At 45.7% G+C, this 72089-nt stretch overlaps 6 protein-coding genes across 6 annotated transcripts; 4 read left to right on the top strand and 2 right to left on the bottom strand.

The window, feature by feature from the left end:
- Nucleotides 1-21592: 21592 nt before the first annotated feature.
- LOC134577171 (histone H1-like) lies at nucleotides 21593-22237 on the top strand. Its single transcript, XM_063435841.1, has one exon. It carries the CDS (start codon nucleotides 21593-21595, stop codon nucleotides 22235-22237), a length of 645 nt encoding a protein of 214 aa, XP_063291911.1.
- An 882-nt stretch (nucleotides 22238-23119) lies between these two features.
- Nucleotides 23120-23431, top strand: LOC134577785 (histone H4-like). Its single transcript, XM_063436677.1, has one exon. The coding sequence runs from the start codon at nucleotides 23120-23122 to the stop codon at nucleotides 23429-23431; it is 312 nt and encodes a 103-aa protein (XP_063292747.1).
- Nucleotides 23432-24182: 751 nt separating this feature from the next.
- On the bottom strand, nucleotides 24183-24593 carry LOC134576801 (histone H3). Its single transcript, XM_063435500.1, has one exon. The coding sequence runs from the start codon at nucleotides 24591-24593 to the stop codon at nucleotides 24183-24185; it is 411 nt and encodes a 136-aa protein (XP_063291570.1).
- Nucleotides 24594-52204: 27611 nt separating this feature from the next.
- On the top strand, nucleotides 52205-52849 carry LOC134576800 (histone H1B-like). Its single transcript, XM_063435499.1, has one exon. It carries the CDS (start codon nucleotides 52205-52207, stop codon nucleotides 52847-52849), a length of 645 nt encoding a protein of 214 aa, XP_063291569.1.
- Nucleotides 52850-53735: 886 nt separating this feature from the next.
- Nucleotides 53736-54047, top strand: LOC134576799 (histone H4). Its single transcript, XM_063435498.1, has one exon. It carries the CDS (start codon nucleotides 53736-53738, stop codon nucleotides 54045-54047), a length of 312 nt encoding a protein of 103 aa, XP_063291568.1.
- A 727-nt stretch (nucleotides 54048-54774) lies between these two features.
- Nucleotides 54775-55185, bottom strand: LOC134576798 (histone H3). Its single transcript, XM_063435497.1, has one exon. It carries the CDS (start codon nucleotides 55183-55185, stop codon nucleotides 54775-54777), a length of 411 nt encoding a protein of 136 aa, XP_063291567.1.
- Between the last annotated feature and the right edge of the window lie 16904 nt (nucleotides 55186-72089).

Raw genomic sequence — 72089 nt, 5'->3', positions numbered from 1 at the left:
GATTTGTGGGTTCCCTACACAATAAGTACTCTTCGCATATACAGTACCTACACGGCGATATGTAATCAACACCCGACGTGAACCACTTTCACGATCATAAATTCCCTCCTATCATTACACATATGCCCAGTTGTTGTTTATGTACAACACTTTTCCTTGCTGCATACGGAATCGTATTTGTTGTAACGTTTTACTGTTATATCCCAAATCGTTGCTTTTACTTATTATTTTGAGATCTATGCTATGCTTAAGGGTAACGCACCATGTAGGCCACATGGCTATTACATCCGTTGACTGTTTTCCTTACAGTCCAGTATATGGTCACAATACACCACCGATCCAAGCGTTTCATATCCGCATCCCGGAGGCACGCTTCACGGGCCTTAATCATCTGACGACAGGTTCTTACCCCGGGCCACCCACTACCCGCATGGCTATCCTATTTTGTAGGTCCTCCCTAATTCACATATAGCGTCCCGATCTCGACTATATACGACTATGCACACCTCCAGCCAGCAATTCAAGTGCAAAGGATAAGCATACGTATAGCAAACATTTATTGGTCTGTTTCTATTATTGCCTTTTTTTCATGTTTATAATTTATGTTTTATTTTTTTTATTTGATACATTTTTATTGGGTTATAAGTATACAAATACAAAAAATGTTTTGGTAAAGCGAGTAAACATCGAGGTTGCATTTTCTAAACAACTTAGTTAATAAAACAGTAATAAGTTAATACATTACAACTTATAAGATGACATATAGCTTCAACAGTGTACCATTTTACAAGTAATTTTAGAGTGAGGATGGTTAGGCAAGGAGAATATAATATTATAACATGAGCAAGAATCATATGCAATGGGTTGTGTTATGTGAAGGTGTCGTCTCATGCAAAAGTAGAGGTTGAAATAAGAAGTAGTGTTTGAGAGCACTCTAATAGCAAGGTGGTTAGATGATAGCTGTTTGCCCATGAAAAGCAAGTCAAGTGTATTGACAGTGAAGACTTTGTTTAGGGTTTCTACTTTATAGCCCTTGCCATAGTAGAGTCCTGCTACACCATGAGTAAATACAGTTTTTTAACATCAGTGATAGAAGGTATATGTAGGTGTGGGTGTTTGAATGAACATTTTGAATACGTTGGAGAACCAAGAATCTGGGTGACATGTTGAGTCAAAAAGTAAGGGTTGGGAGCGTTATGAGGAGAGGGGAGTGAGGAATTTACAGTAAGTTGGTCGAAGGTGAGAACGGGTGTATTTGGACCAAGGATCCCAGATGGAAAGGTATTTAGCATGTCTCCCTGTTTTGGAAGAGGTTATTCCCTCCATCAATTTAATATCTTCCACTTTCGTTATCCATTCCCTGATTGAGGGGGAGTCGGCTTGTTTCCAGAGTTTGGGGATCAATTGGGAAGCTGCCATGACCAGTTTGCGGAACAAAATCAACTCTAGTGATTTAAGATCGGGCGGGGGTAATAGAAAGATATAGTGATTTGGGTCGATGATGAAAGTTTTATGGAAAATTAACTGGATAATTCTGTGGATTCTCGACCAGAATTTATTAATTATCGGGCATTGCCACCAGATATGAGCATGGTGTGCATTAGGAGCTTGACATCTCCAGCAAAGATGGGATGTTGCGGGATAGAACTTGCTGAGTTTGGCCGGAGTATTGTGCCAGCGGATTATTCTTTTGTAGTTACATTCCTGAGCGTGAGTTGAGATAGTGGATTTATGTACGGTATTAAAGATGTTTTTCCATTGCATTTCAGTAATGTTGGTAGAGAGTTCCTCTGTCCATCTTAGTGTAAAAGTCGGGGGAGTTTGAGTGTATGCCTCTCTAATTATGATGTAGAACGTTGAAAGAGTCTTTATCTTTGGAGGGTGAGTGGTGCAGATCGTTTCGAGTCTAGTGAGTGGTCTATTGCCCTCTGGTAGGAGACAATGGGATTTGATGAAGTGTTTTAGTTGATCATAGAAGAAGGATTGAATCCCTGTGTGTGAGTCAGATTTGGTGAGATCTCGCAATGGTTTAAGCTCCTTCCCGTTTAAGGCCTCATTTAATTTCAAGTAGGGTCCCGTGAATTTAAAGCCAAATTGTTTTCCTGATATTCCTTTATGCATAAGAGGATTTAGCGTTAGAGGATAAATTGGGGAGGGGAAGGGAGAGATATTTGTGTGTTTCCTCAGTTTGAGCCATATGCGGAATGTAGGAGATATTGTTGGGTGTTTAAATAAATTCCCTGTGAGTTGGGGAATATCTTGAAGCCAGGTATAAACCTGGAGTGGAAGGTCCAAAAAGCTATTTTCCAAAGTGACCCATTGGAGTGTAGTGTGGTTTCTATTCCATTCATAGATTCTTTGTAAGTGAGTAGATTTGTAATATGTTTCTATGTCTGGAAGGTTTAGGCCCCCTTGTTCCCTTCTTTTTATCAAGGTTTGGTATGCTAGTCTGGGAGGTTTGTGAGACCAAATAAACTTGAGGAAGAGTGATTTGACAGTGACGAAGAATTTCGTAGGAATTTTGAGTGGGATAGTTTGGAGGAGATAAAGTATTCGTGGAAGGATATTCATTTTAAGAATATTAACACGACAAAGTAGGCTAAAACAAGGTTTATGCCACCTAGTAAGGTCTTTTGTGATGTCGTCTATCAGCGGTGGGAAGTTAATCGCGTAGGTATTATCTAGAATGCTGGGAATGTGAATTCCTAAATATTTAATTGATTTGGTTGTCCAGTTGAAGGGGAATTGGGATCTAATAGCTTTATTTGTCTGATCTGATGAACAAATAGGCATTAGGTCACATTTAGTAAGGTTGGCTTGAAAGAATGAAAGTTTGCCGTATGTTTCCATTTCTGTAATGATGGCAGGAATAGTCGTTATTGGGTTTGAAATGGTGAAGAGAAGGTCGTCTGCGAAAGCGGTGACTTTGTAGTTCTGTTTTTTGACTTGAATTCCCTGTATTAAGTTATTATCCCTTATACCTTGGAGGAATGGTTCCAGGACTAGAATAAACAATAGTGGTGATAGAGGGCACCCCTGTCTCGTGCCGTTTGTTATGCTCACTGATTTTGAGAGTTGACCGTTAATTCTCAGTTTTGCTGTAGGCTTAGAGTAGATCATATTGATCCATTCCAGCCATCTGTCTCCGAAATTTAAGAATCTAAGGGTATATTTCAGCAGCGACCAATTAACCCTGTCAAAGGCTTTCTCGGCATCAATAGCCAATAAAGCACTTTGAGTCTTGTGTGTGTGGGCCCAGTGAATAATGTTAATAATTTTTGTGGTATTGTTTTTAGCTTCCCTACCCATAACAAATCCGGCTTGATCAGGGTGAATTAGTGTTGGTATAATGGGTTTGAGTCTATTTGCCATGATTTTGGTTAGAATCTTTAGATCGATATTGATTAGGGAAATTGGTCTATAATTACCACAGATTGTTGTATCTTTTCCTGGTTTAGGAATTAAAGTAATGGTTGCTTCGAGAGATGAGTTTGGAATATGTGACGCTATGTGTGGCATGTTGTAGGCATTGATGAAAGGTTGTGCCAGTATATGTGAAAGTTCTTTATAGTATTTCCCTGTAAAGCCGTCGGGGCCTGGGCTTTTACCTAGTGGGAGTGATTTGACTGTATCATAAAATTCCTCTGTGGTTATAGGGCTATCTAGGAAGGCAATTTCGTTACTTGGAATAGTATGTTTTATCCTAGATTTTAGAAAGGTTAGTATACTTTCTGACGTGGGTTTTGTATTAGAGAGGTTATATAGTTGGGAGTAAAAGTTGTGAAAAGAGTCTAAAATATCTGACATATGGCACGAGAGGGAGCCATCTTCTTTCCTGATTTCAGGAATGAAGGAGGATTGTCTTTCTGTCTGTATAGATCTAGCTAGAAGTTTACCGGCCTTGCCACCTTGGGAGTAATATAGGTTTTTCGTTAGAGATAGTTTACGTTTGGCATGTAGATGTAGAATAGCCGAGAGTTCAGAACGTTTATCTGAGAGTGTTTTAAAGTCATCTAATGTAAGAGATTTTTTGTGGTTACATTCCAGGTGTTTAATTTCCCTGGTGAGAAGTTCTACTTTTTTGTCTCTGTTCTTTTTTAGAATTGATGCTGCTTTAATCAGTTCCCCTCTAGTGACTGCCTTGTGGGCTTCCCACGTCATAATTGGGGTTGTGTCTGGATGGGTATTTTCAATGAAATAAATAGATGTTAGTTTACGCAATTCTGTTAATACCTCCTTATCGTTCAAGATAAGGTCATTTAGTTTCCACTGGGATAAGGGCATATTTACTGCTGGGATGGAAATGGTGAGGGTCATAGAGGCGTGGTCTGACCATGTAATCTGACCGTACGTGGCGGATTTAATGAGAGAGAGGTATCTATGTTGGAGGAATATGGTGTCAATCCTAGAGTAAGTACCTGCTGGGTGGGAGAAGAAGGAGTAATCTTTTTGCGTTGGGTGTATAGCTCTCCAACTATCATAAAATTGGGCCTCGGCAAGAGATTTTTTAAGTAGAGTTCGTGTTTGGGTCTGGTAGTTTCTAGACTTAGAAGTGGTATCTAAGTTCTCATCTAGAGGGATATTGAAGTCACCTCCCATAATGAGAATACCATCTTGAAACATGTTGAGTTTATGTAGTATTTTTGTGAGAGTGTGATTCTGTTTTTTATTGGGAAGGTAAAGGTTTGCCAGAGTGAGCTGGGTGTTGCCAATTTTGCCCTTGACAAACACAAATCTCCCAGAGTCATCTGCCAAGTGGTCTTGGTAAGTGAATGATAAATGCTGGTTTATGAGAATTGCAACTCCCCGAGATTTGGATTCAGAGAAATGGCTAAAGTAGCCCACTGGATAGTCTTTATTACGCAGATTGGGTGGGGATTTTTTCTTAAAATGCGTCTCTTGGATAAACACAATCTGTGCTTTGTTCCTTTTAAAGTCTGTAAGTGCTATGTTACGTTTTTCAGGGGTGTTTAAACCTCTTGCATTTTGTGTAAGAATATTTAGGGTGGTCATGTTCGTCTTTGGTTTCTTTGGATTTGTTGGTGTCTGGGAGAGTGGTGGGAGTGGGTGGGAGTGCTGTTTGGTAGGAGACTAGATGGAATTAGTGTATCGTAATCAAACGTAAGTTTGTTGTTACGTCAGAGAGATGTTACTTGGATTGTTTAACTTCAAGTCTTAGCTTATCTTACTGTAGCTGTCTATGGAAAATGGGATATGTGTCCGTATCCTGGTTCTCCACTGTGTAAGTTATCGCCTATCCGATTTGTTGGTGGGACAAAGTGTAAAAAATATTATAATGTGTCCAAAAGAGAAAAAAAAAAAAAAAGAAAATTGGTACAGAATATTTACAATGTATCAAGCAATAGCGTAATGTCACTTATATTATACAAGAATTAATAACAATTTTTTAACAAAAAAGATAAAAAAAGGAAAAAAGATAACCTCGTAGAAAAGAGTAAAGTTTTTGGTGGTGATGTGTAGAATCTCCACTTATTAGATAAACAAGAATTTATTTGACTCGCTAGTAATGGTCTAAGTTAGAACTAATGGGGGGATAAAGGAGGGGAAGAAGTAGAATGAGTATAAGGATGGAGGAGGGGGGGAGGTAGTGGAGAAAGAGTAAACAGGAAGGAGTAAGGGTAAGGAGAGAAAGATAATGAGTTTTCCTAGTGGAAATGAAGTTCAGTCTCGACACAGGAGATTGAACCAAAAAATAAATGGGGTCGTAACGTAGCGTTGGCGCTAGAGACCCAAGCCTAAATCCTATATATTTTTTTTTTTTTGCTAGTTGTAGTGGAGAGGAGCCGCAGAAACTTCAATTAATTAATTTCTCCTCTAGTTAGTATTAAGTAGGGCGTTCTTTGGAAACCTATTCTATGTTAAAAAAAAAAGAAAAATTAAGATTACCATAAAGGTCATAATGATTAATTGTAGGTGGTAAGGCCTCGACAGTTAACTGCAGAGAGTACACATAGTATTTACTTTAAGGGGTATAAGAATTGTGTAGTTAATAATCCTTTTGTGCCTAAGTTCTGACTGTTGGGTCACCAGTATTCGTCCATATCAGGTCTGGTGAGGAATGGTGGAAGGTATCTACACCATTATACATGTTACTTTAGAGATATTCTAGGGTTAGACCGCCTAAATTAGCGGTTGGTTAGAGATATGCAAATTTCCTATAGCGTTATGTTACTCAGATAGTAAAACCTGGTAGTTTCATTACCAAATATTATAGATGTTTAAACATGTTTACAACGAGCTACTCTTAAGATTTATGTGTCGGTTATATCCCTGTGCTAGTGCAAACTCAGGTGTTACACTTTATAAGTAATAACAGGTGCCTTGTAGTGTGGTTCAGTTAGATAAGCAGCAATCATTGGAGAGTCTAAACAATAGCAATATTGACATACTGAGGGTGAGATAACAACAGTCTACTGCTTTGGTCTAGCCGATTAGAGTAATAAAACAGATACTATTTAGGATTTCTATACTCGTCATCTTACTTTGGCATCATAAAATCATAATTAACATGTCAGTTAAATAGAAAAAAAAAAGGAAAAAAAAAAAGGGATTATTATACGACCTGTGAGGCCTGGTTTCCTGGAGCCTCTATTAGGAATGATCTAAGTAGGATATCAGTGAGAGTCACATATGAGGAAAGTTCTCTAGGTAAAAAGTTGTGACTAGAGATAAAATATGAAGGTCCAGTTGATAAGTCTCAGTTCCGATGAATAGGTTGCTTTTCAAGTAATGTTTCCCTTCAGTTTAGAGGAGGAGAATTATTCGGTGTTTGTTTCGCGGTTTTCAGTTTGTTCCAATGTCTTGCGGGCGTTGTCTCTGAGGTGTATTTTCAGTCGGGATTCTATTCTGTCTCTGGTTCGGGGAAAGGAACCTTTGATCCGGTCGTCTTTTTCTTGCTGGAGTGGACCACTTATTTCGCTGGGATTGATGGAGTGAGTCTTGATTTGGGGGTGGTGTATTCCAATCAATGACCGTAGTGGTAGGGAGGTCTAGGGCTCTGAGGAATGGAGCGACATCCAGGAATGACGTGATAGAGTGAACTATTCCCTTGGCGGTTACAATCAGCGCAAAGGGGAATCCCCAACGGTATCTAATATTTCTCTGTCGGAGTAATTCTGTGACAGGTTTTAGGGCCCTTCTTGCCTGAAGGGTGTACCATGACAGATCTGGGAAGATTTGAATGGGGTTGCCCTGGAACAGTAGGGGTTGTGATGTGTCCCTGATGGCTTTCACTATATTATCTTTTATGTTGTAGTAGTGAAGTCTACAAATTATGTCTCTTGGTGAGTCTTGTGTTATGCCTCTCGGGCGGAGAGATCTATGGGCTCTATCTAGCAATATAGGATTATCTGCGGGGGAACCGAGGATTAGGTTAAATAGCTCAGCGAGTATTAGCGTTATGTCCTCACCTTGGGCCTCCGGTATCCCCCTGATTCTCAGATTATTTCTTCTTCCTCTATTATCGAGGTCGTCGATGTGTCTCTGGGTTGCAGCCCAATTCATAATTTGTGAGTCCAATGTTGTTGCTATATTGGTAATTTGGGCTTGTAATACGTCTTTTTCTTCTTCCAGATCCGATACCCGTAAGTTGAGCTGTTGGACGTCTGTGCCCATTACTTCCAGTTTGGATTGGAATGAGGTTTCTATTTTTCCCAGCGTTTGCTGTATTTGTTGGATATCAGCCTTCGATGGTAAGTTTTTGATCAGAGTTCTAATATCTAATTCGTCTTGTTTATCTGTTAATTGTGAGTTTTCAGAGTAACAGGGACTATGTGATAATGAATTCGAAGGGGAGTCCATATCCGCCATGTTTTGGGCCGCGGCCGCGGCCTCCGACGCACGGTCAGGATTTTCTCTAAAATAGCGGGTTAACGAACCCGATTTGGATACAGGCGTCTTCCCTGTGTTGCCTTGAGGGTTATTCTGTTTTCTGTGATTGCCCATGTTTTATGGTTCTCTCCGATTGCTGTGGATTAGGCTCGGGTCAGAAGCAGAGGGCTTAATGTGCGTCCATCAAGCTCGGCGGTTGGCCACGCCCCCATAATTTATGTTTTAATACTTCGAGAACTAGGCTTGCTCATAACTAAGGTGTACGGGTCCTACAATGATGATAAGTACGATATTTACCATCCCCAAACCTAAGTAAATGTTCACAACGCTCTAAACAATTTTTTTGCAAGCCCTCTCCAATCACACATGAGGCCCTAACTCTGACCATTTATACCTCCAGTCCCTGCTTCAAGCTCAATTGCTGAGGGCACATATTGCAGAAAATTTTTTTTCCAGTTATCTCTAATATTGTCTATTTTTATTGATTATGTTTTAATATGCAAAAAACTTTGTAATTGTTCATGGGAAATATGTTACGTATATGTTTAGACAATTATACATGATATTTGCTACCCTCAACTCACGATAATTGGCTTCATCGCACCACCCTACACTTAGAGTTAATATCAATCACTCAGTTGATTTGCACTCACTGCAACTATTTGCTAACGTGCAAATACTCCCCAATCTATACCTACATTCCACTTGTTTCGACTCGGAAATCCTTGCACGAAACTCCTGTCATTCAAAGCCCTAGCCACACCACTGTTGGCAATTTTCTACTCTATATAGAATATAAGATAAATGCTTTCCCGCAGTTATTTATTTTATGATCAATATAACCTGGTTGCAGGACCTCTCACACCTCCCTCCCTCCCCCGGCCATCACTTGAGGCACTCCTAGTGTCTAAAAATGGCCACTCTACGTTTTCCACTTCAAGGAAATGTCTGTGTATATAGTTATCCCGTTACTGCCACTACCCCTCCCCTACTTCCCCCTTGCACTCCTCCAAGGTACCAGAATTTACCCCCTAGGGATCACGACGCACCCTTCGTTACCTATCTTCAAGCCCCATTACTGAGGCCCTTTACTGCGTGCAATATCCAACGGAAGCTTAGGACATTCCTATTCATTCTAGAGTATCCATTCTTTCCACTCGTGCACCATACTTACCTAAAATGACGACTAATACATTAAAAATCCTTTCCCTCAATGCAAAAGGCCTAAACAGCCCCTACAAAAGAAGTCAAGTGTTAAGAGATATGCATAACTCTGAGGCTGCCATAGTCTGCCTCCAAGAAACTCACTTCTGCAAAAACAATCCACCCCACATAAGATCATCCAAATACCCTACAGAATACCATGCATACGCACCAAATAAATCTAAAGGAGTGGCAATTATATTTCACAAGGACTGGGTATTCACTCCCATTAGACAATACGCTGACCCCACGGGCAGACTGCTTATTTTGGTTGGTGAACTTAATGGTATTCAAGTTACAATCTCTTCCCTCTATGCGCCCAATGACGCTCAATTCTCCTTTCTCAACAAGGCTATTAAAAATATATCTACCCTAAAACAAGGTCATGTCATAATATGTGGTGACTGTAACTGCACACTTGATCCCTTACTAGACGTCCAACGGGTCAACAACCTAAAACCTAACAAACTCACTGTGCATAACAGTAAACTGTTTTCGAACCTTATTTTCACACACGATCTCTTTGACACCTGGAGAAATCTATTCCCCACAGCCAAAGATTATACCTTTTTCTCTCCAGTTCATTTGACTTATACAAGGATAGACTTATGTTTACTCGATAAATCGACCCTGCCCCACCTCTTAGATCAAACCATAGGACAACGGACGTGGTCCGATCATGCACCTATTATAGTCACCATAGCAGTACCCTATCCCACAAAAGGCCGCGGCACTTGGCGCTTAAACGAATCCATCCTAGACTCGCCTGACAATTTACAAACAGTTGCCTTGGAAATACAGGACTACTTTAATAACAATGTCACTACAGACACATCTACAGAAACCCAATGGCTAGCGCACAAAAGTGTAATAAGAGGAACGTTCATCAAACTAGGATCAATCAAAAAAAGAACAGCTAGTAACCTAAATACTTCACTTCAAAGAAAGCTTGAAACATTGGAAAACTCCAACAAAATCTCACCCTCTCATTCTACCACGAAACAAATCGCAATAATTCGTGAACAAATACTAAATCTGAGAATTGAGGATTTTACCAATAAGGCGACTAAACTCCAGCAGAGATATTACACCTTAGGCAATAAAGCCGGCAAACTTCTAGCTAATCAGCTTAAATCTAGATACCTCCAGACAAAAATCCCTTATATTCTTTCCAAATCGCACACAAAATTATTTAACCCCATAGACATAGTCAATGAATTATCATCATTCTACAACGATCTTTATAACTTAGACAAGAATACCTACATCCCGAGCGCCCAGAACATATCGACGTTTCTACAACGTATTTCACTTCCACAGGTTACACCACAACAAAATGATCAATTGACCACTCCATTTACGGAGCACGAGGTAGCCACAGCCATAAGGTCCCTACCAAAGCATAAAGCCCCTGGTCCAGATGGACTCCCCAACTATTATTATATTAAAATGGAACCTCAACTCACCCCACACATCACGAAACTCTTCAACACAATACAAAAAATAGGTAGCTTCCCGAAGGAAATGTTGGAAGCATATATCATTACCCTGCCCAAACCCAACAAACCGCCCACATCATGTAGTAACTTACGCCCGATTTCTCTGCTAAACGCAGACGTGAAACTATATGCTAAACTGATAGCTAATAGATTAAAACAGATATTACCGAACTTAGTCTCTGAAGAACAAGCGGGTTTCGTGCCAGGCAAACAGGTGGGAGATAACACCAGATTCTGTACAGACTTGATAGATTGGGCCACTCGTCATCGCCAATCCGGGGTCCTTATGGCCCTCGATGCAGAAAAGGCCTTCGACCGCCTGAACTGGTCTTATATGTCGGCCACCCTTAAAGCCTATGGTTTCTCTGACTCCTTTCTCACTAGCATCATGGCCCTTTACTCCATGCCCTCAGCAAGAGTTTTCAATACGGGCTTCTCATCCATCAATTTTAATATCTCTAATGGTACCAGACAGGGATGCCCTTTGTCCCCTCTAATATTCATTCTCTGCTTAGAGCCTCTTCTTCGCACAATTAAAAACGATCCCTTACTCCCAGGCCTTCAAACCCCTGCAGGAGAAAAAAAGCTAGCTGCATTTGCGGATGATATTATTATTTTTTTGCAACACCCGACTTCTTCTATTCCCTACCTCCTACAAACTCTGAATATGTATGGTACGGTTTCATACTACAAAAACAACATCGCTAAAACCCAGATACTTCCATTGAACTTAAATCCTCAAACAATCGATACTCTAAAATCACAATTCCCCTTTGATTGGCGCAAGACTTCCATCACCTACCTGGGCATTAAATTAACCCAATCCAAATCACAAACTATAAAAGAGAACCACGAAGCGGTTCTGCACAAAATCTCAACTCAATTGAAACAATGGGACAAACTAAATACCTCTTGGATAGGCAGGATAAATTCGATCAAAATGATGGCACTTCCTCACATACTCTACCTATTCCGCACACTACCCATCACTGTCCCGAACTCTATCCTTACCAAGTTTCAAACTGTTCTAAATGCACATATTTGGAGGAGAAAACCCCCAAGAATCGCACTCCACTCATTATGGCGCCCCATCCACCGAGGAGGGTTAGGCATCCCCAACGTCAGTAAATATTATAGGGCCTCTTCTTTAGCACAGAGCTTGGACATCATGACCAAGAAAGCTAACCCGGTCTGGCTTAAATTGGAACAAGCATGTGGCAACATCCCATCCCTACCCAATGTACTGTGGTCCAAGTGCAACCATTCTTCCACGTCTTTATTGCCAAGCACAAAATTTCTTCTATGCTCCTGGAACTCATGGAGCACAATGTTATGTCCCAAAGAAGAACTACTTTACTTAGCTCCTCTAAGAGCTCTTACTGCGTTATCACCAGATCTTCCCATACACCACTGGCCAACACACGGTCTGACCAATGTTTACTCCTTATTTGACTCAACAGGCCTTCGATCCTTTCCTGACCTACAGTCCACTCATAACTTACCACATCGAGATATATTCCTTTACTTAAGAATAAAACACATAATACACACGGCTAATATCACACGCCTCGATTTATCATCATTAAGCCTTATAGGCCACACTTGCTACATGTCTGACAAATCTCGTTTCCCTCAGAAATTCCTTAAACTATGCTACCTAGCACAAGCAGAGGCCCGTAACCCTGTTAAACTCCCCTATATGATCAAATGGGAACGAGAGCTGGGCGTAGAATTTCACACACAAGATTGGCTCACAGCTATTTCATCCACTAAAAGATCCACTAAATGCGTAACTCTATGAGAGGCGTACTTCAAAGTGCTAATGAGATGGTACCTAGTTCCTAACAGACTTACCAAGATTTACCCTACCTCCACACCCACGTGCTGGAGATGCAACAAAGGTACAGGCTCATTCCTACACATTTTTTGGGACTGCCCAAAACTTCAAACCTTTTGGTATTTTGTAAAAAAAATTATACACTCTTTGTATGGCATGCAATTAACTTTAAACCCAGCAGGTTGCTTACTCCACTTGCTACCTGAGTTGCTATGTACCCCTATGAAAGTAGTGATTATCAATATCTTAATAGCTGCTAAATCATGTATTGCTACTCATTGGAAAAGCAACATCTCCCCCTCTCTGCAAGAATTACTTAACAAAGTTAATACTATTTACTGTCATGAGAGAGAATGGGCCAAGAGAGTTGACTTGACCAATTTCAACGAACACTGGGAGAACTGGGAATCCATCTATAACCAATTTACCAAATTGATCTGATGCTCTTCACTACACCAACTACACTCCATAATTATGCATCACACTAGTGTGGCTCTCTAGCCTACTCCTCTTTTCACCCAATAACGCCTTGTTATTTTACACAACTGACACCCCCTACCTCCTATCCCTCTCACAAGTGAAGACGTACGCAACCTTGCAGCTGTGTGCAAACTTGCATTTAATTGAAGTTCTTTGTAAACGAGATACACTAAATGGCCCTATGTAATAGGTTATTGCACCCTCTACCTCTACCTGCTATTTATCCCTACTATTTGTCTCGGCAAAGACGTAAATGTACACACCAATATTATATCTTGCTGTGCTTCTACACATTACATCTTGACTGTGTTTATGATTACATATGTTTCTGTTTATATGTATAAGTTTATATGCATTTGCACAACCATAATTTTGGGTACATGGCCCTTGCAACCAACACACTGTGGTACAGTTTGCCATTACCTCCTATATGGCATAGTTGAAATCTTATCTGACGGTAAATGATGCTTAATCCTATATCTGCAAATATAATTAAGCGACGGTTTATATGCTATGCACACTGTTGTAACAGAATCTCTATGTTTTTATACCCACCTGTAACTAACCTGTAAAAGCGTAATATGACTGTGTCCGATCTCATCAATTATATCATAACGTACCTTTACCCCTTCCCCTTTTTCCTTTCTGTACCCCATTGTATGTTATTTCGAAGAAAATGTTAATAAAAATCAAACATTGAAAAAAAAAAGAAGTAGTGATACACTCCCTCCCACATGAAAGAGCCCGGGCCAAGATGTCTTCACGGCCAAATACTACAAGAGCTTTTCCATCCAGCTCATACCCCCACTCCTAGACGCACTCAACTCCCTACTTAAAGACAATTCCATACCCCCACAGGCATCGGAAGCCACTATTGCACTCTACCCAAACCAGGTAAAGATTTGACCCAATGTGGGAGTTATTGGCCTATCTCACTTAAAAATATTGATTTAAAAAATGTTCACTAAAACACTAGCTAACCGCCTACGCCTCAAGCTCCCAGAGCTAATTCACCCAGACCAGGCTGGATTTATACAAGGCCGAGAAGCTAAAAAATAATATCACCAAACTCATTAATCTCATGCATCACTCTGAACACACAAACACTCAGACACTGTTACTCTCCAGAGATGCCGAAAAGGCTTTCAACAGGGTGGACTGGTCCCTGATGCTTGCCACCCTGGAACAGATGGGCTTTGGCCCAAACTGGCTAAGGTGGATGGGAGCTATATACTCCAGACAAACGGCTAGGCTACTCGTGAACGGCCAACTCTCACTCCCAGTACCCATCTCCAATAGCACCCCTCTTTGTTTCGTCCTGGTCCTGGAGCCATTCCTCCAGGGAGTTAGAGAAAATCCTAACATCAAGGGTTTCAAATTTGGAGGGGCAGAACACAAAATATCAGCATTTGCAGATGACATGCTATTCACGGTCTCCGAACCCAGCTCCTCACTCCCTCATATACTGGAGGAGATGTCTCTCTATAGCAAAGTGTTCACCTTTCATGCCACTCTAGGTAAATGTGAACTCCTCCCACTGAAAGTACTAAACTCGACCAAAACACATCTACAATCAAACTTCCCATTCTCCTGGGGAACAGAGCATATAACATATCTGGGGGTAGCACTACCATCCGTTATCTCACGACTATATGAAACCACCCCCCACCCCCCTGCTAATCCAAGCTAGAACCAAAGATCTTACTAAATGGCACACTTCGCAGTTCAGCTGGTTTTGCAGGATAAATATCCTGAAAATTAGTATTCTCCCAAGAATATTATACTTGCTGCAAGTTCTCCCGATCACTCTACCCACAACCTTCTTTGCTGCCATACAAAAACTATTTACGACATTTATTTGGTCCCACAAACGCCCCAGGCTAGCCTATCAGCTGCTCACAAGATCAAAGACGGAGGGGGGTCTGGGGCTGCCAGATGTGGAACGATACCACAGTGCAGTACTATTGGCCAGGATTTATGACTGGACAGGCAAGAACACGACCAAATAATGGGTAGATGTAGAGAATAACATCTTCCGTGTCCCCATACACACAATACCATGGCACAACTCTGGCCAATCCTTCCTTATGCACAAACAACACCCGACCATTACTCCGACACTGAGAATGTGGTCACACATGAGTCATTGGCGGCGGACATATCACCATACCCATCACCGCTATATCCACTGACTCACAATCCGCTCTTCAAGCCTGGTGAATCGGGAGCGGCATACAGAGAATATCATACCACAGCATACCTACCTTCACGAGACCTCCTTGACAATGAGGGAGTTAGGCCCCTGTCGTCCCTACACCCGCAGGGAACTCCCACGACCCTTCAAAAATTTCTCTACGATCAACTCATTCACTTTTTGCGGACCAACAAATACCCCCAACAAGGTCACCGAGCACTGACCAAATTCGAACTTACGTGCACCCAATGCACACTCAAAAAGAAACAGGTCAAAACCACATATGCCTACTACAGGACACTAGCCAACCAATCAACCTACTCTACAAAAAACACTGGGAACAAGAACTGCACTTATCTTTCGCAGATAATGACTGGAAGCAAATATTCCTCCTGACACAAAAATCATCCACCAGCTTAGCGACACAAGAAAGTAACTATAAGAAGATAGCTAGATGGCACTACACCCCATCCAAACTCAAACGGGCATTCCCAGGCACGTCCAATAACTGCTGTAGATGACTAGAGGCCATTGGGGACACGGCTCACATCTGGTGGTCATGCACGGTGAACCAAAAGTTCTGGTCACGGATCTCCAGTCTCATACACCTCATAACGGGAACCACCATACCCTACCCACCTTAAACACTCCTATATCTTATATTGCCTCCCTCCATACCAAGGGACACTAGGACCCTAGACATACATCTGCTCAAAGCAGCAAATCTGCTTATCACCCTCCACTGGAAAAAAAAAAAAAAAAACAGCCCCACCTACCATTAGGGACTGGGTACGGAGAGTAGAAAGCATTAGAACAATGGAGGAAATTAGCTTCTCACTAACCGGCAAATACCACATATACATGACCTCCTGGGAACCCTAGTGTAACTTCATGAACACCAGTCAAACAGACCGATAGTGACACCCAGCTGGAGATAATATGAGACCTTGAACTACCAGCGAATCTATTTGAATATCAACGCCCTTATTATTTTTGGTCTTCACTTCCCCTCTATGTCGACTACAAGTATTTCTGTTACTGAATGTGAACTTTGTACTAGACATTATGACTAAAGCAGCAATGTTATACACATTTTTGAAGTATCAATTGTTACATTTGCAAGAATTTTAAAATAAACAATTTCTAAAAAAAAAAGGAAAAAGGAAAAAAAGCCGAACAGACACTGCTTGATCCGTTTTAGGTCAGCTTTGGGATTTCTAGGTAGTCTCAGTAAAATCCATTCTGAGTTCTCCTTATAACCGGCAGAAAAAAAAAAAAAAAATATATATATATATATATATATATATATATCTGCGAGCGGTTCAACAGAACACTGCTTGCCGAGACTGGGAGCGACTCCTACCGCACTTCTTATGTGCATATTGGGAGGTACCGCAGGAACTGCTTTGGACTATTATATGGGAGAAGATTACGAGGACCTCATCACAGTGCATTGGGATGGGGGAATGTGCTAAAACTCTGTGACCACATGGAACAGTTGGCTAAGTTGGTAAAAGAGAACCTCCAAGCTGACAAGGGGTGACAGAAAGTATGGTATGACCGGGGTACCCGACTGTGTAGTTTCCGTGTTGGACAAAAGATTAAACCGGTCTGACATGATTAATTACAGGCGGCATGGCAGGGTCCCTACAAGGTGGTGGAGCATATCTGCAATACCACCTATGTGGTAGCCAGCTGTGCAGATGAGAGAGTAAACTGCTCCTTCCACGTTAATATGCTTAAAGAGTACAAAAAAAGGAAGGACGATGTAACTGCAGTGTGCGCCCCAGCTTCTGAGGATCTAGACAGCCTCGCATTACCTGACTTGCTAGAGGGAGACTCCCAAGTTGACCTTATCGCTCAAGTCAAACTAGGAGACAAACTGACTGATAAAGAAATAGTTCAGGCCCACAAATTATTGAAAGCTAAACGAAAGACCTTCTCCCAAGACCCTGGGTACATCACCCTGGCTGTACACAACGTGGAAATCCCAGGACAAGCACCTATGAGGCAACCACCCCTACCACATTCTCGAGGCAGTCCGGTAAGAGATACGGAAGGATATACAGTAAATGCTGTGACTAGGAGTGATTGAGGCTTCAGACTTGGCTTGTAGTCCTAGTACCGAAGCGGGACGGAACAACACTCTTCTGCGTGGACTACAGGCGACTGAACGATCGGACTCTTACCAACTCTTATCCCATGCCCTGGAGGAACTATTTCATCATATAGCATGGGGACAGTATCTCGCCACAACAGACCTATGCAAGGGCTACTAGCAGATTCACCTGGCCGAGGAGGCTATCCCCAAGTCGGCATTCGTCACCCCGCTTGGCCTATTCCAATATCAGGTCATGCCGTTCTAGATGAAGAATGTCCCAGCCACCTTTCAACGTATGGTGGATAGGTTCCTCAATGGCTTCCAGGAATTTGCACGTGCGTACCTGGACAGCATAGCTATCAATTGTGACTCATAGGAGGAAGATTTCCCATGTAGGGAAGGTTATCGGCCGAATTAGAGCAGCTGGCTTAACTCTGAAGCCAGACAAGTGTCACATTGGTATGGCTGAAGTGCGGTATCTGGGACACAGAGTAGCTGGGAGACTTCTGCCCCTACCCGAGTGGCCACCACACACTGGATAACACAGTTCTACTTCACCCTTTACTAAGTCTTGGCTCGTGTTTTTTTTTAAATTCTTTATTTTATTTGTGCATGAAAAATAACATAAAGCACACAATGCCACAACAGCTAGAGCATGCAGAGCGTCATACATAGATTTACATTGGTTAGGCATTAAAACATAGCACAGTTTTATGGATTATTATCGCATGACAAAGAGTTATATCTAATAATATTATCAATAACAGCGTTAAACTAGGTTATCCAGGTTAGATTGTTATCAGCTATATATCAGAGAATTTACAACATTGAAAACAGGTTAGACTACAATGTTAAACCGGTGAGCTATAAAACCACCTGGTAAGCACGTTAATAGAGGTGAGATATCCCCAGCAGTACCTTTCTACATTAGTAAGCATGTTGGTAGCCTGGCTGTAATCAGGCTAAGTTAAGTAATGACATGCAATTAGCCGGCATAGATGTATCTGTGCCATGGAGTAATAAAACGAAAAAAAAACAAACAAATAGATAATGCTGCTTCTATCTATAACAAGCTCGTGTTGGGATAAAGTCACCCTCACAGGCCAGCAGTATGCATAAGGGCTAGTACTCGTGTTCGCCAAGAGGGACAGTTAATGTCCAGGGTGTAGTAGCAGTTTGTGAGTACGTCTCTCAACAGTCATGCTGTCCCAGGGCCAGTCCGACCCTCAGCCTGTTCCCCGTCTGGGAGAGTGCAGCAGGTCTGTGCCAAGGTGCTGGTCATATCGGGTGTTGGGCAGTGCATGATGGGTGACTACCTTCGGGTGGGCCCGCTGCGTCTCCGATTTCTCCGATGTAGGAGCCGCTTTAGAGGCTGTTGGCGGTCCCCGCTGTTTGGTAGGCATGTAAGGGGTACGGAGATGAGTGCACCCGCTTGTCAGCTCTGTGTCGGGACGCTTTGTGCGGCTTCCTCCTCCGCTTCCCCGCTTGTGTAGCACCAGCTTTCCGCCCTGGCTGTGGTGGTTTGTCCCCGTTCTGTGGAGGGCTTGTTGCAGCCGTGGGTCTTGTTTGGCTCTGTTTAGCTTGTTCCCAGTATTGCTCCCAAAAGCGTTCAAATGCCAGGGCAATGGGATCCCTGGAGTCTGGGACACACTTGGTCACGTGTTGGCGGCCATCTTTGCCCACTCCAAGCCGCACTCTTGCTGGGCTCATGTTTGGGTGAGACAGCTATACTCTGTGCAAGAGAGCTTAATCACTAGGACCCTGTTACAGGTTAGGAAAGTTTGGATAGACCCCAGCCAAGCTGCAGCGGGTAGGGGCTATAGCACTACTGGTGTCCCAGTGATAGCTAGGAAGCAAGCTTGGCAGAGGTGCCCAGTCAGGGTACCATGCAGTCCATCAAAGTGTGTCCAGGATTGTGTGTCCACGAATGGAGACCCCATGCTGGGGGTCTGTGTATAAATTCTGTGTGCCTTGCCTGAATAAACCAGATCTACTCCCAGCACTGGCGTACATACCGCGGTCGCAGGGGTTGCAGCTGCGACCGGGCCCGGCCCACCAGGGGGCCCGGCCACCTAGCGACTCGGTATGTACGCCAGTGTGGGCAGACTCTTCTACTGGGGGGACAAGGAGCTGGCCACATCAGGGCCCCCGAGGCCGGCCCTGGTGTTACCGGGCGCGCGCGCGAGGGAGCACTCTCCCCTGAGCGCTCTCTGATCAGCTCCCTTGCGTGCCCCGCACTTATGCTGCAGCCGGAATATGAAGTTATATTCTGGCTCCGGCATCAGTAAAAATGTGCGAGGGAGCTGGGCAGAGAGCGCTCAGGGGACAGTGCTCCCTCACGAGCCAGCAGGACCGGCCGCCGGGCAGCCCCTGGACTGGACTGGAAAGGGAGGCTGCGGGATTAAATCTGAAAAAAAAAACACACAAAAAACGTGTGTATGTGTGTTAGTGCTACAGTGTGTGTGTGTGTGTGTGTTAGTGCACATTTTTGTGCCAGTGTGTGTGTTACTGTGTCTGCTAGTGAGTGTCAGTGAGTGTGTTAGTTTTTGTTTGCGTGTGTTACTGTGTGTTAGTTGTGTGTGTCTGTTATTGAGTGTGTGTCTGTTAGTGAGTGTCAGTGTGTGTGTCTGTGTGTGAGTGAGTGTGTGTGTCTGTTACTGAGTGTGCTAGTTTGTGTGTGTCTGTTAGTGAGTCTGTTAGTGAGTCTAGTGAGTCTTAGGTTAGTGAGTCTAGTGAGTCTTAGGTGTCTTAGTGAGTGTGTGTTTGTCAGTGAGAGTGTGTGTTTTATAAGTGAGTGTGTATGTGTCTCTGTCTGTCACTGAGTGTGTCTTTGGCAGTAAATTTGTGTGTCTGTTAGCTAGTGTGTATGCGTCTGTTCGTGAGAGTGTGTGTGTGTTTTAAACCCCTTAAGCACTTACCTTTCTCCAGCGCCGGACTCCCTTGGCGCTGGGGATCCCTCCGCCCCGACCTGCCTCTCAGCTCCCAATGCGTATGCGTGGCAAGAGCCGCGCGCGCATTCAAACCGCCCATAGAAAAGCATTACTCAATGCTTTCCTATGGACGTCGAGCGTCTTCTCACTGTGATTTTCACAGGGAGAATCGCGGAAGCGCCTCTAGCCGCTGTCAGTGACACAGCCACTAGAGGCTGGATTAACCATCAGTGAAACATAGCAGTTTCTCTGAAACTGCTATGTATTCAGCTGCAGGGTTAAACTAGAGGGCCCTGGAACCCAGACCACTTCATTGAGCTGAAGTGATCTGGGTGTCTAAAGTGGTCCTTTAAGTGTATGTGTATCTGCATACACTTGCGTACATACCGCGGTCACAGGGGTCGCAGCCCTGCAACCCGGAGCCTGCCGCCATCTGTTGCGACCCCGGCCCGCGCAGAGTAAGTGCGGGGGGAAGGGCACGGATCAATTTTAGCACCGGGGCCCCATGGGTCGTGTGTACGCCACTGACTCCCAGCATTACGTTTAGACAAATGTATTTGTGGAAAGCTGTACTAGCTAATACAACGGGAAAGGGAATCCATGAAGGTGATACCCTGGTGGTCCGCCACACAGATCAACATGTTAGCTCCTAATTTGGTGCTAAAATCAGGACAATTTTTGCTGTCATGTTTTTATCATGATTTGAAATAGCATTGAAATGTTTTTGATGTTTTGGAAAAAAGTCCCTAGAGTGCGGAACTCATTGCTGTTGTTTACTGTGCCAGACCTACACCAGGCTTCATAAAGGATTTCCTGGAGAACACAGTGTGTGTGTTTTAATATAACTGGTCTTAGTTGTTGTTAGAGGGTAAACATAGATATATAACATACAATTATGTAATTATGTAATTTAAAAATTGCCACGACTAAGAGCTCTTCTGCTATGATCTTACTACATCCTACCTGAGCTACCTGTCTGAACAAACGAGGATCAAAATCCCTTTTCTCTGTTTCTTTACGACACGAGCTTCAACCCACCTTGATAACACGGGCCCCTTCCCTTTCTTGCATAAGAGTGAGAAAGAAAACCTTGGAATATATTCTTTTAATAGTTATCACAGTAATGTTTGTGGAGAACATCAGGCTCATCCCAAAGGAGATGTGTCAGCTTTCACCGGCTCTGCTAGATCGTGACAACCCTCGGGACCCATGGAGCTGCTAATGAATTCTTGGTTAGATAGTTTAGTACATTCCACGATAGATGGCATCGACCTCCGTCCTCTTATTTTACCTAAATGTATTCGTTTTATCCATTCGGAAACACAGTGTGAGAGCAGAGTGTGAAAAGATGGAGTAGGGACAGTGGAGGGTGTGTCATAAGACTGTATCCAATCAGAGCGTGGTTAGATCAGCCAATAAGATGCTAGCTGGAGATGTATAATTTGGAGGCTGCTGCGGGCGCGTATTATTGCTTGATCTTCATAGAGAATAGTGACCATGTCTGAAGCCGCCCCAGCTCCCGCCGCCGCACCTGCGGTAGAAAGCGCCTCCAAGAAGAAGCAGCCCAAGAAAGCAGCCGGTGTCAAGAAAGCCGCTAAGCCCTCCGGTCCTAGCGTGTCCGAGCTCATTGTCAAAGCTGTGTCCGCTTCTAAAGAGCGCAGCGGGGTGTCCCTGGCAGCTCTGAAGAAGGCTTTGGCTGCTTCTGGTTATGATGTGGAAAAGAATAACAGCCGCCTCAAGCTGGCTCTCAAGGGCTTGGTGACTAAAAGCACTCTCGTCCAGGTCAAAGGAAGCGGAGCTTCCGGCTCCTTCAAGCTCAACAAAAAGCAATCGGAGAGCAAGGACAAGGCTACCAAGAAAAAGGCACCGGCTAAAGTCAAGAAGCCTGCCCCGAAGAAAGCCACCAAGTCTCCAGCCAAACCTAAGAAGGTAGCTGCAAAGAGCCCGAAAAAGGCCAAAAAGCCGGCCGCCTCCGCTAAAAAGGCCACCAAAAGCCCGAAGAAAGTCAAAGCCGCCAAGCCCAAGAAGGTAGTGAAAAGCCCGGCTAAGAAGACCGTGAAGAGCCCTGCCAAAAAGGCAGCCAAACCCAAAGCCGCAAAGAGTCCTGCAAAGGCTAAAAAGGCAGCTCCCAAAAAGAAATAAGCCTTGCTCGCATTTAATTTTATTTTCCAAACCCCAAAGGCTCTTGTAAGAGCCACCACATTCTCATTTCAGAGCTATATATCAGTGATGGCAACGTGTTTGTTTTGGTGTCATGTCACACATACCGTTCCCCCTCCATCCCTCATTCTAAAGTCAGGAATAACCTAATGAATCCTGTAATCCCAGCATCTAGTGCTCGAAAAGATTACACAGGAATGTATCTTGTCGGTGTGGCTAAGTCCCCGTATACCAGTGCTACACTTGAGCGTTGATTTTTTATTTTTTTTGGCTTAGAAATTCCCTCCGTTCTAAGATACTGAGGGTGTTTCTTCATTAAATTGCGAAAGGCCAGTTTTAGTGAGAAACGCATATAATATATAGAATATCACAGTGTCCTTCCAGACTAGATTTAATGTTATTGCCTTTTTCAGTAAGATAATAAAGCAGAACATATTTTAGGGATTGCGATTTTGTACATGGTGATAATAAAAGGGACTGTCCTCGTCCTCTCTCCACGTGTGAAACGGGCGCTTATTTCGATATTCAAAGAGTGATAAAGCCCAAGAAATGATACCTTGTGCAGTAGCTAAGCCGACTATCAAAGAAACACTAAAGACATGATAAAATGATTATACTTCAAAAGACTTCACGATTGTGAAATCTTTTGAAGCATAAACAGCTTTGGTTTTAAAAGCCAGAACCATTTCGAGCATGGAAGGAGAGGGTTAAGCATATTATTGAGAGGAAAAAAAAAAGTGAAGGGGCGTGTTTAAAACGCCCGCCTCCTTTGCTGCAGGTCCCCATACGGTCTGTCCGAGGAGTATATAAGGAAGAGCTTTGCACAGCATCTCATATCGTTCGTGCAGAAAGAAGAGCAGAACCATGTCTGGCAGAGGCAAAGGAGGAAAGGTTCTCGGAAAAGGTGGCGCTAAGCGTCACAGGAAGGTTCTTCGTGACAACATCCAGGGCATTACTAAGCCTGCAATTCGTCGCCTTGCTCGCAGGGGAGGCGTGAAGCGTATTTCCGGCCTCATCTATGAGGAGACTCGCGGGGTGCTGAAGGTATTCCTGGAGAACGTCATCCGGGACGCCGTCACTTACACCGAGCATGCCAAGAGGAAGACTGTCACCGCCATGGACGTAGTTTATGCTCTTAAGCGCCAGGGCCGCACTCTCTATGGCTTCGGAGGTTAAAACTCGGGCTTGACTTTACCGCACACCCCATTAACCCAAAGGCCCTTTTCAGGGCCACCCACTTTTTCACTAAAAGACTGAACCTAATCACTTTAACCCCTTCCACACCTGATAAATTGCCTGCTATCTACATAGATACACCGAGAAGGAGATAGTAGTAGAGGCTGCTCCCAAACATCTAGACGGGAAAGGTTGCTAAACACTGTATTTGTAGACCGCATGTTTGAACCATCGGAGGGTTTGGAGCCGCCTTCTGTTAATGGTAGGGGATGTAAACAATTATGATATAGTGAGGTGCATTTAGATTATGAGCAAGTACGTACACACACTGTCAAGAAAGGTCTGGTTTTGGTGTATTGTTACTGTTGCCTACATTTAATACATGCTTGCAGCCACTTAAATAGAAACATTGTTACTAGCTTTGCATATGCACTCCTGTGTTAACTATGTATTCTCCTCTAAGCGAAAAAGTAGTCTTTTTCCTGCTGCCTCTCCACACGATGGATTCTAAATAGTGAAGTTATTGTAAAATTGCCAGTGAAATAGACCAGCAGAGATGATGGCTACATCGTTGCCTGACGTGAAAATGGGATATGTGGGGACATTTGAGCATTGTAGTGTGAGGGCTCCTTAGCTAGCCCGCTCAAAGTCACAGGCTAAAAGACACGTTTTTATGAATGTGTTGGAGCTCGTTCGAGTGCAGATTTGGTGGCTCTTAAAAGAGCCTTTGTGTTTGTTAGCAGGTTTCAACTTAAGCACGTTCTCCTCGGATCCTACGAGCCAGCTGGATGTCTTTGGGCATGATTGTGACCCTCTTAGCGTGGATGGCGCACAAGTTGGTATCCTCAAAAAGACCAACCAGGTAAGCCTCGCTAGCCTCTTGCAGAGCCATGACAGCAGAGCTCTGGAAGCGCAGATCAGTCTTGAAATCCTGAGCGATCTCACGGACAAGGCGCTGGAAGGGCAGCTTGCGGATGAGCAGCTCGGTGGACTTCTGATAACGGCGGATCTCCCTGAGAGCCACAGTTCCTGGACGGTAACGGTGAGGCTTTTTCACTCCCCCGGTAGCTGGGGCGCTCTTTCTAGCAGCTTTGGTGGCTAGCTGCTTGCGGGGAGCCTTGCCTCCGGTCGACTTACGGGCTGTCTGCTTAGTTCTGGCCATTGTAGCAAAACGAAAGGGAATGAACACTGCTCGCTGTAGCCTGGGCTTTATAGCCGATACGGCGTTTTCATTGGTTCATCAAGTGGGTGGTATGTTCTGATTGGCTGAAAACAAATAGTAAACCATTTCAAAATACCCGCTCAAATCAACTGCTTCTCATCCCCTCCCCCACATTCAAAATGCCCGCTCAAATCAACTGCTTCATCCCCTCCCCCCTCCTCCATCTATTGAGCACACGCGCCCAAAGAAGGGATCTAAGCCTTTAGTGACCCTTCCTGTCCTGACAGCATTTATTATAGACGCTACTAGTTGAAAGGAATGGCAGTGGGCAGTAATGGACGTATTCCTCCCAACATACTTATTAATAGCTGTATAGGCTTTATCGAGGGGGAGGGGTGCATGGGACATTGACCTCTTACACATGCAGAAAGGCCGCTTCTTTCGATGGGATAGAAGCCACGTCTGATAAAGGACTTTCACTCACAGGACGCTCAGTAGCCATACAAATGAGCTCCAGGAGACAGAGCAGCAGGAAATGTTACAAAGCATCCACTTATTGAAACAATGTTTTCAGCCGAGAGGCCAGGCTATTAAGGCTGCGTTAACTCATCCAGCAGCACAGACAACAGAGCTGTAGCGCCGCTAGGATTTGAACGCTCATAGTAGGTTTCACCCGGCATGTCCTCCAGACAGCGGGAGAGGGGGGAATCCTGAGAGTGAGCGACATGTAGAGATGCCCCGCTTAACAAAAGAGGACCTGTACACTATATACACTTGCCCCAATTGGTATTAATTTGCTGCTGCGTTTATCATAGACATGCATGGCAGCCATTGATTTTAACTAGTTCTATAGCTGGAATGTTGGACAGGATATGGACTGCAAATGGGACTCAGTCAGTGCTGTGACAGAAGCGCCCTAATATTTTAGCTTGCTTATGAGCTGCCAGCGTGGTGTGTGTGTGTGTGTGTAGATACAGGGAACGGTTTGCGCGCAGCAGAACAATTAATCGGCTCTTTGTGGAGAACGTGGGTGGCTCTTAAAAGAGCCTTTGTGTTTGGTAGGTGAGGGAGGCAGGTGCAGCAGCTGTCCGCTTTACTTGCTCTTGGGCTTGTGGCTCTCGGTCTTCTTGGGCAGCAGCACAGCCTGGATGTTAGGCAGGACACCTCCCTGGGCGATAGTCACTCCTCCCAGCAGTTTGTTGAGCTCTTCATCGTTACGGACAGCGAGCTGGAGATGGCGGGGAATGATGCGGGTCTTTTTGTTGTCTCTAGCGGCATTCCCTGCCAGCTCCAGAATCTCAGCGGTCAGGTACTCCAGCACTGCAGCCAGATAGACGGGGGCACCGGCTCCCACACGCTCTGCATAATTGCCCTTCCTCAGCAAACGGTGGACTCTGCCGACTGGGAACTGAAGTCCCGCTCGGGATGAGCGAGTCTTCGCCTTTGCACGGGTCTTTCCACCTTGCTTTCCGCGGCCAGACATGTTTGTTCTTGATTGAATGCAAGAAGATGAAAACTCCTCCCCTACCACAGGCTATTTATAAACACACTCTGCTCTGTGATTGGATGACTTTACAAGCACCAATTAGAGACACGTTATACAGGGAACCAATCTATTGCTGGAGCTAGTGTTAAACAGCCGCTTCCTTACGTCATCTGACTTTAGCAACCAATCGCAGGAAGGGAAGCGGAAGGGCCTCATTTACATTGTCCGCCTATAAATAGAACCGCCGGAGCAAGCAGCTTGCTATTCGCTCGCGAGCTAACAGCGTTAATCATGCCTGATCCAGCAAAGTCCGCACCAGCCCCCAAGAAAGGCTCCAAAAAAGCCGTCACCAAGACTCAGAAGAAAGATGGCAAGAAGCGTAGAAAGAGCAGGAAGGAGAGCTATGCCATCTACGTGTACAAGGTGCTGAAGCAGGTCCATCCCGACACCGGCATCTCCTCCAAGGCAATGGGGATCATGAACTCCTTTGTCAATGATATCTTTGAGCGCATCGCAGGAGAAGCTTCTCGCCTGGCTCACTACAACAAGCGCTCAACCATCACCTCCCGGGAGATCCAGACTGCCGTGCGCCTGCTACTACCCGGAGAGCTGGCAAAGCACGCCGTGTCTGAGGGCACCAAGGCTGTCACAAAGTACACCAGCGCCAAGTAAATGTCCGCCTCCCTGACCACCCGCTAACACAAAGGCTCTTTTAAGAGCCACCCACACTGTCTCTCTCAGAGCTGGCATCACACCCATGCATCAACTCTACAGCTTACTTGCTGCCCACCACAAGCTCACGCAAACGTGTAGCTTTCCTTTCACTTAACCCTTTCCATGCTGTCCTGTAACTCTGAAGATCTCGAGCTGCTCGTGTTTGCACATTTTAGACACTTGTATCACTCACATGCTGATTTAGCCACCTAATGCTCAGTTTGCTCCGCTCTATTACTTTCAAGTCTACCTAGATACCGGACTTGATCTTAGCAGATATTCGTTGGGCGGCTGTATATCTAGTAACTGTAGATTAGGGACAGGCTTCTTATTCAGGGTAGCGCTTGAAGTCACATTAGGGATATTATAAAAGCTGCTACTGTAGGAGATCTTATACCTAATCCTTTACCAAATGGCTACATGGCCAGGGATTTCACTCGATAAGTGTATCCGTTTCTTTCTCTCTTTTGTTATAGCCTATTGAAACAATGTTTCACTTCATCCTGATACTGTCTATTACTATGTTGCAACTCATGGAAGCCTAGTATGTGGTTCTAGCGTCTTTTTGCTCACGCTAGTATTTTACTAGACTTTAAAAGGTCTTTTTGACATATATACCTCAAAACAGCTAGTGTGCAATATCTAGCCTACCTACCCTATTTTCTATCATTTCCACTAGTTATGGGGAATGTGCGCAGGCTTACTTTGGAACATTTAGCAGGCTTTTCCCTTTATTGCACATTGGATATGTACGGATTTATTTTTGTAATTGTCTTTATTTTGTGTAAGTCTTGATATTGGTGACTTCTTTTGGGGTATCCCACCCCTTTAGCTTTATTCTTATTAAAGGTTTAGTTGTATCCATTTGTTCAGCCAACCCCCGACTGAATTAGATACCTGTCCTTAGAAAGTATCTACATTAGTCCACATACGATTGTTCATTACTTTTTGGATACATGGAAATCCTCCTTTTTTTTTTTTTTTTTTTTTTTATTTGGTGTTTGCCAGTAAAGAACAATTTAGACCATTGAGGCTTCATCTAAATATCAGCATGATGATTTCAGTGTCTGCAGACATGTTGAGCTTATTAAAGACAATCTGATAAGCCTGTTTTGATCTTAAAGACATAAGCATTTTTTTTTTTTTTTGTAACTTGCCTTTTTGTCCTGTTTATTGCGCCAACACATTATACACTTTCTCACCAGATGTGCCTGTATACACTCAAACAGCGTTTTCCAATTGGTTTTCTGCAGGAACCTATGGTCCAGCGAGAACAAAACTGGAGTTCTGTAGTGATTTGCCCATTGGGTAGCCCATACACTTAAAGAAACCTGATGGGCATTGCTGCAGAGGGACTCGGTAAGCACTGTTTAATTGCCCAACGGAATCCCTGTAGCATGAGATGCTGGGAAGTGACTGACTATCATTACCTCCCAGCTTCAAATAGAAAATGCTGCACTGGAGGGAGAGAGACCGCAGTCGGCACTGAGCAGCGATTTAGGCGGCTGCCTAAGGCCTAACTCGCCATCGGGCAGGCATACTGTGTCAGGTACAAGGACCCCACACCTTGCCCGGTATGCTGCTGGTTGCGAGGTCCCTCCACTCTGTCCTGAGAAGCAGAAAGCCAGCACAGTCTGCAGCTCCGCTGACTATGCAGTGTCTCGCGATCTCTGGCCAATCAGACCGTCGCCGCGGGATACCACTTCAATGCTCTGACTTCTGGATATTGTGAGGCACTGCACAATCTGCAGCTCACACCTGGTGGAGTTGCAGACTGTGCAGTCTCTCAGGGCAAATTGTATAGAGAGCTTACTGGAGCACCAGGGATCAAAGACACCAGGGGCCACCAGTTGCAATCCCCTCCCTCACTTTCACACCACTGTGCAACCCGCTCCCTTACTGTGTCACCCCGTCTCTCCCTCAGGCACTCTACCACCGTTCACCACCTCCCTCAATCTTCCACCTCCTCCCTACATCTCTCTGCCACCTAACCCCTCCCTTAGTTGATCCTGTTTTGTAGATTTAAGCACCAGAACCTTTTGTTTCTGTTTCTTCTGTCTCTCCTGGGCCATTTTCAAGCTCTCCCGAACTGATTCAGTAAGAGCCTGCAGCTGGTCCCAGAGTTCCAGATCATATGGCACAATGTGGAGGTTCCCTCTTCTCCCATGTCTCCCCCCCCCCCCCCCACACCTCCACAGTGCTCTCTTACTAGGTCTAACAATCCCTTTACTCTTCTACCATACAACAATTCCAAGGGTTAGAAGGTTAGAACCCAGTGGAATCTTATGGGAATTCTCTTTATGCGAGCAGTAAGTTGGGTAAGAACCTTTCCCAGTGGGGGCGTGGCCTGACCGATGGAGTGAACGGACGCATCCCTGTATAGCTCCCGATCAACCTTGCCTTAAAAAGCCGCCAAATTGCCGTTACTCCACAGCATGGGGAACAAAAAAAGACAAACTGTCTCCCAGGAGACCCCAGGGCCACCCTCTGGCAAAAAATCCGGCGATCTGGACCGATACTTTAGAGAGAAAGTGCGGATCCTGACGGAAGAAGAAATGGCGGAGGCGCCAGCTTCCCCACGTGAGTCAGATCCCTCTAGCCCGGCGAGCACTAGTTCGGCGCCTGAGAACGGTAGCCACTTGCTGCAAGAAATCCTGCAGAAGATCCCCTCAAAGGAAGAAATAGCTAGCATGCTGGCGAAACTGGAGGCTTCCGTGCAGGACAAACTCTCTGCTCTGAACACCGAGATCCGTCAGGTAGGCCTGAGAGTGGGAGACTTGGAAGGGGACAGAGATAATATGCAAGTTAAGTTGCTAGAAATTGAACAGAGACAGGACGCTCAGGACATTAAAATCACACAATTACTTCGCAATAATGAGGACCTCGATAACAGGGGTAGGCGAAATAATCTGCGCATAAGAGGTATCCCAGAACCCCAGGGGGACACAGAAAATGTGAAGGTCGTCCTACAAACTCTATTCAATAAGATTCTGGACCGCCCTGCAGACACCCACATAGAACTGGACAGGGCCCACAGAGCATTGAGACCCAAGGGTCTGCCGCAAGACATGCCACGAGATATTATATGCAGGGTGCATTACTATACCCTGAAGGAAGATATTCTGCGATTGTCTCGAAACTCACCAGCTTTAGCAACCCCTCCTTCACATATCCAGATTCTGCCGGATTTATCCTGGCAAACACTACAAGGCAGGAGAGCTCTCCGCCCGATTACCCAGGCCTTACAAGCTAAGGAGATTAGATACCGGTGGGGATATCCTTTCTCCCTAATGGCGACACATCAGGGTATACACGGTAGCATCTCCACTATACAAGATGTCCCTGAATTCCTTAAATTATTCGACCTGCCTCAGGTGGACATTATAGACTGGTACAATCCTGGACCCCAGGAGGCCGCGCAGGCTCTACCACAAAGACTCAGATGGAGAGGAATAGCCGAAAAACGGAGAACGCCAGGAAAACGTCTCCCATTTACACCGACTACAAGACCTCGTTGAACAACTTAGGACGCTTGATTATCTCACCTAAAGTGTAAGATTTTAAAATATCTAGATGTCTCTTTTGGAGAGACCCAGCCTTAAAGATCGAGGCTCCGGCTAGTCCACTAAATATTGCTTCTGTATTGAAAGAATCACCTCAATAGGTGTAAACGGACTGCACCACACACCGAGGACGAATAGACGTAGAAGATGCATGTAATGTATATAGAATGTATATAGAATACCTAATGTGGAGGTTAGGCCACTGTTATAAGCCTTTGATAGGGGAATTTACCCATCAATGTCTACCGGTATAACTTAGTGTTACTTTTACAAGAACAAACTCAAAAAAAAAAAAAAAAAAAAAAAATACTAAAATTAAAAAAAAAAAGAGAGAATTTATGTACAGGAGTAGGGCAAACTAGGTGAAACTCACCCTTGAGGGATATGTATATCCACATCCAAGTTATAAGTCGTATTTAAAATATTATGTTTGGCTAAACTCAGGATGTTCATGCATATATGTTTGTCATGCTATCTGTATGCTATGCTTTTTGAAGGGAGGTGCAACATGGCGCCACTAGACAAAATAGAGTTTGAGAACACCTTTACTTCCTATTTAGATATTATGCGAGACTAATCTATACCCCCATTAGCGCTTGGCGGCGCGACATTGTTAAATTTCTTCACAAGGTTGTAGGGAGCTACAACAACTGTACAAACACTGTAAGAAACTTCCGTGAATAGCTACGATACTAATTATTGGTTTATTAATCGATACCATCACATACCCCCGAAGTAACCGACGGCGGTTACGAGCAGTGCACTCACAAACCATATACACCATTTAATAGTATTCCCGTTTCAGCAAGTGAAGCTGTCGGAGTAAGTCATAGAGCACTGACTCCTGATATACTGGTACGTGTACCAGCTCACACTTGTGGATCCTAGGCCTAGGATTCACAAAGAAGTGTAAATAAGTTCAGGTTCTGAGTTTATTTGATTGTTTCTTTTTATTTAAAAAAAAAAAAAAAAAAAAAAAAAAAAAAAATTCTTTTAATTTTCTATTGGTTCCATAATTCTATATTCTCCCACCATACCTGGACAAGACGTTCTAATAGTAACACACCTACATAGCACCTAAAAGTAGACTTTAGGATAAAGATACGGTCATACTGCTTAAATCTCATTGAATAAGAAATGGAGAAATCCTCCAAGAATACGGTAGAAATAATTGATACACTGAATATACTCTCTTATAATGTCAAAGGCCTAAACTCACCAATTAAGAGACATATGGCACTTAGGGACTTTCACAGACTTCAGGCAGATGTGGTGTTTATACAGGAAACACATTTCAGAGACCCCGGAGCCCCGAAATTACACAACAGACACTTTCCCAAAGCATACTATAATAACTTCAGTAGTAGCAAATCGAGAGGAGTGGCAATTCTAGTGGGAGCCCAAACCCCATTCATATACCAATCACATGATATTGATAGATCGGGCCGATACATCATCCTCCAGGGCACTATTTACAATCAACCTATCACTTTGGTAAATATCTATTTGCCAAACACAAAACAATGTCATACCCTGCGCAGAATTCTGGTTAAGGTCCAAAAACTCACAACAGGGATAACCATTATAGGAGGAGACTTCAACATATCTATAGATGGGCAAAAAGACAGCACTGCTCCTAATTCAAATCATTTAAAATCAGTTAGATCACAGATGAGAAACCTAATGCATGGCCACCAACTAGTGGATTGCTGGAGAGCTTTGAATCCCACTAAGAAGGACTATTCCTTTTACTCTAAATCAGCTGACACATATACGAGAATAGACATGTTTTTAACACCCCAGAGAGACCCCTCTCTGATACTGTCAGCGTTCATTCATAACATTACATGGTCAGACCATGCTCCAGTGCAAATCAAAGTTAAGATTCCCTCTATGGCACAGGGGAAAGGACAATGGAAGCTAAACACATCCATATTACACAACGACAAAGCAAAACAGGCAATAGCCAACACTATTTCCCAATACTTTGAAGACAACGATACCCCGGACACTACTCCTTTCACACAATGGGAGGCTCATAAATATGTAGTAAGGGGAGAATTAATTAAATGGGGTTCTTTTCTTAAAAGAGAACGTAATAAGGCACAAACAGACCTTTTAAAAGAAATTGCACAACTAGAGGAGACTCACAAAAATAACATGACAGAAGCAACTCATCGCAAACTCATAGCACTGCGGTCTGATTTAACAATATTGTTGCAACACCAATCTAAGAAATCTCTGCTATGGAACAAACAGCTCTTTTACGCACAAGGAAACAGATGCGGGAAACTACTAGCTAATGCGATTAAAAAGAAAAGAGAGAAAACTTGTATCCCTCAAATTAAAACAACTACCAATCAGATAGTACAGACGAATGAGGGGATAGCAAAGGCCTTTACGGACTTTTATGACTCCCTGTATAATATCACAAAAGACACCTTAGACAAGGAACAGATAATGACATATCTGGCTGATAAGTTTGACAGGGTTCTCCCGAAAGAAGTAGCGAACTCCTTGGATGAACCCTTCTCATACATGGAACTCACAAATGCAATTAAATCCACGCCATCGGGCAAGAGCCCGGGCCCAGACGGTTACTCAGCATCCTATTATAAAACATACATGACAGAATTGGGTCCTCACTTGCTGAAAGCCATAAACTCCATAAATACAGCCAACCCAATTCCTAAATCGAGCTTAGAGGCCAATATCACTCTTCTCCACAAACCCGGGAAAAATCCAGATAACTGCGGCAGCTACAGGCCAATTTCATTGATAAATGTGGACATTAAGATTTTCACTAAAATGTTAGCATTAAGATTAAAACCTCTTCTTCCCTCCCTGATTCACCCGGACCAAGCCGGATTTGTGCCCTCGCGAGAAGCGAAGGATAATACCACGAAAATAATAAACCTAATCCATTGCGCACAAGAGACAACCCGCCCTACACTATTGTTAGCTATAGACGCGGAGAAGGCGTTCGACAGGGTGGATTGGACTTTTCTCCTGTCGACGCTGGAGACATTAGGATTTGGCAATAGATGGATGCAATGGATCCAAGCGATCTATTCAAATCCTTCAGCCAGGCTTAAAATCAATGGTACACTTTCGGACCCATTTCAAATAACAAACGGGACGAGGCAGGGATGCCCCCTCTCACCACTACTGTTTATCATAGGGCTCGAGCCGCTTTTACAGGCAACCAGAGCTCAATCAAAAATTGAGGGTATTAAGGTAGGGGACTCCCAATACAAAGTTTCAGCATTCGCTGATGACTTACTATTCACATTAACTTCCCCCAAGTCATCTCTCCCAGCTTTGATGGACACCCTGTATGAATATAGCACCCTATCAAACTTTAAAATAAATGCAGATAAATGTGAAATTTTAAACCTTACAGTACCTGAGACGGACAGGTCATTCTTACAGAGGACATACCCCTTTCAATGGGCAGCCAAATCTATTAAATACCTAGGACTAAACATAACCCCGCACACTAAATCCTTATACGGGGCCAACTTCCCACAATTGTTAGACTCCATTAACTCAGACCTAGATAGCTGGAACAAACCCCACTTCAGGTGGTTCGGCAGGGTCAACATATTAAAAATGAACTTACTACCAAGACTACTCTATCTTTTAAACACTCTCCCGATCTACATTCCGCGCATATTTTTCAAGAAAATACAAACAATATTCACCAGATTCATATGGGCCAATAAACGACCGAGACTCAGTTATGCCATTCTCACTAGGCCTAAAGACAAAGGAGGGATAGGCCTGCCAGACATATGGGTATATTATCAGGCCATCCACTTGGGGCGAATAATCGATTGGGTACGCCAATCACCATCTAAACTATGGATACCTATAGAAAGAGACCAATTAGGGATATCACTCCGGATACTGCCCTGGCTCTTTACTGCTCCCAGTCACTGGAAAATTCCAAACCATCCAACAATATCCCCCACCATTAAGATATGGGAAAAAAACCTATCCAGCAGAGACATAGCTCCGACTCCCTCACCACATTACCCAATTACTGGGAATCCGAACTTCCCGGCTGGGATAAACGGTTTACTATTCAAACCCCGGGATAACATAGACTCATCGGGTCATCTGACACTAGCAGAGGTCATAGCAGACGGCCAACTAACTCAACTGTCCCACCTGATGGCCAACACTCCTTCTACTCTAATGCACAACTTCCAATACGAACAACTAAGACATTTCCTAAGAGCACAGGCCCTACTAAACTGGACACATAGGGAGAGGACAAAGTTTGAACAACTTTGTCTACAGGACAAAACTCCACCCAAGCAAACTTCTACATGTTACAAATTACTACAAGATCAAACACATAACCGACTACCATACTTCACAAGAACTTGGGAAACATACTTACAAACTGAACTGGGGGAGGTAGAATGGAACGCTATATTTAAGAACATTTTCCATGCACACTCTAGTGTCCCACTACAGGAGATAAATTACAAATTTATATCAAATTGGTACACTACGCCAGTAGACGTACATAGATATGACTCGACCCAATCCCCAGAATGCTGGAGGTGTAAGCTGGAGAGGGGTACATTTCAACATTTATGGTGGTCATGCAATCTAATTACAGGTTTCTGGAAGGAGGTATGGAACGCAATTCGACTGATAACAGATTTAAACATCTCATTTAGCATTGAAGCACTCCTATTACTACACCTACCTACACCACCAAAAAGGTTCAAGTACTCCCTTGCATACTTCATGTTGACGGCAGCTAAACACACCCTAGTTAAAAACTGGAGGACTTCTACGACTCCAAATAAAAAAGAATGGTACAATAATGTGGAACATTTCCACACATTGGAAGAACTAAGGTGGGGAGCGTTAGACAAATACCATAAATACCAAGATATCTGGCAACCGTGGAAACAATTTCTAAAAGGTGCACTGACGTCTTAGAGAGGTTATCACACACGACTTGGAGGGAGTAATTAAGGCTCCTATTTCTACCTATCACAAATATTAGATTTCATGAATCATATTGTTCTCGGGAGAATATTTTGTTTTGTTTTACTATCTTATGTTATTACGTATTAATATATGCTTACAATCTAACATTACTGTTTATTCTGTTTAACTCTTCTTAACATCACCATGCTAAGTACTTATACTTAATGTATTGCATGTTAACTAATGAATCGCACAGTGTACTCCAGTGCTATACCTTGTATATGTATTATGTATGAAAGAAGAAAAGACAAAAAATAAAAAATATATAAAAAAAAAAAAAAAAAAAAAAAAAAAAAAAAAGAACCTTTCCCAGTCCATGTGGGTGGCGGTAAAATTCTTAAGCATCTGCATAAGGGTACCGTTAAAGCACTCACATAATCCATTGGTTTGGGGGTGATATGGGGATGTGATATTAGGCTCTGCTCTGCAACTTTGCCACATCTGTTGAGTCAGAGTTGCTGTAAACTGGGTTTCTTGGTCAGATTGTATTTCTCTGGGAAACCCAACCGTGGTTAATATACTAACCAAGACGTCTGCAACCAGTTCAGCTTTTATATTGGGAGGGCAATAGCTTCCGCGTATATGCTTGCGTAATCTACCACCGCTATGACAAATTTCTTCCCCGATGGGCTAGACTTACTTAGGGGCCATATGAGATCCACTGCTACTCGGTGAAAGGGTTCATCTACTATGGGTAGGGATTTTTTTTTTTTTTTTGTATTGTCAATCTTTCTTTTATTAAAGGCATATAGTATGGGATACAGAAGAGAAATTGGAGGAAACGTTTAAGTGATTTACAGTATAGGGTTGGTACATCAATATGCAAAAGTAGATTACATTTCCAGATCTTCTATGCCTCATTTTTTGTTTTTTATGTATTGTAGTGAAACTTCAGTTTGAAAATACAAGCTAAGGATCAAAGGATCCGGATTGGTAACTCGCTAAGTCCTGTTAGTCAGGCGTCTGGTGACACATGGGCGAGTAAAACAAATTCAAATAGTAGTAACACGCTACCACAGTACGCGATTAGCTGCGTGCAAAATTGAGTCATAACATGCTATAAACAAAAACAGGCTAGTGCGGTTGCATGAACTAGTGATAGTATACGTGTGATGTAAACAGGTTGCTTATCCAAAATATGCTAGATTCACGTATTAAAGCCACTGGGTATAATCCGAAGACTTTTCGGGAGGCTATGTGGGCTATTGACATCAGGCTGAGAGGTGCTAGACATTTGTGGCTGTTTGTAGGCAGGATAGCTAAACATGAAGTCACATAGGCAGTGGAAACAATATGCCATTGTGTATAGGCCCAGGCACAGCAAATTGCGGGACCTGTAGGGTTAAAAATTATAGGTTACAAACTGAACAGAGCTAAGCTAGTAAGTCCTCAAAAAAAAAAAAAATGGGGAGTCTCTTATCTGGCATGTCCCTTCTCTCGGTGTCTTCAGTGAGGCACCAGGAGCTCCGGGTGAGGTCTCAGGTGCCCGGTCATCCGATCCCCAATAGCGGCAGGGGCGGTACAAGTGTAGGTGAGTCCCATCGATTATCTACCGCAGTGTGCCGTTTAATGGCTCCCTTCCAGCTCCGGATCTGCAGATGAGGAAATGTCGTTGCTCTTTCGTCCCTGGTGTACATGAGGGGTTGTAGGTGACCGCGGTCATGGCGGGCGGCATTCCGCTTGCTTGGCTGTTGCAGAGAGACTGTGCTTCGGGTCGTTATCAGCTTGGGAGAGTGGGCAGTTTGGCGGGTCGTGAGCTGCAGATAGCGGTCATCGGGTACACCGGCAACGGGTGCGGGGGACTGTGCTCCAGCCCCAGGCTGTTGTGGTAGCCGACACCTTCTGTCCACGGACTCGATACCTGAATGCGGCCCGGTCCAGGCCCCTTAAGGGGCAGGTGGAGAATCGCGGTGACATCCGCCGCCTGCGGCGAGCGTTCTTCTCCCTGTGTGGTCGATGTCTCGAGGCCAGGCCTCTGTTGGCTATCAGCCCGGGCGGGCGGTCACTGGTGCGATGAGGCGTTATGCGGAGTGTGAAGCCCGGAGGGGAATCACCCGCTTCCCGCTCTGTACACCGGCTGGGTTGGTCAGCAGTGACTCGGGTCTGCAGTTTGTCCCAAAATGCCTGGAATAGGGTGTCCAGCCTGGCTTCAAGAGTGTCTGGGAACAGCTCACATGCCTGTGCGGGAGTGTGCCGTGACTGCGGTATGGCCTCCGCCATTTTGTGAGGTTGGAGTGCCTCGTGTCGCCTGCTGCGTTCAGATAGCTGGGGTGGTGATTGATGCCACAGTCTGTTCCCCCAGTGGGGACCGGGATAACCCCCACCGGTCCAGAGGGGGGGGGGGTAGGAGACCTGTAGAGACGCTTGGTGTGTCTGGCGTCGGGGTGAGCGGCCGTCTCTCCCCGGCTCCAACTTTAGTAGGCCGCACTCGGCGTTTCGGTTTCCCTGCCTCGACGGGTTTCAGAGGGGTGTCCTTCGGTTCCGCAGTGCATTCCCAGCATGGGTAGCACAACCCGGTGAGTCTGCGGTCAGTGTAGCCGTTGAGTTTGACCCAAATTTGGCCCGTCAGGCGAGAGCTCGTGGTGCCCACGTCTGTACTGCTTGGCGGTCAGGCTCCGCCCCCTGGGTACGGATTTTTATTTAGCTTTCGGGTATTCACCTTTTTTCTCTACTCGCTGACACATATCAAAGGTTTGGCTATATCCCTGTATGATCCGATGATTTGCTTTCCAAATGCCTAATTGCCCTGCAAGGGGAATATCATGGCTGAGCTTCAAAATGCCCATTTGGTATAGTAGTCTTTGTGCCCTTAACGTAATCCTCTAGTTTGTTTGTTTGTCCGGTAGGTTTCCGGGGTTATATTGTATTGAACCATTCATTTCTCCTTGACCTTCTCGTATAGATGCATTTCCGATTCTGATACTGCTCGATATGCCTCTGCCGGACAATTTGCTAGTTAAAATAGGTGCCCGGTTGTTTGTTGAAACACTTGAATCCACAGACAAAAACAACCTAGACCTCACCACATATAAAACACTTTTGGATAAACGCTCAGAGCTAGCCACCCTTAATGGAACACAAATCAAGAAAAGTCTTCTTCTTACCAGACACCGGTACTATACCCAAGGGGGCAAAGGGGGACGACTATCAGCGCAAGCTCTAAAAACACAAAGACAAACCACATTTATCTCATCCATACAGACTCCACAAGGGACCAAGTCAAATCTGATGGCGGACATCATGCTAGCCTTCCAGGAGTTTTACCACAAACTTTACAACTTGAGGGACTCTCCCCCCAGATGTTACTGACATAAGAGCCTTCCTCAAACAAAGGATCGCCAAGACAATCCCACCCAACGTACAACAAAGACTTGACTCTCCCACAACTAAAGAGGAGTTAGAAGTAGTGATACACTCCCTCCCACTAGGAAAGAGCCCGGGCCCAGATGTCTTCACGGCCAAATACTACAAGAGCTTTTCCATCCATCTCATACCCCCACTCCTAGACGCACTCAACTCCCTACTTAAAGACAATTCCATACCCCCACAGGCATCGGAAGCCACTATTGCACTCTACCCAAACCAGGTAAAGATTTGACCCAATGTGGGAGTTATTGGCCTATCTCACTTAAAAATATTGATTTAAAAAATGTTCACTAAAACACTAGCTAACCGCCTACGCCTCAAGCTCCCAGAGCTAATTCACCCAGACCAGGCTGGATTTATACAAGGCCGAGAAGCTAAAAAATAATATCACCAAACTCATTAATCTCATGCATCACTCTGAACACACAAACACCCAGACACTGTTACTCTCCAGAGATGCCGGAAAGGCTTTCAACAGGGTGGACTGGTCCCTGATGCTTGCCACCCTGGAACAGATGGGCTTTGGCCCAAACTGGCTAAGGTGGATGGGAGCTATATACTCCAGACCAACGGCTAGGCTACTCGTGAACGGCCAACTCTCACTCCCAGTACCCATCTCCAATAGCACCCCTCTTTGTTTCGTCCTGGTCCTGGAGCCATTCCTCCAGGGAGTTAGAGAAAATCCTAACATCAAGGGTTTCAAATTTGGAGGGGCAGAACACAAAATATCAGCATTTGCAGATGACATGCTATTCACGGTCTCCGAACCCAGCTCCTCACTCCCTCATATACTGGAGGAGATGTCTCTCTATAGCAAAGTGTTCACCTTTCATGCCACTCTAGGTAAATGTGAACTCCTCCCACTGAAAGTACTAAACTCGACCAAAACACATCTACAATCAAACTTCCCATTCTCCTGGGGAACAGAGCATATAACATATCTGGGGGTAGCACTACCATCCGTTATCTCACGACTATATGAAACCACCCCCCACCCCCCTGCTAATCCAAGCTAGAACCAAAGATCTTACTAAATGGCACACTTCGCAGTTCAGCTGGTTTTGCAGGATAAATATCCTGAAAATTAGTATTCTCCCAAGAATATTATACTTGCTGCAAGTTCTCCCGATCACTCTACCCACAACCTTCTTTGCTGCCATACAAAAACTATTTACGACATTTATTTGGTCCCACAAACGCCCCAGGCTAGCCTATCAGCTGCTCACAAGATCAAAGACGGAGGGGGGTCTGGGGCTGCCAGATGTGGAACGATACCACAGTGCAGTACTATTGGCCAGGATTTATGACTGGACAGGCAAGAACACGACCAAACAATGGGTAGATGTAGAGAATAACATCTTCCGTGTCCCCATACACACAATACCATGGCACAACTCTGGCCAATCCTTCCTTATGCACAAACAACACCCGACCATTACTCCGACACTGAGAATGTGGTCACACATGAGTCATTGGCGGCGGACATATCACCATACCCATCACCGCTATATCCACTGACTCACAATCCGCTCTTCAAGCCTGGTGAATCGGGAGCGGCATACAGAGAATATCATACCACAGCATACCTACCTTCACGAGACCTCCTTGACAATGAGGGAGTTAGGCCCCTGTCGTCCCTACACCCGCAGGGAACTCCCACGACCCTTCAAAAATTTCTCTACGATTAACTCATTCACTTTTTGCGGACCAACAAATACCCCCAACAAGGTCACCGAGCACTGACCAAATTCGAACTTACGTGCACCCAATGCACACTCAAAAAGAAACAGGTCAAAACCACATATGCCTACTACAGGACACTAGCCAACCAATCAACCTACTCTACAAAAAACACTGGGAACAAGAACTGCACTTATCTTTCGCAGATAATGACTGGAAGCAAATATTCCTCCTGACACAAAAATCATCCACCAGCTTAGCGACACAAGAAAGTAACTATAAGAAGATAGCTAGATGGCACTACACCCCATCCAAACTCAAACGGGCATTCCCAGGCACGTCCAATAACTGCTGTAGATGACTAGAGGCCATTGGGGACACGGCTCACATCTGGTGGTCATGCACGGTGAACCAAAAGTTCTGGTCACGGATCTCCAGTCTCATACACCTCATAACGGGAACCACCATACCCTACTGTCAGGATCGGGACAGGGATCCAACACGCAGAGTACAAAGAGTGGAAAGGTACGTATACCGGGCCTTAGAATGGCCGGACTAACGTACCGAGAGTAATAGAGAATAGTCAGAGACAAGCCGAGGTCGAGGGAACGGGAAGACAGATAAGCGAGAGACAAGCCGGGTCAAGGGAGAACAGAGAAGCAGGGAAGTACAACAAGCCGAGTCAAAACCAAATAGAGCAAACTAGAATACCAGAGCACTGAGTGACTAGACAAGCTAGAACCACGACAGGGCAATGAGCTGAAGAGAGAAGTAAGCTTAAATACCCTGGCTCCGGATGGTAAGCACGCCTCTGACAAGTGCCGATTGGATATCGGACACTTGAGTGACAGGTCGCTCGTGATAGCGTCATGACGTCACGTATTGAGCGTCCTGCTAGAAAAGGACGTGGATTCCTCGCGGCCGGTGTTTAAGTGGCTGGATGAACCGCAAGGAACGGAGGAAACAGCTCGCCTGGACGGATAAACCATCAAGTCTCTACCTCCCTTAGAGGTAGAGGCCTCAGGTACCCTGACAGTACCCCCCCTCTCAGATACGCCCACCGGGCGGAAGGAACCGGGGCGAGATGGGAAGCGGAGGTGAAATGCTCTGCGAAGGCGAGAAGCATGAACGTCCTCCTGAGGTACCCAACTCCTCTCCTCAGGACCATATCCCCTCCAGTTGACCAGATATTGCAATTTTCCCCTTGAAATTCTGGAATCAACGATGGAGCTGACCTCGTACTCCTCCCGACCCTCCACCTGAACAGGACGAGGCGAGGAGACCTTAGAGGAGAATTTGTTGCAAATAAGGGGTTTCAACAAGGAAACATGAAAAGAGTTAGGAATGCGTAAGGCAGGTGGCAGAGCAAGGCGATACGCAACCGGATTGATACGAGTGAGAACCCTGTAAGGGCCTATGTAGCGAGGAGCAAATTTCATAGATGGAACTTTTAGTCGAATATTCTTAGTACTTAACCATACCCTATCCCCAGGAACAAAAACAGGAGCCGCTCTTCTATGCTTGTCAGCGTGTTTCTTGAACAACGAGGAACTATGTAACAGAATTTGCCGAGTCTGATCCCATAATTTCTTCAGGTTGGCGACATGATCATCAACCGACGGTATCCCCTGAGAAGAGGAAACCGAAGGAAAAATCGAAGGATGAAAGCCATAGTTCATGAAGAAAGGGCTAGAGCGAGTTGAATCGCAAACAAGGTTATTGTGTGCGAACTCCGCCCAAGGAATCAGACCGACCCAATCGTCCTGGTGTTCGGAAACAAAGCAACGCAGATACTGTTCGATCTTTTGATTGGTACGTTCAGCAGCTCCGTTAGACTGAGGGTGATAGGCCGAGGAGAAGTTCAATTTGATGCCCATTTGAGAACAAAAGGATCTCCAGAAACGTGAGACAAATTGAGAGCCTCTATCAGAAACAATCTCCGAAGGAATCCCATGTAGGCGAAAAACCTCTCTTGCAAAAATCTCCGCCAATTCAGGAGAAGTCGGAAGTTTAGGTAATGGCACGAAATGGGCCATCTTAGTAAATCTATCCACCACCGTGAGAATAACAGTCTGTCTCTTGGAAGCAGGCAAATCAACGATAAAGTCTATGGACAAACAGGACCAAGGTTTCTCAGGAATGTCCAAGGGGTGTAAGAGGCCACATGGAGATGCATGAGGTAGTTTAGTCTTGGCACAAGTTTCACAAGCTGCGACGAACTCCTCAATATCTTTTCGAAGTGAAGACCACCAGAAATCCTTGGATATCAAAGAGTATGTCTTGCGAATACCAGGATGACCAGCTATTTTACTTTCGTGAAAACATTGTAAGAGCTCCAGTTGAAGTTCAGGAGGAACAAAGTTTCTTCCCTCAGGAGTGTTTCCGGGAGCTAGATGTTGTGACTTCAAGATCTGGTCAAGTAGCGGAGAATGAATTTTGAGACTGGTATTAGCAATAATATTGCATTTGGGTACAATGGAGGACATAAGTGGTTCAACTGAAGCAGAGGGCTCATATTGGCGAGATAGCGCATCGGCTTTAGAATTCTTTGACCCAGGTCTGTAAGTCAGAACGTAATTGAAATGGGTAAGAAACAACGACCAACGAGCCTGCCTGGAGGACAACCGCTTAGCCTCTCCGATATAAGACAAATTTTTGTGGTCAGTTAGAATGGTAACAGGATGTAATGTACCTTCCAATAAATGTCTCCACTCTTTCAAAGCCTTGATAACCGCTAGTAATTCTCTGTCACCAATGTCATATCTGCTTTCAGTACCGGTCAATTTTTTAGAGAAAAATCCACATGGATGTAATGGTTTATCAACCCCCAACCTTTGAGATAGGACAGCACCTAAACCAGTCTCTGATGCGTCTACCTCAAGTAGAAAAGGCAGAGAAGTGTCGGGGTGAACTAAAATTGGAGCGGAAGCGAAAAGCTCCTTGAGAGTTTTGAACGCAAGGAGAGCTTCAGTAGTCCAATTCTTAGTATCAGCCCCCTGTTTGGTCATATTAGTGATAGGTGCGATAATGGAAGAATAGCCCTTAATAAAGCGCCTATAATAATTAGAAAAACCAATAAATCTCTGTACGGCTTTAAGACCTTTGGGTAAAGGCCACTCTAGAATGGATTGGAGCTTATCCGGATCCATCTTAAATCCCTCCCCAGAGATCACATAGCCGAGAAAGGTTACCTGGGTTTGATCAAAGCTACATTTCTCCAACTTACAGTACAAGCCATGCTGGAGAAGCTTGTGCAAAACCCTCCTGACTTGCTTGTGATGAGTCTCAATCTCACTAGAATGAATGAGTATATCATCTAGGTATACAATGACGCACTCTTGCTGAAATTCCCTAAGAACCTCATTTATCAGATCCTGGAATACAGCTGGCGCATTGCATAACCCAAAAGGCATAACAGTATATTCATAGTGACCATATCGAGTATTGAATGCCGTCATCCACTCATGTCCCTGCTGGATTCTCACCAAGTTATATGCCCCTCTGAGGTCTAACTTGGTGAAAATTGTAGAGCCCTTCAAACGATCGAAGAGTTCGGTGATCAAGGGAATCGGGTAGGCATTTTTAATGGTTATCTTATTCAAGCCTCGATAATCAATACAAGGTCTCAAAGAACCATCTTTCTTTTTAACAAAAAAAAATCCAGCCCCGGCGGGGGAGGAGGACCTCCTGATGAATCCCTTGTCTAAATTCTCGTGAATATACTCCTCTAGAACTGAGTTCTCTTTTGTAGATAATGGATATACATGACCTCTGGGAGGCATGGTACCAGGGAGTAGGTTAATTTTGCAATCAAAGGACCTGTGAGGAGGTAACGTATCGGCTTTCTTTTTGTCAAATACTGCCTTTAAATCTAGATACTGAGGCGGAATTTGTGTCTCTGTAGGATTGTCAGAGGTAGTCGATGTGTTAGTTAATCCGAGAGGTAAGACCTTCCGCAAGCATTTTTCTTGACAATTCTCTCCCCACGAAACTATCTCCCCTGACTCCCAATTAATAATAGGGTTGTGTCTCCTCAACCAGGAGTACCCCAGGACTATGGGAATAGACGGAGAAGAAATGAGCATTAAGGATATATCCTCTTTATGTAGGATGCCAACAGTTAAGTTAATCGGTATGGTCTCATGGAAAATAACAGGCTCAAGTAACGGTCTACCATCGATGGCCTCAACAGCCAGTGGTGTCTCTTTTAACTGGGATGGGATAGCATGCTTGGCAACAAAACCCTGATCTATAAAGCTCTCAGCAGCTCCAGAATCGATTAGTGCCATAGTCTTTACTACTCCCTTCTCCCACCTCAAAGAAACGGGTAACAGAAGCCTGAACTCTTTGTAGTTGTGAATAGAGGACAAAGTAGAAACACCCAAGGCCTGTCCTCTAGAGAAACTTAGGTGCGAGCGTTTCCCGAACGATTAGGACAATTTAGGCGTAAATGTCCTCTGACTCCACAATACATACATAAACCCTCCCTTCTTCTGTACTGTCTCTCTCTCTCTGTGAGATGAGTACTGCCTATCTGCATAGGTTCAGAAATACGTAAGTCCTCGAAGTCAGAATTTTGAAAGGTAGGTGCTAGTTTAAAGGAGGGTCTACGGGTCCTATCTCGAGTGTTCTGCCTCTCTCTTATGCGTTCATCAATACGAGATATAAAAGAAATTAAATCCTCCAAATTCTCAGGGAGTTCTCTAGTAGCGACCTCGTCAAGAATTACATCTGATAACCCATTCAGAAACACATCTATATAAGCCTGTTCGTTCCACTTAACTTCTGCCGCCAAGGACCTGAACTCTAGTGCATAGTCCACAAGTGTTCGATTGTCCTGTCTAAGGCGCAACAGTAATCTAGCTGCATTGACCTTTCTACCAGGAGGGTCAAAAGTTCTTCTAAACGCAGCTACAAAGGCATTATAATTATAGACTAGTGGATTATCATTCTCCCATAAAGGATTGGCCCATCTCAGAGCTTTCTCAATGAGTAAAGTAATAACAAATCCAACCTTCGCTCTATCTGTAGGATAAGATCGAGGTTGTAATTCGAAATGGATGCTAATCTGGTTCAGAAAACCACGGCACTTCTCCGGTGACCCGCCATAACGTACTGGTGGGGTAATACGGGAAGAAGCACCTACAGTGGCTACCTCTAGACCTGAGACTGCAGGAGAAATAGAAGGAGTACGTGTCTCCTCAGGTGGGTTACTAGCACGAGACAAAAGTGCCTGTAGTGCTAGAGCCATCTGATCCATCCTATGCTCCATGGCGTCAAACCTGGGATCAGAAGAACCTAGCTGACTGTTTGTACCTGCAGGATCCATTGGCCCTGTCGTAATGTCAGGATCGGGACAGGGATCCAACACGCAGAGTACAAAGAGTGGAAAGGTACGTATACCGGGCCTTAGAATGGCCGGACTAACGTACCGAGAGTAATAGAGAATAGTCAGAGACAAGCCGAGGTCGAGGGAACGGGAAGACAGATAAGCGAGAGACAAGCCGGGTCAAGGGAGAACAGAGAAGCAGGGAAGTACAACAAGCCGAGTCAAAACCAAATAGAGCAAACTAGAATACCAGAGCACTGAGTGACTAGACAAGCTAGAACCACGACAGGGCAATGAGCTGAAGAGAGAAGTAAGCTTAAATACCCTGGCTCCGGATGGTAAGCACGCCTCTGACAAGTGCCGATTGGATATCGGACACTTGAGTGACAGGTCGCTCGTGATAGCGTCATGACGTCACGTATTGAGCGTCCTGCTAGAAAAGGACGTGGATTCCTCGCGGCCGGTGTTTAAGTGGCTGGATGAACCGCGAGGAACGGAGGAAACAGCTCGCCTGGACGGATAAACCATCAAGTCTCTACCTCCCTTAGAGGTAGAGGCCTCAGGTACCCTGACACCTACCCACCTTAAACACTCCTATATCTTATATTGCCTCCCTCCATACCAAGGGACACTAGGACCCTAGACATACATCTGCTCAAAGCAGCAAATCTGCTTATCACCCTCCACTGGAAAAAAAAAAAAAAACAGCCCCACCTACCATTAGGGACTGGGTACGGAGAGTAGAAAGCATTAGAACAATGGAGGAAATTAGCTTCTCACTAACCGGCAAATACCACATATACATGACCTCCTGGGAACCCTAGTGTAACTTCATGAACACCAGTCAAACAGACCGATAGTGACACCCAGCTGGAGATAATATGAGACCTTGAACTACCAGCGAATCTATTTGAATATCAACGCCCTTATTATTTTTGGTCTTCACTTCCCCTCTATGTCGACTACAAGTATTTCTGTTACTGAATGTGAACTTTGTACTAGACATTATGACTAAAGCAGCAATGTTATACACATTTTTGAAGTATCAATTGTTACATTTGCAAGAATTTTAAAATAAACAATTTCTAAAAAAAAAAGGAAAAAGGAAAAAAAGCCGAACAGACACTGCTTGATCCGTTTTAGGTCAGCTTTGGGATTTCTAGGTAGTCTCAGTAAAATCCATTCTGAGTTCTCCTTATAACCGGCAGAAAAAAAAAAAAAATATATATATATATATATATCTGCGAGCGGTTCAACAGAACACTGCTTGCCGAGACTGGGAGCGACTCCTACCGCACTTCTTATGTGCATATTGGGAGGTACCGCAGGAACTGCTTTGGACTATTATATGGGAGAAGATTACGAGGACCTCATCACAGTGCATTGGGATGGGGGAATGTGCTAAAACTCTGTGACCACATGGAACAGTTGGCTAAGTTGGTAAAAGAGAACCTCCAAGCTGACAAGGGGTGACAGAAAGTATGGTATGACCGGGGTACCCGACTGCGTAGTTTCCGTGTTGGACAAAAGATTAAACCGGTCTGACATGATTAATTACAGGCGGCATGGCAGGGTCCCTACAAGGTGGTGGAGCATATCTGCAATACCACCTATGTGGTAGCCAGCTGTGCAGATGAGAGAGTAAACTGCTCCTTCCACGTTAATATGCTTAAAGAGTACAAAAAAAGGAAGGACGATGTAACTGCAGTGTGCGCCCCAGCTTCTGAGGATCTAGACAGCCTCGCATTACCTGACTTGCTAGAGGGAGACTCCCAAGTTGACCTTATCGCTCAAGTCAAACTAGGAGACAAACTGACTGATAAAGAAATAGTTCAGGCCCACAAATTATTGAAAGCTAAACGAAAGACCTTCTCCCAAGACCCTGGGTACATCACCCTGGCTGTACACAACGTGGAAATCCCAGGACAAGCACCTATGAGGCAACCACCCCTACCACATTCTCGAGGCAGTCCGGTAAGAGATACGGAAGGATATACAGTAAATGCTGTGACTAGGAGTGATTGAGGCTTCAGACTTGGCTTGTAGTCCTAGTACCGAAGCGGGACGGAACAACACTCTTCTGCGTGGACTACAGGCGACTGAACGATCGGACTCTTACCAACTCTTATCCCATGCCCTGGAGGAACTATTTCATCATATAGCATGGGGACAGTATCTCGCCACAACAGACCTATGCAAGGGCTACTAGCAGATTCACCTGGCCGAGGAGGCTATCCCCAAGTCGGCATTCGTCACCCCGCTTGGCCTATTCCAATATCAGGTCATGCCGTTCTAGATGAAGAATGTCCCAGCCACCTTTCAACGTATGGTGGATAGGTTCCTCAATGGCTTCCAGGAATTTGCACGTTCGTACCTGGACAGCATAGCTATCAATTGTGACTCATAGGAGGAAGATTTCCCATGTAGGGAAGGTTATCGGCCGAATTAGAGCAGCTGGCTTAACTCTGAAGCCAGACAAGTGTCACATTGGTATGGCTGAAGTGCGGTATCTGGGACACAGAGTAGCTGGGAGACTTCTGCCCCTACCCGAGTGGCCACCACACACTGGATAACACAGTTCTACTTCACCCTTTACTAAGTCTTGGCTCGTGTTTTTTTTTAAATTCTTTATTTTATTTGTGCATGAAAAATCACATAAAGCACACAATGCCACAACAGCTAGAGCATGCAGAGCGTCATACATAGATTTACATTGGTTAGGCATTAAAACATAGCACAGTTTTATGGATTATTATCGCATGACAAAGAGTTATATCTAATAATATTATCAATAACAGCGTTAAACTAGGTTATCCAGGTTAGATTGTTATCAGCTATATATCAGAGAATTTACAACATTGAAAACAGGTTAGACTACAATGTTAAACCGGTGAGCTATAAAACCACCTGGTAAGCACGTTAATAGAGGTGAGATATCCCCAGCAGTACCTTTCTACATTAGTAAGCATGTTGGTAGCCTGGCTGTAATCAGGCTAAGTTAAGTAATGACATGCAATTAGCCGGCATAGATGTATCTGTGCCATGGAGTAATAAAACGAAAAAAAAAAAAAAACAAATAGATAATGCTGCTTCTATCTATAACAAGCTCGTGTTGGGATAAAGTCACCCTCACAGGCCAGCAGTATGCATAAGGGCTAGTACTCGTGTTCGCCAAGAGGGACAGTTAATGTCCAGGGTGTAGTAGCAGTTTGTGAGTACGTCTCTCAACAGTCATGCTGTCCCAGGGCCAGTCCGACCCTCAGCCTGTTCCCCGTCTGGGAGAGTGCAGCAGGTCTGTGCCAAGGTGCTGGTCATATCGGGTGTTGGGCAGTGCATGATGGGTGACTACCTTCGGGTGGGCCCACTGCGTCTCCGATTTCTCCGATGTAGGAGCCGCTTTAGAGGCTGTTGGCGGTCCCCGCTGTTTGGTAGGCATGTAAGGGGTACGGAGATGAGTGCACCCGCTTGTCAGCTCTGTGTCGGGACGCTTTGTGCGGCTTCCTCCTCCGCTTCCCCGCTTGTGTAGCGCCAGCTTTCCGCCCTGGCTGTGGTGGTTTGTCCCCGTTCTGTGGAGGGCTTGTTGCAGCCGTGGGTCTTGTTTGGCTCTGTTTAGCTTGTTCCCAGTATTGCTCCCAAAAGCGTTCAAATGCCAGGGCAATGGGATCCCTGGAGTCTGGGACACACTTGGTCACGTATTGGCGGCCATCTTTGCCCACTCCAAGCCGCACTCTTGCTGGGCTCATGTTTGGGTGAGACAGCTATACTCTGTGCAAGAGAGCTTAATCACTAGGACCCTGTTACAGGTTAGGAAAGTTTGGATAGACCCCAGCCAAGCTGCAGCGGGTAGGGGCTATAGCACTACTGGTGTCCCAGTGATAGCTAGGAAGCAAGCTTGGCAGAGGTGCCCAGTCAGGGTACCATGCAGTCCATCAAAGTGTGTCCAGGATTGTGTGTCCATGAATGGAGACCCCATGCTGGGGGTCTGTGTATAAATTCTGTGTGCCTTGCCTGAATAAACCAGATCTACTCCCAGCACTGGCGTACATACCGCGGTCGCAGGGGTTGCAGCTGCGACCGGGCCCGGCCCACCAGGGGGCCCGGCCACCTAGCGACTCGGTATGTACGCCAGTGTGGGCAGACTCTTCTACTGGGGGGACAAGGAGCTGGCCACATCAGGGCCCCCGAGGCCGGCCCTGGTGTTACCGGGCGCGCGCGCGAGGGAGCACTCTCCCCTGAGCGCTCTCTGATCAGCTCCCTTGCGCGCCCCGCACTTATGCTGCAGCCGGAATATGAAGTTATATTCTGGCTCCGGCATCAGTAAAAATGTGCGAGGGAGCTGGGCAGAGAGCGCTCAGGGGACAGTGCTCCCTCACGAGCCAGCAGGACCGGCCGCCGGGCAGCCCCTGGACTGGACTGGAAAGGGAGGCTGCGGGATTAAATCTGAAAAAAAAAACACACAAAAAACGTGTGTATGTGTGTTAGTGCTACAGTGTGTGTGTGTGTGTGTGTTAGTGCACATTTTTGTGCCAGTGTGTGTGTTACTGTGTCTGCTAGTGAGTGTCAGTGAGTGTGTTAGTTTTTGTTTGCGTGTGTTACTGTGTGTTAGTTGTGTGTGTCTGTTATTGAGTGTGTGTCTGTTAGTGAGTGTCAGTGTGTGTGTCTGTGTGTGAGTGAGTGTGTGTGTCTGTTACTGAGTGTGCTAGTTTGTGTGTGTCTGTTAGTGAGTCTGTTAGTGAGTCTAGTGAGTCTTAGGTTAGTGAGTCTAGTGAGTCTTAGGTGTCTTAGTGAGTGTGTGTTTGTCAGTGAGAGTGTGTGTTTTATAAGTGAGTGTGTATGTGTCTCTGTCTGTCACTGAGTGTGTCTTTGGCAGTAAATTTGTGTGTCTGTTAGCTAGTGTGTATGCGTCTGTTCGTGAGAGTGTGTGTGTGTTTTAAACCCCTTAAGCACTTACCTTTCTCCAGCGCCGGACTCCCTTGGCGCTGGGGATCCCTCCGCCCCGACCTGCCTCTCAGCTCCCAATGCGTATGCGTGGCAAGAGCCGCGCGCGCATTCAAACCGCCCATAGAAAAGCATTACTCAATGCTTTCCTATGGACGTCGAGCGTCTTCTCACTGTGATTTTCACAGGGAGAATCGCGGAAGCGCCTCTAGCCGCTGTCAGTGACACAGCCACTAGAGGCTGGATTAACCATCAGTGAAACATAGCAGTTTCTCTGAAACTGCTATGTATTCAGCTGCAGGGTTAAACTAGAGGGCCCTGGAACCCAGACCACTTCATTGAGCTGAAGTGATCTGGGTGTCTAAAGTGGTCCTTTAAGTGTATGTGTATCTGCATACACTTGCGTACATACCGCGGTCACAGGGGTCGCAGCCCTGCAACCCGGAGCCTGCCGCCATCTGTTGCGACCCCGGCCCGCGCAGAGTAAGTGCGGGGGGAAGGGCACGGATCAATTTTAGCACCGGGGCCCCATGGGTCGTGTGTACGCCACTGACTCCCAGCATTACGTTTAGACAAATGTATTTGTGGAAAGCTGTACTAGCTAATACAACGGGAAAGGGAATCCATGAAGGTGATACCCTGGTGGTCCGCCACACAGATCAACATGTTAGCTCCTAATTTGGTGCTAAAATCAGGACAATTTTTGCTGTCATGTTTTTATCATGATTTGAAATAGCATTGAAATGTTTTTGATGTTTTGGAAAAAAGTCCCTAGAGTGCGGAACTCATTGCTGTTGTTTACTGTGCCAGACCTACACCAGGCTTCATAAAGGATTTCCTGGAGAACACAGTGTGTGTGTTTTAATATAACTGGTCTTAGTTGTTGTTAGAGGGTAAACATAGATATATAACATACAATTATGTAATTATGTAATTTAAAAATTGCCACGACTAAGAGCTCTTCTGCTATGATCTTACTACATCCTACCTGAGCTACCTGTCTGAACAAACGAGGATCAAAATCCCTTTTCTCTGTTTCTTTACGACACGAGCTTCAACCCACCTTGATAACACGGGCCCCTTCCCTTTCTTGCATAAGAGTGAGAAAGAAAACCTTGGAATATATTCTTTTAATAGTTATCACAGTAATGTTTGTGGCGAACATCAGGCTCATCCCAAAGGAGATGTGTCAGCTTTCACCGGCTCTGCTAGATCGTGACAACCCTCGGGACCCATGGAGCTGCTAATGAATTCTTGGTTAGATAGTTTAGTACATTCCACGATAGATGGCATCGACCTCCGTCCTCTTATTTTACCTAAATGTATTCGTTTTATCCATTCGGAAACACAGCGTGAGAGCAGAGTGTGAAAAGATGGAGTAGGGACAGTGGAGGGTGTGTCATAAGACTGTATCCAATCAGAGCGTGGTTAGATCAGCCAATAAGATGCTAGCTGGAGATGTATAATTTGGAGGCTGCTGCGGGCGCGTATTATTGCTTGATCTTCATAGAGAATAGTGACCATGTCTGAAGCCGCCCCAGCTCCCGCCGCCGCACCTGCGGTAGAAAGCGCCTCCAAGAAGAAGCAGCCCAAGAAAGCAGCCGGTGTCAAGAAAGCCGCTAAGCCCTCCGGTCCTAGCGTGTCCGAGCTCATTGTCAAAGCTGTGTCCGCTTCTAAAGAGCGCAGCGGGGTGTCCCTGGCAGCTCTGAAGAAGGCTTTGGCTGCTTCTGGTTATGATGTGGAAAAGAATAACAGCCGCCTCAAGCTGGCTCTCAAGGGCTTGGTGACTAAAAGCACTCTCGTCCAGGTCAAAGGAAGCGGAGCTTCCGGCTCCTTCAAGCTCAACAAAAAGCAGGCGGAGAGCAAGGACAAGGCTACCAAGAAAAAGGCACCGGCTAAAGTCAAGAAGCCTGCCCCGAAGAAAGCCACCAAGTCTCCAGCCAAACCTAAGAAGGTAGCTGCAAAGAGCCCGAAAAAGGCCAAAAAGCCGGCCGCCTCCGCTAAAAAGGCCACCAAAAGTCCGAAGAAAGTCAAAGCCGCCAAGCCCAAGAAGGTAGTGAAAAGCCCGGCTAAGAAGACCGTGAAGAGCCCTGCCAAAAAGGCAGCCAAACCCAAAGCCGCAAAGAGTCCTGCAAAGGCTAAAAAGGCAGCTCCCAAAAAGAAATAAGCCTTGCTCGCATTTAATTTTATTTTCCAAACCCCAAAGGCTCTTGTAAGAGCCACCACATTCTCATTTCAGAGCTATATATCAGTGATGGCAACGTGTTTGTTTTGGTGTCATGTCACACATATCGTTCCCCCTCCATCCCTCATTCTAAAGTCAGGAATAACCTAATGAATCCTGTAATCCCAGCATCTAGTGCTCGAAAAGATTACACAGGAATGTATCTTGTCGGTGTGGCTAAGTCCCCGTATACCAGTGCTACACTTGAGCGTTGATTTTTTTTATTTTTTTTGGCTTAGAAATTCCCTCCGTTCTAAGATACTGAGGGTGTTTCTTCATTAAATTGCGAAAGGCCAGTTTTAGTGAGAAACGCATATAATATATAGAATATCACACAGTGTCCTTCCAGACTAGATTTAATGTTATTGCCTTTTTCAGTAAGATAATAAAGCAGAACATATTTTAGGGATTGCGATTTTGTACATGGTGATAATAAAAGGGACTGTCCTCGTCCTCTCTCCACGTGTGAAACGGGCGCTTATTTCGATATTCAAAGAGTGATAAAGCCCAAGAAATGATACCTTGTGCAGTAGCTAAGCCGACTATCAAAGAAACACTAAAGACATGATAAAATGATTATACTTCAAAAGACTTCACGATTGTGAAATCTTTTGAAGCATAAACAGCTTTGGTTTTAAAAGCCAGAACCATTTCGAGCACGGAAGGAGAGGGTTAAGCATATTATTGAGAGGAAAAAAAAAAGTGAAGGGGCGTGTTTAAAACGCCCGCCTCCTTTGCTGCAGGTCCCCATACGGTCCGTCCGAGGAGTATATAAGGAAGAGCTTTGCACAGCATCTCATATCGTTCGTGCAGAAAGAAGAGCAGAACCATGTCTGGCAGAGGCAAAGGAGGAAAGGGTCTCGGAAAAGGTGGCGCTAAGCGTCACAGGAAGGTTCTTCGTGACAACATCCAGGGCATTACCAAGCCTGCAATTCGTCGCCTTGCTCGCAGGGGAGGCGTGAAGCGTATTTCCGGCCTCATCTATGAGGAGACTCGCGGGGTGCTGAAGGTATTCCTGGAGAACGTCATCCGGGACGCCGTCACTTACACCGAGCATGCTAAGAGGAAGACTGTCACCGCCATGGACGTAGTTTATGCTCTTAAGCGCCAGGGCCGCACTCTCTATGGCTTCGGAGGTTAAAACTCGGGCTTGACTTTACCGCACACCCCATTAACCCAAAGGCCCTTTTCAGGGCCACCCACTTTTTCACTAAAAGACTGAACCTAATCACTTTAACCCCTTCCACACCTGATAAATTGCCTGCTATCTACATAGATACACCGAGAAGGAGATAGTAGTAGAGGCTGCTCCCAAACATCTAGACGGGAAAGGTTGCTAAACACTGTATTTGTAGACCGCATTTTTGAACCATCGGAGGATTTGGAGCCGCCTTCTGTTAATGGTAGGGGATGTAAAAAAATATGAGCAAGTACGTACACACACACTGTCAAGAAAGCTCTGGTTTTGGTGTATTGTTACTGTTGCCTACATTTAATACATGCTTGCAGCCACTTAAATAGAAACATTGTTACTAGCTTTGCATATGCACTCCTGTGTTAACTATGTATTCTCCTCTAAGCGAAAAAGTAGTCTTTTTCCTGCTGCCTCTCCACACGATGGATTCTAAATAGTGAAGTTATTGTAAAATTGCCAGTGAAATAGACCAGCAGAGATGATGGCTACATCGTTGCCTGACGTGAAAATGGGATATGTGGGGACATTTGAGCATTGTAGTGTGAGGGCTCCTTAGCTAGCCCGCTCAAAGTCACAGGCTAAAAGACACGTTTTTATGAATGTGTTGGAGCTCGTTCGAGTGCAGATTTGGTGGCTCTTAAAAGAGCCTTTGTGTTTGTTAGCAGGTTTCAACTTAAGCACGTTCTCCTCGGATCCTACGAGCCAGCTGGATGTCTTTGGGCATGATTGTGACCCTCTTAGCGTGGATGGCGCACAAGTTGGTATCCTCAAAAAGACCAACCAGGTAAGCCTCGCTAGCCTCTTGCAGAGCCATGACAGCAGAGCTCTGGAAGCGCAGATCAGTCTTGAAATCCTGAGCGATCTCACGGACAAGGCGCTGGAAGGGCAGCTTGCGGATGAGCAGCTCGGTGGACTTCTGATAACGGCGGATCTCCCTGAGAGCCACAGTTCCTGGACGGTAACGGTGAGGCTTTTTCACTCCCCCGGTAGCTGGGGCGCTCTTTCTAGCAGCTTTGGTGGCTAGCTGCTTGCGGGGAGCCTTGCCTCCGGTCGACTTACGGGCTGTCTGCTTAGTTCTGGCCATTGTAGCAAAACGAAAGGGAATGAACGCTGCTCGCTGTAGCCTGGGCTTTATAGCCGATACGGCGTTTTCATTGGTTCATCAAGTGGGTGGTATGTTCTGATTGGCTGAAAACAAATAGTAAACCATTTCAAAATACCCGCTCAAATCAACTGCTTCTCATCCCCTCCCCCACATTCAAAATGCCCGCTCAAATCAACTGCTTCATCCCCTCCCCCCTCCTCCATCTATTGAGCACACGCGCCCAAAGAAGGGATCTAAGCCTTTAGTGACCCTTCCTGTCCTGACAGCATTTATTATAGACGCTACTAGTTGAAAGGAATGGCAGTGGGCAGTAATGGACGTATTCCTCCCAACATACTTATTAATAGCTGTATAGGCTTTATCGAGGGGGAGGGGTGCATGGGACATTGACCTCTTACACATGCAGAAAGGCCGCTTCTTTCGATGGGATAGAAGCCACGTCTGATAAAGGACTTTCACTCACAGGACGCTCAGTAGCCATACAAATGAGCTCCAGGAGACAGAGCAGCAGGAAATGTTACAAAGCATCCACTTATTGAAACAATGTTTTCAGCCGAGAGGCCAGGCTATTAAGGCTGCGTTAACTCATCCAGCAGCACAGACAACAGAGCTGTAGCGCCGCTAGGATTTGAACGCTCATAGTAGGTTTCACCCGGCATGTCCTCCAGACAGCGGGAGAGGGGGGAATCCTGAGAGTGAGCGACATGTAGAGATGCCCCGCTTAACAAAAGAGGACCTGCACACTATATACACTTGCCCCAATTGGTATTAATTTGCTGCTGCGTTTATCATAGACATGCATGGCAGCCATTGATTTTAACTAGTTCTATAGCTGGAATGTTGGACAGGATATGGACTGCAAATGGGACTCAGTCAGTGCTGTGACAGAAGCGCCCTAATATTTTAGCTTGCTTATGAGCTCCCAGCGTGGTGTGTGTGTAGATACAGGGAACGGTTTGCGCGCAGCAGAACAATTAATCGGCTCTTTGTGGAGAACGTGGGTGGCTCTTAAAAGAGCCTTTGTGTTTGGTAGGTGAGGGAGGCAGGTGCAGCAGCTGTCCGCTTTACTTGCTCTTGGGCTTGTGGCTCTCGGTCTTCTTGGGCAGCAGCACAGCCTGGATGTTAGGCAGGACACCTCCCTGGGCGATAGTCACTCCTCCCAGCAGTTTGTTGAGCTCTTCATCGTTACGGACAGCGAGCTGGAGATGGCGGGGAATGATGCGGGTCTTTTTGTTGTCTCTAGCGGCATTCCCTGCCAGCTCCAGAATCTCAGCGGTCAGGTACTCCAGCACTGCAGCCAGATAGACGGGGGCACCGGCTCCCACACGCTCTGCATAATTGCCCTTCCTCAGCAAACGGTGGACTCTGCCGACTGGGAACTGAAGTCCCGCTCGGGATGAGCGAGTCTTCGCCTTTGCACGGGTCTTTCCACCTTGCTTTCCGCGGCCAGACATGTTTGTTCTTGATTGAATGCAAGAAGATGAAAACTCCTCCCCTACCACAGGCTATTTATAAACACACTCTGCTCTGTGATTGGATGACTTTACAAGCAGCCAATTAGAGACACGTTATACAGGGAACCAATCTATTGCTGGAGCTAGTGTTAAACAGCCGCTTCCTTACGTCATCTGACTTTAGCAACCAATCGCAGGAAGGGAAGCGGAAGGGCCTCATTTACATGGTCCGCCTATAAATAGAACCGCCGGAGGAGCAGCTTGCTATTCGCTCGCGAGCTAACAGCGTTAATCATGCCTGATCCAGCAAAGTCCGCACCAGCCCCCAAGAAAGGCTCCAAAAAAGCCGTCACCAAGACTCAGAAGAAAGATGGCAAGAAGCGTAGAAAGAGCAGGAAGGAGAGCTATGCCATCTACGTGTACAAGGTGCTGAAGCAGGTCCATCCCGACACCGGCATCTCCTCCAAGGCAATGGGGATCATGAACTCCTTTGTCAATGATATCTTTGAGCGCATCGCAGGAGAAGCTTCTCGCCTGGCTCACTACAACAAGCGCTCCACCATCACCTCCCGGGAGATCCAGACTGCCGTGCGCCTGCTACTACCCGGAGAGCTGGCAAAGCACGCCGTGTCTGAGGGCACCAAGGCTGTCACAAAGTACACCAGCGCCAAGTAAATGTCCGCCTCCCTGACCACCCGCTAACACAAAGGCTCTTTTAAGAGCCACCCACACTGTCTCTCTCAGAGCTGGCATCACACCCATGCATCAACTCTACAGCTTACTTGCTGCCCACCACAAGCTCACGCAAACGTGTAGCTTTCCTTTCACTTAACCCTTTCCATGCTGTCCTGTAACTCTGAAGATCTCGAGCTGCTCGTGTTTGCACATTTTAGACACTTGTATCACTCACATGCTGATTTAGCCACCTAATGCTCAGTTTGCTCCGCTCTATTACTTTCAAGTCTACCTAGATACCGGACTTGATCTTAGAAGATATTCGTTGGGCGGCTGTATATCTAGTAACTGTAGATTAGGGACAGGCTTCTTATTCAGGGTAGCGCTTGAAGTCGCATTAGGGATATTATAAAAGCTGCTACTGTAGGAGATCTTATACCTAATACTTTACCAAATGGCTACATGGCCAGGGATTTCACTCGATAAGTGTATCCGTTTCTTTCTCTTTTGTTATAGCCTATTGAAACAATGTTTCACTTCATCCTGATACTGTCTATTACTATGTTGCAACTCATGGAAGCCTAGTATGTGGTTCTATCGTCTTTTTGCTCACGCTAGTATTTTACTAGACTTTAAAAGGTCTTTTTGACATATATACCTCAAAACAGCTAGTGTGCAATATCTAGCCTACCTACCCTATTTTCTATCATTTCCACTAGTTATGGGGAATGTGCGCAGGCTTACTTTGGAACATTTAGCAGGCTTTTCCCTTTATTGCACATTGGATATGTACGGATTTATTTTTGTAATTGTCTTTATTTTGTGTAAGTCTTGATATTGGTGACTTATTTTGGGGTATCCCACCCCTTTAGCTTTATTCTTATTAAAGGTTTAGTTGTATCCATTTGTTCAGCCAACCCCCGACTGAATTAGATACCTGTCCTTAGAAAGTATCTACATTAGTCCACATACGATTGTTCATTACTTTTTGGATACATGGAAATCCTCCTTTTTTTTTTTTTTTTTTTTGATTTGGTGTTTGCCAGTAAAGAACAATTTAGACCATTGAGGCTTCATCTAAATATCAGCATGATGATTTCAGTGTCTGCAGACATGTTGAGCTTATTAAAGACAATCTGATAAGCCTGTTTTGATCTTAAAGACATAAGCATTTTATTTTTTTTGTAACTTGCCTTTTTTTCCTGTTTATTGCGCCAACACATTATACACTTTCTCACCAGATGTGCCTGTATACACTCAAACAGCGTTTTCCAATTGGTTTTCTGCAGGAACCTATGGTCCAGCGAGAACAAAACTGGAGTTCTGTAGTGATTTGCCCATTGGGTAGCCCATACACTTAAAGATACCTGATGGGCATTGCTGCAGAGGGACTCGGTAAGCACTGTTTAATTGCCCAACGGGATCCCTGTAGCATGAGATGCTGGGAAGTGACTATCATTACCTCCCAGCTTCAAATAGAAAATGCTGCACTGGAGGGAGAGAGACCGCAGTCGGCACTGAGCAGCGATTTAGGCGGCTGCCTAAGGCCTAACTCGCCATCGGGCAGGCATACTGTGTCAGGTACAAGGACCCCACACCTTGCCCGGTATGCTGCTGGTTGCGAGGTCCCTCCACTCTGTCCTGAGAAACAGAAAGCCAGCACAGTCTACAGCTCCGCTGACTATGCAGTGTCTCGCGATCTCTGGCCAATCAGACCGTCGCCGCGGGATACCACTTCAATGCTCTGACTTCTGGATATTGTGAGGCACTGCACAATCTGCAGCTCACACCTGGTGGAGTTGCAGACTGTGCAGTCTCTCAGGGCAAACTGTAGAGAGAGCTTACTGGAGCACCAGGGATCAAAGACACCAGGGGCCACCAGTTGCAATCCCCTCCCTCACTTTCACACCACTGTGCAACCCGCTCCCTTACTGTGTCACCCCGTCTCTCCCTCAGGCACTCTACCACCGTTCACCACCTCCCTCAATCTTCCACCTCCTCCCTACATCTCTCTGCCACCTAACCCCTCCCTTAGTTGATCCTGTTTTGTAGATTTAAGCACCAGAACCTTTTGTTTCTGTTTCTTCTGTCTCTCCTGGGCCATTTTCAAGCTCTCCCGAACTGATTCAGTAAGAGCCTGCAGCTGGTCCCAGAGTTCCAGATCATATGGCACAATGTGGAGGTTCCCTCTTCTCCCATGTCTCCCCCCCCCCCCCCCACACCTCCACAGTGCTCTCTTACTAGGTCTAACAATCCCTTTACTCTTCTACCATACAACAATTCCAAGGGTTAGAAGGTTAGAACCCAGTGGAATCTTATGGGAATTCTCTTTATGCGAGCAGTAAGTTGGGTAAGAACCTTTCCCAGTCCATGTGGGTGGCGGTAAAATTCTTAAGCATCTGCTTAAGGGTACCGTTAAAGCACTCACATAATCCATTGGTTTGGGGGTGATATGGGGATGTGATATTAGGCTCTGCTCTGCAACTTTGCCACATCTGTTGAGGCAGAGTTGCTGTAAACTGGGTTTCTTGGTCAGATTGTATTTCTCTGGGAAACCCAACCGTGGTTAATATACTAACCAAGACGTCTGCAACCAGTTCAGCTTTTATATTGGGAGGGCAATAGCTTCCGCGTATATGCTTGCGTAATCTACCACCGCTATGACAAATTTCTTCCCCGATGGGCTAGACTTACTTAGGGGCCATATGAGATCCACTGCTACTCGGTGAAAGGGTTCATCTACTATGGGTAGGGATTTTTTTTTTTTTTTGTATTGTCAATCTTTCTTTTATTAAAGGCATATAGTATGGGATACAGAAGAGAAATTGGAGGAAACGTTTAAGTGATTTACAGTATAGGGTTGGTACATCAATATGCAAAAGTAGATTACATTTCCAGATCTTCTATGCCTCATTTTTTGTTTTTTATGTATTGTAGTGAAACTTCAGTTTGAAAATACAAGCTAAGGATCAAAGGATCCGGATTGGTAACTCGCTAAGTCCTGTTAGTCAGGCGTCTGGTGACACATGGGCGAGTAAAACAAATTCAAATAGTAGTAACACGCTACCACAGTACGCGATTAGCTGCGTGCAAAATTGAGTCATAACATGCTATAAACAAAAACAGGCTAGTGCGGTTGCATGAACTAGTGATAGTATACGTGTGATGTAAACAGGTTGCTTATCCAAAATATGCTAGATTCACGTATTAAAGCCACTGGGTATAATCCGAAGACTTTTCGGGAGGCTATGTGGGCTATTGACATCAGGCTGAGAGGTGCTAGACATTTGTGGCTGTGTGTAGGCAGGCTAGCTAAACATGAAGTCACATAGGCAGTGGAAACAATATGCCATTGGGTATAGGCCCAGGCACAGCAAATTGCGGGACCTGTAGGGTTAAAAATTATAGGTTACAAACTGAACAGAGCTAAGCTAGTAAGTCCTCAAAAAAAAAAAAAATGGGGAGTCTCTTATCTGGCATGTCCCTTCTCTCGGTGTCTTCAGTGAGGCACCAGGAGCTCCGGGTGAGGTCTCAGGTGCCCGGTCATCCGATCCCCAATAGCGGCAGGGGCGGTACAAGTGTAGGTGAGTCCCATCGATTATCTACCGCAGTGTGCCGTTTAATGGCTCCCTTCCAGCTCCGGATCTGCAGATGAGGAAATGTCGTTGCTCTTTCGTCCCTGGTGTACATGAGGGGTTGTAGGGGACCGCGGTCATGGCGGGCGGCATTCCGCTTGCTTGGCTGTTGCAGAGAGACTGTGCTTCGGGTCGTTATCAGCTTGGGAGAGTGGGCAGTTTGGCGGGTCGTGAGCTGCAGATAGCGGTCATCGGGTACACCGGCAACGGGTGCGGGGGACTGTGCTCCAGCCCCAGGCTGTTGTGGTAGCCGACACCTTCTGTCCACGGACTCGATACCTGAATGCGGCCCGGTCCAGGCCCCTTAAGGGGTAGGTGGAGAATCGCGGTGACATCCGCCGCCTGCGGCGAGCGTTCTTCTCCCTGTGTGGTCGATGTCTCGAGGCCAGGCCTCTGTTGGCTATCAGCCCGGGCGGGCGGTCACTGGTGCGATGAGGCGTTATGCGGAGTGTGAAGCCCGGAGGGGAATCACCCGCTTCCCGCTCTGTACACCGGCTGGGTTGGTCAGCAGTGACTCGGGTCTGCAGTTTGTCCCAAAATGCCTGGAATAGGGTGTCCAGCCTGGCTTCAAGAGTGTCTGGGAACAGCTCACATGCCTGTGCGGGAGTGTGCCGTGACTGCGGTATGGCCTCCGCCATTTTGTGAGGTTGGAGTGCCTCGTGTCGCCTGCTGCGTTCAGATAGCTGGGGTGGTGATTGATGCCACAGTCTGTTCCCCCAGTGGGGACCGGGATAACCCCCACCGGTCCAGAGGGGGGGGGGGTAGGAGACCTGTAGAGACGCTTGGTGTGTCTGGCGTCGGGGTGAGCGGCCGTCTCTCCCCGGCTCCAACTTTAGTAGGCCGCACTCGGCGTTTCGGTTTCCCTGCCTCGACGGGTTTCAGAGGGGTGTCCTTCGGTTCCGCAGTGCATTCCCAGCATGGGTAGCACAACCCGGTGAGTCTGCGGTCAGTGTAGCCGTTGAGTTTGACCCAAATTTGGCCCGTCAGGCGAGAGCTCGTGGTGCCCACGTCTGTACTGCTTGGCGGTCAGGCTCCGCCCCCTGGGTACGGATTTTTATTTAGCTTTCGGGTATTCACCTTTTTTCTCTACTCGCTGACACATATCAAAGGTTTGGCTATATCCCTGTATGATCCGATGATTTGCTTTCCAAATGCCTAATTGCCCTGCAAGGGGAATATCATGGCTGAGCTTCAAAATGCCCATTTGGTATAGTAGTCTTTGTGCCCTTAACGTAATCCTCTAGTTTGTTTGTTTGTCCGGTAGGTTTCCGGGGTTATATTGTATTGAACCATTCATTTCTCCTTGACCTTCTCGTATAGATGCATTTCCGATTCTGATACTGCTCGATATGCCTCTGCCGGACAATTTGCTAGTTAAAATAGGTGCCCGGTTGTTTGTTGAAACACTTGAATCCACAGACAAAAACAACCTAGACCTCACCACATATAAAACACTTTTGGATAAACGCTCAGAGCTAGCCACCCTTAATGGAACACAAATCAAGAAAAGTCTTCTTCTTACCAGACACCGGTACTATACCCAAGGGGGCAAAGGGGGACGACTATCAGCGCAAGCTCTAAAAACACAAAGACAAACCACATTTATCTCATCCATACAGACTCCACAAGGGACCAAGTCAAATCTGATGGCGGACATCATGCTAGCCTTCCAGGAGTTTTACCACAAACTTTACAACTTGAGGGACTCTCCCCCCAGATGTTACTGACATAAGAGCCTTCCTCAAACAAAGGATCGCCAAGACAATCCCACCCAACGTACAACAAAGACTTGACTCTCCCACAACTAAAGAGGAGTTAGAAGTAGTGATACACTCCCTCCCACTAGGAAAGAGCCCGGGCCCAGATGTCTTCACGGCCAAATACTACAAGAGCTTTTCCATCCATCTCATACCCCCACTCCTAGACGCACTCAACTCCCTACTTAAAGACAATTCCATACCCCCACAGGCATCGGAAGCCACTATTGCACTCTACCCAAACCAGGTAAAGATTTGACCCAATGTGGGAGTTATTGGCCTATCTCACTTAAAAATATTGATTTAAAAAATGTTCACTAAAACACTAGCTAACCGCCTACGCCTCAAGCTCCCAGAGCTAATTCACCCAGACCAGGCTGGATTTATACAAGGCCGAGAAGCTAAAAAATAATATCACCAAACTCATTAATCTCATGCATCACTCTGAACACACAAACACCCAGACACTGTTACTCTCCAGAGATGCCGGAAAGGCTTTCAACAGGGTGGACTGGTCCCTGATGCTTGCCACCCTGGAACAGATGGGCTTTGGCCCAAACTGGCTAAGGTGGATGGGAGCTATATACTCCAGACCAACGGCTAGGCTACTCGTGAACGGCCAACTCTCACTCCCAGTACCCATCTCCAATAGCACCCCTCTTTGTTTCGTCCTGGTCCTGGAGCCATTCCTCCAGGGAGTTAGAGAAAATCCTAACATCAAGGGTTTCAAATTTGGAGGGGCAGAACACAAAATATCAGCATTTGCAGATGACATGCTATTCACGGTCTCCGAACCCAGCTCCTCACTCCCTCATATACTGGAGGAGATGTCTCTCTATAGCAAAGTGTTCACCTTTCATGCCACTCTAGGTAAATGTGAACTCCTCCCACTGAAAGTACTAAACTCGACCAAAACACATCTACAATCAAACTTCCCATTCTCCTGGGGAACAGAGCATATAACATATCTGGGGGTAGCACTACCATCCGTTATCTCACGACTATATGAAACCACCCCCCACCCCCCTGCTAATCCAAGCTAGAACCAAAGATCTTACTAAATGGCACACTTCGCAGTTCAGCTGGTTTTGCAGGATAAATATCCTGAAAATTAGTATTCTCCCAAGAATATTATACTTGCTGCAAGTTCTCCCGATCACTCTACCCACAACCTTCTTTGCTGCCATACAAAAACTATTTACGACATTTATTTGGTCCCACAAACGCCCCAGGCTAGCCTATCAGCTGCTCACAAGATCAAAGACGGAGGGGGGTCTGGGGCTGCAGATGTGGAACGATACCACAGTGCAGTACTATTGGCCAGGATTTATGACTGGACAGGCAAGAACACGACCAAACAATGGGTAGATGTAGAGAATAACATCTTCCGTGTCCCCATACACACAATACCATGGCACAACTCTGGCCAATCCTTCCTTATGCACAAACAACACCCGACCATTACTCCGACACTGAGAATGTGGTCACACATGAGTCATTGGCGGCGGACATATCACCATACCCATCACCGCTATATCCACTGACTCACAATCCGCTCTTCAAGCCTGGTGAATCGGGAGCGGCATACAGAGAATATCATACCACAGCATACCTACCTTCACGAGACCTCCTTGACAATGAGGGAGTTAGGCCCCTGTCGTCCCTACACCCGCAGGGAACTCCCACGACCCTTCAAAAATTTCTCTACGATCAACTCATTCACTTTTTGCGGACCAACAAATACCCCCAACAAGGTCACCGAGCACTGACCAAATTCGAACTTACGTGCACCCAATGCACACTCAAAAAGAAACAGGTCAAAACCACATATGCCTACTACAGGACACTAGCCAACCAATCAACCTACTCTACAAAAAACACTGGGAACAAGAACTGCACTTATCTTTCGCAGATAATGACTGGAAGCAAATATTCCTCCTGACACAAAAATCATCCACCAGCTTAGCGACACAAGAAAGTAACTATAAGAAGATAGCTAGATGGCACTACACCCCATCCAAACTCAAACGGGCATTCCCAGGCACGTCCAATAACTGCTGTAGATGACTAGAGGCCATTGGGGACACGGCTCACATCTGGTGGTCATGCACGGTGAACCAAAAGTTCTGGTCACGGATCTCCAGTCTCATACACCTCATAACGGGAACCACCATACCCTACCCACCTTAAACACTCCTATATCTTATATTGCCTCCCTCCATACCAAGGGACACTAGGACCCTAGACATACATCTGCTCAAAGCAGCAAATCTGCTTATCACCCTCCACTGGAAAAAAAAAAAAAAAAACAGCCCCACCTACCATTAGGGACTGGGTACGGAGAGTAGAAAGCATTAGAACAATGGAGGAAATTAGCTTCTCACTAACCGGCAAATACCACATATACATGACCTCCTGGGAACCCTAGTGTAACTTCATGAACACCAGTCAAACAGACCGATAGTGACACCCAGCTGGAGATAATATGAGACCTTGAACTACCAGCGAATCTATTTGAATATCAACACCCTTATTATTTTTGGTCTTCACTTCCCCTCTATGTCGACTACAAGTATTTCTGTTACTGAATGTGAACTTTGTACTAGACATTATGACTAAAGCAGCAATGTTATACACATTTTTGAAGTATCAATTGTTACATTTGCAAGAATTTTAAAATAAACAATTTCTAAAAAAAAAAGGAAAAAGGAAAAAAAGCCGAACAGACACTGCTTGATCCGTTTTAGGTCAGCTTTGGGATTTCTAGGTAGTCTCAGTAAAATCCATTCTGAGTTCTCCTTATAACCGGCAGAAAAAAAAAAAAAAAAAAAAAAAATATATATATATATATATATATCTGCGAGCGGTTCAACAGAACACTGCTTGCCGAGACTGGGAGCGACTCCTACCGCACTTCTTATGTGCATATTGGGAGGTACCGCAGGAACTGCTTTGGACTATTATATGGGAGAAGATTACGAGGACCTCATCACAGTGCATTGGGATGGGGGAATGTGCTAAAACTCTGTGACCACATGGAACAGTTGGCTAAGTTGGTAAAAGAGAACCTCCAAGCTGACAAGGGGTGACAGAAAGTATGGTATGACCGGGGTACCCGACTGCGTAGTTTCCGTGTTGGACAAAAGATTAAACCGGTCTGACATGATTAATTACAGGCGGCATGGCAGGGTCCCTACAAGGTGGTGGAGCATATCTGCAATACCACCTATGTGGTAGCCAGCTGTGCAGATGAGAGAGTAAACTGCTCCTTCCACGTTAATATGCTTAAAGAGTACAAAAAAAGGAAGGACGATGTAACTGCAGTGTGCGCCCCAGCTTCTGAGGATCTAGACAGCCTCGCATTACCTGACTTGCTAGAGGGAGACTCCCAAGTTGACCTTATCGCTCAAGTCAAACTAGGAGACAAACTGACTGATAAAGAAATAGTTCAGGCCCACAAATTATTGAAAGCTAAACAAAAGACCTTCTCCCAAGACCCTGGGTACATCACCCTGGCTGTACACAACGTGGAAATCCCAGGACAAGCACCTATGAGGCAACCACCCCTACCACATTCTCGAGGCAGTCCGGTAAGAGATACGGAAGGATATACAGTAAATGCTGTGACTAGGAGTGATTGAGGCTTCAGACTTGGCTTGTAGTCCTAGTACCGAAGCGGGACGGAACAACACTCTTCTGCGTGGACTACAGGCGACTGAACGATCGGACTCTTACCAACTCTTATCCCATGCCCTGGAGGAACTATTTCATCATATAGCATGGGGACAGTATCTCGCCACAACAGACCTATGCAAGGGCTACTAGCAGATTCACCTGGCCGAGGAGGCTATCCCCAAGTCGGCATTCGTCACCCCGCTTGGCCTATTCCAATATCAGGTCATGCCGTTCTAGATGAAGAATGTCCCAGCCACCTTTCAACGTATGGTGGATAGGTTCCTCAATGGCTTCCAGGAATTTGCACGTGCGTACCTGGACAGCATAGCTATCAATTGTGACTCATAGGAGGAAGATTTCCCATGTAGGGAAGGTTATCGGCCGAATTAGAGCAGCTGGCTTAACTCTGAAGCCAGACAAGTGTCACATTGGTATGGCTGAAGTGCGGTATCTGGGACACAGAGTAGCTGGGAGACTTCTGCCCCTACCCGAGTGGCCACCACACACTGGATAACACAGTTCTACTTCACCCTTTACTAAGTCTTGGCTCGTGTTTTTTTTAAATTCTTTATTTTATTTGTGCATGAAAAATCACATAAAGCACACAATGCCACAACAGCTAGAGCATGCAGAGCGTCATACATAGATTTACATTGGTTAGGCATTAAAACATAGCACAGTTTTATGGATTATTATCGCATGACAAAGAGTTATATCTAATAATATTATCAATAACAGCGTTAAACTAGGTTATCCAGGTTAGATTGTTATCAGCTATATATCAGAGAATTTACAACATTGAAAACAGGTTAGACTACAATGTTAAACCGGTGAGCTATAAAACCACCTGGTAAGCACGTTAATAGAGGTGAGATATCCCCAGCAGTACCTTTCTACATTAGTAAGCATGTTGGTAGCCTGGCTGTAATCAGGCTAAGTTAAGTAATGACATGCAATTAGCCGGCATAGATGTATCTGTGCCATGGAGTAATAAAACGAAAAAAAAAAAAAAAACAAATAGATAATGCTGCTTCTATCTATAACAAGCTCGTGTTGGGATAAAGTCACCCTCACAGGCCAGCAGTATGCATAAGGGCTAGTACTCGTGTTCGCCAAGAGGGACAGTTAATGTCCAGGGTGTAGTAGCAGTTTGTGAGTACGTCTCTCAACAGTCATGCTGTCCCAGGGCCAGTCCGACCCTCAGCCTGTTCCCCGTCTGGGAGAGTGCAGCAGGTCTGTGCCAAGGTGCTGGTCATATCGGGTGTTGGGCAGTGCATGATGGGTGACTACCTTCGGGTGGGCCCGCTGCGTCTCCGATTTCTCCGATGTAGGAGCCGCTTTAGAGGCTGTTGGCGGTCCCCGCTGTTTGGTAGGCATGTAAGGGGTACGGAGATGAGTGCACCCGCTTGTCAGCTCTGTGTCGGGACGCTTTGTGCGGCTTCCTCCTCCGCTTCCCCGCTTGTGTAGCGCCAGCTTTCCGCCCTGGCTGTGGTGGTTTGTCCCCGTTCTGTGGAGGGCTTGTTGCAGCCGTGGGTCTTGTTTGGCTCTGTTTAGCTTGTTCCCAGTATTGCTCCCAAAAGCGTTCAAATGCCAGGGCAATGGGATCCCTGGAGTCTGGGACACACTTGGTCACGTGTTGGCGGCCATCTTTGCCCACTCCAAGCCGCACTCTTGCTGGGCTCATGTTTGGGTGAGACAGCTATACTCTGTGCAAGAGAGCTTAATCACTAGGACCCTGTTACAGGTTAGGAAAGTTTGGATAGACCCCAGCCAAGCTGCAGCGGGTAGGGGCTATAGCACTACTGGTGTCCCAGTGATAGCTAGGAAGCAAGCTTGGCAGAGGTGCCCAGTCAGGGTACCATGCAGTCCATCAAAGTGTGTCCAGGATTGTGTGTCCATGAATGGAGACCCCATGCTGGGGGTCTGTGTATAAATTCTGTGTGCCTTGCCTGAATAAACCAGATCTACTCCCAGCACTGGCGTACATACCGCGGTCGCAGGGGTTGCAGCTGCGACCGGGCCCGGCCCACCAGGGGGCCCGGCCACCTAGCGACTCGGTATGTACGCCAGTGTGGGCAGACTCTTCTACTGGGGGGACAAGGAGCTGGCCACATCAGGGCCCCCGAGGCCGGCCCTGGTGTTACCGGGCGCGCGCGCGAGGGAGCACTCTCCCCTGAGCGCTCTCTGATCAGCTCCCTTGCGCGCCCCGCACTTATGCTGCAGCCGGAATATGAAGTTATATTCTGGCTCCGGCATCAGTAAAAATGTGCGAGGGAGCTGGGCAGAGAGCGCTCAGGGGACAGTGCTCCCTCACGAGCCAGCAGGACCGGCCGCCGGGCAGCCCCTGGACTGGACTGGAAAGGGAGGCTGCGGGATTAAATCTGAAAAAAAAACCACACAAAAAACGTGTGTATGTGTGTTAGTGCTACAGTGTGTGTGTGTGTGTGTGTTAGTGCACATTTTTGTGCCAGTGTGTGTGTTACTGTGTCTGCTAGTGAGTGTCAGTGAGTGTGTTAGTTTTTGTTTGCGTGTGTTACTGTGTGTTAGTTGTGTGTGTCTGTTATTGAGTGTGTGTCTGTTAGTGAGTGTCAGTGTGTGTGTCTGTGTGTGAGTGAGTGTGTGTGTCTGTTACTGAGTGTGCTAGTTTGTGTGTGTCTGTTAGTGAGTCTGTTAGTGAGTCTAGTGAGTCTTAGGTTAGTGAGTCTAGTGAGTCTTAGGTGTCTTAGTGAGTGTGTGTTTGTCAGTGAGAGTGTGTGTTTTATAAGTGAGTGTGTATGTGTCTCTGTCTGTCACTGAGTGTGTCTTTGGCAGTAAATTTGTGTGTCTGTTAGCTAGTGTGTATGCGTCTGTTCGTGAGAGTGTGTGTGTGTTTTAAACCCCTTAAGCACTTACCTTTCTCCAGCGCCGGACTCCCTTGGCGCTGGGGATCCCTCCGCCCCGACCTGCCTCTCAGCTCCCAATGCGCATGCGTGGCAAGAGCCGCGCGCGCATTCAAACCGCCCATAGAAAAGCATTACTCAATGCTTTCCTATGGACGTCGAGCGTCTTCTCACTGTGATTTTCACAGGGAGAATCGCGGAAGCGCCTCTAGCCGCTGTCAGTGACACAGCCACTAGAGGCTGGATTAACCATCAGTGAAACATAGCAGTTTCTCTGAAACTGCTATGTATTCAGCTGCAGGGTTAAACTACAGGGCCCTGGAACCCAGACCACTTCATTGAGCTGAAGTGATCTGGGTGTCTAAAGTGGTCCTTTAAGTGTATGTGTATCTGCATACACTTGCGTACATACCGCGGTCACAGGGGTCGCAGCCCTGCAACCCGGAGCCTGCCGCCATCTGTTGCGACCCCGGCCCGCGCAGAGTAAGTGCGGGGGGAAGGGCACGGATCAATTTTAGCACCGGGGCCCCATGGGTCGTGTGTACGCCACTGACTCCCAGCATTACGTTTAGACAAATGTATTTGTGGAAAGCTGTACTAGCTAATACAACGGGAAAGGGAATCCATGAAGGTGATACCCTGGTGGTCCGCCACACAGATCAACATGTTAGCTCCTAATTTGGTGCTAAAATCAGGACAATTTTTGCTGTCATGTTTTTATCATGATTTGAAATAGCATTGAAATGTTTTTGATGTTTTGGAAAAAAGTCCCTAGAGTGCGGAACTCATTGCTGTTGTTTACTGTGCCAGACCTACACCAGGCTTCATAAAGGATTTCCTGGAGAACACAGTGTGTGTGTTTTAATATAACTGGTCTTAGTTGTTGTTAGAGGGTAAACATAGATATATAACATACAATTATGTAATTATGTAATTTAAAAATTGCCACGACTAAGAGCTCTTCTGCTATGATCTTACTACATCCTACCTGAGCTACCTGTCTGAACAAACGAGGATCAAAATCCCTTTTCTCTGTTTCTTTACGACACGAGCTTCAACCCACCTTGATAACACGGGCCCCTTCCCTTTCTTGCATAAGAGTGAGAAAGAAAACCTTGGAATATATTCTTTTAATAGTTATCACAGTAATGTTTGTGGAGAACATCAGGCTCATCCCAAAGGAGATGTGTCAGCTTTCACCGGCTCTGCTAGATCGTGACAACCCTCGGGACCCATGGAGCTGCTAATGAATTCTTGGTTAGATAGTTTAGTACATTCCACGATAGATGGCATCGACCTCCGTCCTCTTATTTTACCTAAATGTATTCGTTTTATCCATTCGGAAACACAGCGTGAGAGCAGAGTGTGAAAAGATGGAGTAGGGACAGTGGAGGGTGTGTCATAAGACTGTATCCAATCAGAGCGTGGTTAGATCAGCCAATAAGATGCTAGCTGGAGATGTATAATTTGGAGGCTGCTGCGGGCGCGTATTATTGCTTGATCTTCATAGAGACTAGTGACCATGTCTGAAGCCGCCCCAGCTCCCGCCGCCGCACCTGCGGTAGAAAGCGCCTCCAAGAAGAAGCAGCCCAAGAAAGCAGCCGGTGTCAAGAAAGCCGCTAAGCCCTCCGGTCCTAGCGTGTCCGAGCTCATTGTCAAAGCTGTGTCCGCTTCTAAAGAGCGCAGCGGGGTGTCCCTGGCAGCTCTGAAGAAGGCTTTGGCTGCTTCTGGTTATGATGTGGAAAAGAATAACAGCCGCCTCAAGCTGGCTCTCAAGGGCTTGGTGACTAAAAGCACTCTCGTCCAGGTCAAAGGAAGCGGAGCTTCCGGCTCCTTCAAGCTCAACAAAAAGCAGGCGGAGAGCAAGGACAAGGCTACCAAGAAAAAGGCACCGGCTAAAGTCAAGAAGCCTGCCCCGAAGAAAGCCACCAAGTCTCCAGCCAAACCTAAGAAGGTAGCTGCAAAGAGCCCGAAAAAGGCCAAAAAGCCGGCCGCCTCCGCTAAAAAGGCCACCAAAAGTCCGAAGAAAGTCAAAGCCGCCAAGCCCAAGAAGGTAGTGAAAAGCCCGGCTAAGAAGACCGTGAAGAGCCCTGCCAAAAAGGCAGCCAAACCCAAAGCCGCAAAGAGTCCTGCAAAGGCTAAAAAGGCAGCTCCCAAAAAGAAATAAGCCTTGCTCGCATTTAATTTTATTTTCCAAACCCCAAAGGCTCTTGTAAGAGCCACCACATTCTCATTTCAGAGCTATATATCAGTGATGGCAACGTGTTTGTTTTGGTGTCATGTCACACATATCGTTCCCCCTCCATCCCTCATTCTAAAGTCAGGAATAACCTAATGAATCCTGTAATCCCAGCATCTAGTGCTCGAAAAGATTACACAGGAATGTATCTTGTCGGTGTGGCTAAGTCCCCGTATACCAGTGCTACACTTGAGCGTTGATTTTTTTTATTTTTTTTGGCTTAGAAATTCCCTCCGTTCTAAGATACTGAGGGTGTTTCTTCATTAAATTGCGAAAGGCCAGTTTTAGTGAGAAACGCATATAATATATAGAATATCACAGTGTCCTTCCAGACTAGATTTAATGTTATTGCCTTTTTCAGTAAGATAATAAAGCAGAACATATTTTAGGGATTGCGATTTTGTACATGGTGATAATAAAAGGGACTGTCCTCGTCCTCTCTCCACGTGTGAAACGGGCGCTTATTTCGATATTCAAAGAGTGATAAAGCCCAAGAAATGATACCTTGTGCAGTAGCTAAGCCGACTATCAAAGAAACACTAAAGACATGATAAAATGATTATACTTCA

This window comes from Pelobates fuscus, chromosome 11 (genome assembly GCF_036172605.1).
Source record: "Pelobates fuscus isolate aPelFus1 chromosome 11, aPelFus1.pri, whole genome shotgun sequence".
In the NCBI taxonomy this organism is placed as follows: domain Eukaryota; kingdom Metazoa; phylum Chordata; class Amphibia; order Anura; family Pelobatidae; genus Pelobates; species Pelobates fuscus.
Note: the sequence above shows the minus strand (reverse complement) of the source record. Positions and strands in the feature narration are given on the sequence as shown.

Coding starts and splice junctions, on each gene's coding strand:
- LOC134576800 (XM_063435499.1), top strand. CDS start 52,205: ATGTCTGAAGCCGCCCCAGCTCCCGCCGCCGCACCTGCGGTAGAAAGC.
- LOC134576799 (XM_063435498.1), top strand. CDS start 53,736: ATGTCTGGCAGAGGCAAAGGAGGAAAGGGTCTCGGAAAAGGTGGCGCT.
- LOC134577785 (XM_063436677.1), top strand. CDS start 23,120: ATGTCTGGCAGAGGCAAAGGAGGAAAGGTTCTCGGAAAAGGTGGCGCT.
- LOC134576801 (XM_063435500.1), bottom strand. CDS start 24,593: ATGGCCAGAACTAAGCAGACAGCCCGTAAGTCGACCGGAGGCAAGGCT.
- LOC134576798 (XM_063435497.1), bottom strand. CDS start 55,185: ATGGCCAGAACTAAGCAGACAGCCCGTAAGTCGACCGGAGGCAAGGCT.
- LOC134577171 (XM_063435841.1), top strand. CDS start 21,593: ATGTCTGAAGCCGCCCCAGCTCCCGCCGCCGCACCTGCGGTAGAAAGC.